Consider the following 72,089-nt stretch of genomic DNA (forward strand, 5'->3'; position numbering starts at 1 on the left):
CAAAAAAGTTAATTTACACTGTTTAATTAATCTGTTTCCAGTGATATTAGATTGATAGAAATTAGAGAATTGTATGTTTGTTTGATAGGAAAGAAGGCTGAAAGAAAATGCAGGGATGCTTAGCGAAAGCACATAGAATTTGTTTGGAGATGGATGCTACCAAGGAGCCGATCTCTTATTTCTAGATTGGTGCTCCTGGTCTGGCTACGAGTAGGAAACAAAAGGTTATCTATGAGACATTGCCTGCATATTGTGGAAAATGCAGAGTTCAGGGTCATAATTCTAAGACATGTCGTGCAGGAAAATCTAAGCATGGGGAGCAAAACTGTGGCTGTAAGAAAGGAGAATCAGAACCTGGTGGAACTAGTTACGGTAATACACAAGGTGGTGAGATGAACAACGTCGTGGTTATTCCTCCTAAGACAGAGACCTACGAACCAGTTGGTGATATTCCGAAACCGGTTGGTGATATTCTAAAACCAACTCCTGACTAGGGGATTATTATGGAGGTCAATGTTCACGATGATGGAGGGGTGCTAGCTCCAAGTGAGGATGCAGGTTCTCTTGTGAACCATAATAGCATTTTTTTTTTTTTTTTAATGTTGAAGAGCCCTCTCCTCCGATCTTGGAGGAATCTGCTAACATTGATCTGGAGGAAAATGAACTTTGTTTAGCAGTTAAGACTCTAAATGAAAATATGGGCAATAATCTTGAAGATATTGCTTCCAAGCCAGATCCTGATATCCCTCCAGAAGTGCTCCCTTAGTTTCAGGATTACCAGTCAGAATCTAAAGGTAAAAAAGTTAAGAAAAAATATCAAAAGAAAAAGTTTGAGAAAGTTAGAAGCTCCATTCGGGTCATTACCCGTCCCTCTGCCTTGTCTTTATGAGTAACTCTATTATTGTTGGAATGCCCGTGGCAACGGTACCTCTCATCGTAGACTGAAGAATTTAGTTTGTAAGTTTAAGCCTAAGATGGTTGCGGTTTTGGAACCATTCCAAAATTTGAACAAAGCTACCCATTTGCAACATTATTTACACTTTGACTCATTTACTTCGAATGTAGCTGATGGTGGTAAAATCTAGATTTTCTGGAATAATACTCTTGATATTCAAGTGGTGTGGACAAATTTACAGTTTGTTTCTCTTCGTGTTAACACGGGGTCCTATCATTTTTTGTGTACTATCATCTATGCTAAGTGCAGTATGTATGAGAGGAAAAGTTTGTGGGAGGATCTTAGTTCCCAAGCTATGGGATCGAAGCCTTGTCTTTTTGCTGGGGATTTTAATATCATTCGGAATAACTCGGAGAGAAGGGGTGGCTCATCTCTATCAAATGCAGCGATGGAGGACTTTAATGACTGAGTCCACCAAGGTGGTTTGGTTGAGATGAAGTCTAAGGGCAGAAATTTTTCTTGGTGTAATGAGCAGTCGGGTCTTGCTCGGTCTTGGGCGAAGTTAGATCAAGTTTTAATGGGTTTCTCTTTGCTCTCTTATTTTTCGAATGCAGTTTTTTCTTATCTGCAGCACACCACGTCCGATCACTCTCCTATGGTTATTGAGTTCAAGATGGATCCTTTCTCTTATGGCCCTTCGCCTTTTCGTTTTCAACAAATGTGGGAGGATCATTCACAATTTTTGTTGTGTGTTCGTCAGGCATGGTCTGCATCTGTTGGTGGTCATGGGCTTACTAAATTGGCTTTTAAATTGAAGAACACTAAGGTCACCTTGCATGAATGGAATAAAAAGATTTTCGGTCATACTAATATGCATATTAATTCTCTTGAGCAGCAAATTGAGGAGCTTGAAAAGAAACTTCAGCAAAATTGGGATGAATCTATAGAGAGGGATCTTATGGCCTCTTATGCGGAATTGGATAATTAGCTCAATCGTGAAGATACTAGATTGGCTCAAATGTCTAAGTTAGAATGACATATGGATGGTGATCGTAACACAAAGTTGATTCATGCCTGCCTTGCTAATAAACAACGTAAAAGAGTGGTGGACATGAGATCATCGAATGGCATGGTGTTCAATTCACCGAAGAGTATTCATCAGGGGGCTGTGGATTTCTTTTCTACTTTATTGCAGGGCACGCCGACCAGATTGTTACTTGATTTATCGACTCTTATCTCACCTATTATTTCTGATTCTGACAACTCGATTTTGTGTGCGGTGCCTTCTATGAATGAAGTGTTCTCTGTTCTGTCTTTTATTCCTTCTAATAGCTCCTCGGACCTGATGGCTTTGATTCTGGTTTTTTCAAAAGTACTTGGGAGATTGTGAAAGAGGATGTCTTGGAAGCCATATCTTATTTTTTTTAATTCTAAACAGCTTCCAAGATTTTTTACTAAATCTTTTCTTGTCTTAATTCTAGAGGTTGATACACCTTCTGGTTTTGATAAGTTTAGGCCTATCAGCCTATGCTCGGTGTTCTATAAAATATGCTCCAAAATCATTGTTAATCGTTTGACAGGTCTCATCTCACGAATAATTTTGTGGGAGCAAGGCGCTTTCATTCCGAGGAGAAGCATCTTTAAAAATATTAGTATTACACAGGAAATGGTCCACTCCATTAATAAGAAGGCCCATGGTGGTAATATCATGATTAAACTGGATATGGCTAAAGCCTATGATCGAGTGGATTGGCTGTTTCTTCTAGAGGTTCTTCACTATTTTGGATTTTCCTCTAATTTTTGTGCTCTTATCAGAACATGCATCTCGACTCCTTGGTATTCTATTATAATGAAAGGCACTATTAAAGGTTTTTTTCAAGGTGGTCGGGGCTTGCGTCAGGGTGATCCCCTTTCTCCCTTTCTCTTTATTATCCTTGAAGAAATTCTCTCTAGATTGATCAAGCAAAGTGTGGAGGCTCGAAAATTTGGTCAATTCTCACAGGCCCAAGGTACGCCCATAATTTTTCATCTTATGTATGCTGATGATGTGGTGCTTTTTTCTAGTAGTAGCTCTCAAGCACTAAAGGAGATTTTATTTGTGCTTCATAAATACAAGAGTTGGTCGGGTCATTGTATCAATCACTCTAAATCTGCCATTTACTACTCTCAAAAAATTTCTTTAGCTCGTAAAAGCTTATTATTACGGAAGACTGGATTTTCAGAAGGATTTTTCCCTTTCAAATATCTTGGAGTGCCTATTATTTAGGGTCGTCTCAAACAGGTGCATCTGGAAGATATGGTGTCTAATATTCAAACAATAAATATCGGGGTGGAAGATGAGATTTCTTTCGGCGGGTAGCCGTCTTATTTTACTTCGTCATGTTCTTTCTAGTATGGCTCTTCATATTTTTGCCGTTCTTCAAGTCCCGCAATCTACTATTAAAACCCTTCATCGTATGATGAGTACTTTCTTCTGGGGGGAGGATAATAACAAAGGTAAGAAAAAATGGATGGCCTGGAATTCTGTCTGTCGTCCCGTGAAGGAAGGTGGCTTGGCTCTTAGGAACCTCGATGATATGCAAAAATCCCTTCATGCTAGATTTGCTTGGAATCTTATTCAAGGTAATTCTTTATGGGCTAACTTTTTTAAGGGTAAGTATGTGGGTTCTAAACCATAGGCCCTGGTTGATCCAACTAAGGGTACAAGGTTCTGGAAAATAATTGCTAAATCCCTTCCTTTGGTCTTGGATAATTCTAAGTGGCTTCTTAAAGAGGGTAAGGTTTTTTTCTGGTATGATAAATGGCAGGACAGAGGCCCTTTAGCTAATGATATGAATATTGTGGGGATTCCTCATCTTCAAGTGAAGGATTGCAAATTAAATAATGATTGCGATGTGGATTTTGTTCTACAGTTAGTGGGACCAGATCACTTTGATGGTATTTTAGAGGATATTTGTAAGGCTAAACCGGGTTTGGATGTTCTGATTTGGACCAATAATGATAATCGTTTGTTTTCCACTAAGTCGGCTTAGGATTGTGTCCGTATTAGGGGTGATACTATTGAGGGGCACTCTTGGATGTGGCATAAGAGTCTTCCTCTTAAAATGTCTACCCATATGCGGAAAGTTTGGTATATGGCCCTTAGTGTCGATCGTCATCTTCGACGTATTGGCATTCCTATTACCTACCTCTCGTTGTGATAGTTGTGCTAACGGTCACTATGAGGACCAAAATCATGTTCTTTTTGCAGGTGATATTGCGAACACTATTTGGCGATATTTTGGGGCTAGCCTTGGGATCTCGTTTGGCCGAAATTGGAAAGACACGGTGAAGATTTTGTTTTGCCGTGCAACTCTATCGTCTCAAGTTGGCATTATTGTGGGAATTCTCCCGGTGATTATCACTTGGAGAATCTAGCAAAGGCACTGTTTGGTGTGTACGGAGGGTCGCTTTGAATCTGCCTCTGACATTATTCACTCTGTTCGTCGGTGGATTAGTCTTATTTGTCGCGATATGCATGCTAGTTCTCACATATCTGGTTTTGATTTGCATGTACTTGAAAGTTTGCATGACCAGTCTGTTCTTACCCCAATCCAGCGTTGTAAAGTTATTGCTTGGCAACGGCCTTCGGCGGGATGGGTTAAGCTTAATACAGATGGCAGTAGTTTGGGTAATCCGGGTGCCTCAAGTATAGGTGGGAATATTAGAAATAATCATGGTAAGCTAATTCATGCTTTTTCTTCGTTCATTGGTACAGGTTCTAACAATCGGGCAAAACTTTTAGCTCTTCTTCATGGGCTCGAGGTTTGTAAATCTTTATCTTTCAATTATGTGGATATTGAACTTGATTCTATGACTATTATTTGCTGGTGGAGGAGCAAAAGATGTGGGGTGGTACCTGGATGATTTCTGGGAGGAAATTATGGACATTATGAACTCCATGACATGCTCGATTCATCATGTTTTTCGTGAGAGAAATAAAGTTGCAGATTGGTTAGCCAAACATGGGGATTCTGGTAGTGATTTAGTTGTCTCTCACTTGACGGAGACTCCCCGAGCGCTGCGTGGTCTTATCCACATGGACTACTTCGGGTTGCCTTCGTTCCATTTTAGTTAGTTTCATGTGTCTTTTTGCTTGTGGTTTTATTTTTTTTCCATGGTTTTTATGTATTCTGGCTTGGTTTTTCTTCTACACGCTGGGTTTTCGTTTTGTATCCCAGATGCTTGATTTGTAACCATGGTTTTCCTCCGCCACAAGTGAGGGTTATTAATAAATTTGGGAATGGGTCACTTTTGGACAGGTGACCCTAACTCTTTCTAAAAAAAAAAAAAAAAGTATTTCATGATTGTATCTTATCTCATATCATTATTACAATTTTTTCAAATTCTACACAAAATATAATAAACAATTCAATTTTTTCAAATCTCAAAATAATAATAATAATAATAAATACAAGAAAGTTCAAAACCAACCAGCCCCATGGCTTACCCAACTACATATTATTACAACCATGCATATCATTTTTACAAACCAAAAGAGTCCAACCTAATACTAGGAATCACTCACTCATAGAGCACCTGGCGGTCAACTTTGAGGAGATCATCGCAGTAGATATAATAATTTCACCTAAAGTCAAACGCATTGGAAATTTGATAATAATAGAAATAATTGACAATATGATCTGAATAATTGCGGTATACGATTCAATGTATTGACAAATACTCCCATATATTTGTCCATTGGGTAGAACGAAGCATCCAAAAGAAAGCCTAGCATTTTTTTGCCATGCATTCACAGCAAACATCGTCCACGTTATAAGAGAACTCACCACAATAAATCACAGCACCACCCACTTCAGAGGCTTGTTATCGTTCGACATAATTTGTGCGACCTCTAATGCAAATGCCAAAACCGCAACAATGCAATCTATACCTTCCATGATCTGGACATTCAATGATAAATTTATTAACTCGTAATTAATATTAATTGAGTAAAGTTATTATTCTGTATCTAATTATTATTCTCCATCGTACTTTCTATTGTGATATATTTTAAGTGATTTCATATATAAACTAATTATATAGGCAACCACTAAAAATGCACCATTAACAGATGTGACAAAATCATAAAGTTTAAGATTAGAACAATATTTTCCTTAACTTTTTTTTTTTATACAAAACCAATCTTACCACAAGGTATATAGACCTCCAACGAGGACTTTGTGGAGGATCTTGCCCAGCCTCTAGATCAACATCTGGATCAACACTTGGGCTCCTACCAACAGAATTCGGAACAATTTGATCATGCAAACTATGATTTGGAGTTTCTGGAAGACCATGGTCAGGTTCTAAATCATTATCTATTGGACTAGTCAAAATCTCATCACTCTTGTCAACCGAGTTTACCAAAATCTCTTTTCTGTCAATAATCTGCAAAAGTTTTAACAAATATATCATGTGATGCTAAGAATACATCTCAGTTGAAGATCGCCAACAAAGAAACAATCAAACTCAATTTTTTATGAAAACCAGTTCAAAAGAGTCTATAATAATATAACAACCCAGACAATACAAGCCATTGAATAGCAAGGACTGTATATATAAGATATATACGAGGAACACTCCTTGCATCCTACAACATAAACTATTTTGCACCAGCAGCTCGAATTAACCAACAAATGAAGAGTCCTCCAAGTTTTTGAAAGAGACCTGACAATTGGTTGAGTTTTCGGCCTCATCAACCTCCTCTGTTTCAATGTCCTGGTTTTGAGAGTACTGGTTTACGCTGTCTCCAGTTTCTTTCATCGCAATATGTTTCTTGACCGGATTTTCAGTTGTTTCCGTTGGAGGCTGAAGTGCCTCCTCATTCTCCATTTCTGAAAAGAGAAAGGGGAAGGGAGAAATTTAAGAGGTATGTATTGATGTACAGAGCGTGTAGAGAAACACAGAGAAAGGAGGTGAAAGACTACTCACACAAGACGAAGAGCAATATAAGAAATTGGGATGAAAACTCTTTTCTTAACGAAATTGTGAGTAGTCATTTCGTTAAGAAAAGAGTTTTCATCCCAATTTCTTATATTGCTCTTCGTCTTGTGTGAGTAGTCTTTCACCTCCTTTCTCTGTGTTTCTCTACACGCTCTGTACATCAATACATACCTCTTAAATTTCTCCCTTCCCCTTTCTCTTTTCAGAAATGGAGAATGAGGAGGCACTTCAGCCTCCAACGGAAACAACTGAAAATCCGGTCAAGAAACATATTGCGATGAAAGAAACTGGAGACAGCGTAAACCAGTACTCTCAAAACCAGGACATTGAAACAGAGGAGGTTGATGAGGCCGAAAACTCAACCAATTGTCAGGTCTCTTTCAAAAACTTGGAGGACTCTTCATTTGTTGGTTAATTCGAGCTGCTGGTGCAAAATAGTTTATGTTGTAGGATGCAAGGAGTGTTCCTCGTATATATCTTATATATACAGTCCTTGCTATTCAATGGCTTGTATTGTCTGGGTTGTTATATTATTATAGACTCTTTTGAACTGGTTTTCATAAAAAATTGAGTTTGATTGTTTCTTTGTTGGCGATCTTCAACTGAGATGTATTCTTAGCATCACATGATATATTTGTTAAAACTTTTGCAGATTATTGACAGAAAAGAGATTTTGGTAAACTCGGTTGACAAGAGTGATGAGATTTTGACTAGTCCAATAGATAATGATTTAGAACCTGACCATGGTCTTCCAGAAACTCCAAATCATAGTTTGCATGATCAAATTGTTCCGAATTCTGTTGGTAGGAGCCCAAGTGTTGATCCAGATGTTGATCTAGAGGCTGGGCAAGATCCTCCACAAAGTCCTCGTTGGAGGTCTATATACCTTGTGGTAAGATTGGTTTTGTATAAAAAAAAAAAGTTAAGGAAAATATTGTTCTAATCTTAAACTTTATGATTTTGTCACATCTGTTAATGGTGCATTTTTAGTGGTTGCCTATATAATTAGTTTATATATGAAATCACTTAAAATATATCACAATAGAAAGTACGATGGAGAATAATAATTAGATACAGAATAATAACTTTACTCAATTAATATTAATTACGAGTTAATAAATTTATCATTGAATGTCCAGATCATGGAAGGTATAGATTGCATTGTTGCGGTTTTGGCATTTGCATTAGAGGTCGCACAAATTATGTCGAACGATAACAAGCCTCTGAAGTGGGTGGTGCTGTGATTTATTGTGGTGAGTTCTCTTATAACGTGGACGATGTTTGCTGTGAATGCATGGCAAAAAAATGCTAGGCTTTCTTTTGGATGCTTCGTTCTACCCAATGGACAAATATATGGGAGTATTTGTCAATACATTGAATCGTATACCGCAATTATTCAGATCATATTGTCAATTATTTCTATTATTATCAAATTTCCAATGCGTTTGACTTTAGGTGAAATTATTATATCTACTGCGATGATCTCCTCAAAGTTGACCGCCAGGTGCTCTATGAGTGAGTGATTCCTAGTATTAGGTTGGACTCTTTTGGTTTGTAAAAATGATATGCATGGTTGTAATAATATGTAGTTGGGTAAGCCATGGGGCTGGTTGGTTTTGAACTTTCTTGTATTTATTATTATTATTATTATTTTGAGATTTGAAAAAATTGAATTGTTTATTATATTTTGTGTAGAATTTGAAAAAATTGTAATAATGATATGAGATAAGATACAATCATGAAATACTTTTTTTTTTTTTTTTAGAAAGAGTTAGGGTCACCTGTCCAAAAGTGACCCATTCCCAAATTTATTAATAACCCTCACTTGTGGCGGAGGAAAACCATGGTTACAAATCAAGCATCTGGGATACAAAACGAAAACCCAGCGTGTAGAAGAAAAACCAAGCCAGAATACATAAAAACCATGGAAAAAAAATAAAACCACAAGCAAAAAGACACATGAAACTAACTAAAATGGAACGAAGGCAACCCGAAGTAGTCCATGTGGATAAGACCACGCAGCGCTCGGGGAGTCTCCGTCAAGTGAGAGACAACTAAATCACTACCAGAATCCCCATGTTTGGCTAACCAATCTGCAACTTTATTTCTCTCACGAAAAACATGATGAATCGAGCATGTCATGGAGTTCATAATGTCCATAATTTCCTCCCAGAAATCATCCAGGTACCACCCCACATCTTTTGCTCCTCCACCAGCAAATAATAGTCATAGAATCAAGTTCAATATCCACATAATTGAAAGATAAAGATTTACAAACCTCGAGCCCATGAAGAAGAGCTAAAAGTTTTGCCCGATTGTTAGAACCTGTACCAATGAACGAAGAAAAAGCATGAATTAGCTTACCATGATTATTTCTAATATTCCCACCTATACTTGAGGCACCCGGATTACCCAAACTACTGCCATCTGTATTAAGCTTAACCCATCCCGCCGAAGGCCGTTGCCAAGCAATAACTTTACAACGCTGGATTGGGGTAAGAACAGACTGGTCATGCAAACTTTCAAGTACATGCAAATCAAAACCAGATATGTGAGAACTAGCATGCATATCGCGACAAATAAGACTAATCCACCGACGAACAGAGTGAATAATGTCAGAGGCAGATTCAAAGCGACCCTCCGTACACACCAAACAGTGCCTTTGCTAGATTCTCCAAGTGATAATCACCGGGAGAATTCCCACAATAATGCCAACTTGAGACGATAGAGTTGCACGGCAAAACAAAATCTTCACCGTGTCTTTCCAATTTCGGCCAAACGAGATCCCAAGGCTAGCCCCAAAATATCGCCAAATAGTGTTCGCAATATCACCTGCAAAAAGAACATGATTTTGGTCCTCATAGTGACCGTTAGCACAACTATCACAACGAGAGGTAGGTAATAGGAATGCCAATACGTCGAAGATGACGATCGACACTAAGGGCCATATACCAAACTTTCCGCATATGGGTAGACATTTTAAGAGGAAGACTCTTATGCCACATCCAAGAGTGCCCCTCAATAGTATCACCCCTAATACGGACACAATCCTAAGCCGACTTAGTGGAAAACAAACGATTATCATTATTGGTCCAAATCAGAACATCCAAACCCGGTTTAGCCTTACAAATATCCTCTAAAATACCATCAAAGTGATCTGGTCCCACTAACTGTAGAACAAAATCCACATCGCAATCATTATTTAATTTGCAATCCTTCACTTGAAGATGAGGAATCCCCACAATATTCATATCATTAGCTAAAGGGCCTCTGTCCTGCCATTTATCATACCAGAAAAAAACCTTACCCTCTTTAAGAAGCCACTTAGAATTATCCAAGACCAAAGGAAGGGATTTAGCAATTATTTTCCAGAACCTTGTACCCTTAGTTGGATCAACCAGGGCCTATGGTTTAGAACCCACATACTTACCCTTAAAAAAGTTAGCCCATAAAGAATTACCTTGAATAAGATTCCAAGCAAATCTAGCATGAAGGGATTTTTGCATATCATCGAGGTTCCTAAGAGCCAAGCCACCTTCCTTCACGGGACGACAGACAGAATTCCAGGCCATCCATTTTTTCTTACCTTTGTTATTATCCTCCCCCCAGAAGAAAGTACTCATCATACGATGAAGGGTTTTAATGTAGATTGCGGGACTTGAAGAACGGCAAAAATATGAAGAGCCATACTAGAAAGAACATGACGAAGTAAAATAAGACGGCTACCCGCCGAAAGAAATCTCATCTTCCACCCCGATATTTATTGTTTGAATATTAGACACCATATCTTCCAGATGCACCTGTTTGAGACGACCCTAAATAATAGGCACTCCAAGATATTTGAAAGGGAAAAATCCTTCTGAAAATCCAGTCTTCCGTAATAATAAGCTTTTACGAGCTAAAGAAATTTTTTGAGAGTAGTAAATGGCAGATTTAGAGTGATTGATACAATGACCCGACCAACTCTTGTATTTATGAAGCACAAATAAAATCTCCTTTAGTGCTTGAGAGCTACTATTAGAAAAAAGCACCACATCATCAGCATACATAAGATGAAAAATTATGGGCGTACCTTGGGCCTGTGAGAATTGACCAAATTTTCGAGCCTCCACACTTTGCTTGATCAATCTAGAGAGAATTTCTTCAAGGATAATAAAGAGAAAGGGAGAAAGGGGATCACCCTGACGCAAGCCCCGACCACCTTGAAAAAAACCTTTAATAGTGCCTTTCATTATAATAGAATACCAAGGAGTCAAGATGCATGTTCTGATAAGAGCACAAAAATTAGAGGAAAATCCAAAATAGTGAAGAACCTCTAGAAGAAACAGCCAATCCACTCGATCATAGGCTTTAGCCATATCCAGTTTAATCATGATATTACCACCATGGGCCTTCTTATTAATGGAGTGGACCATTTCCTGTGTAATACTAATATTTTTAAAGATGCTTCTCCTCGGAATGAAAGCGCCTTGCTCCCACAAAATTATTCGTGAGATGAGACCTGTCAAACGATTAACAATGATTTTGGAGCATATTTTATAGAACACCGAGCATAGGCTGATAGGCCTAAACTTATCAAAACCAGAAGGTGTATCAACCTCTAGAATTAAGACAAGAAAAGATTTAGTAAAAAATCTTGGAAGCTGTTTAGAATTAAAAAAAATAAGATATGGCTTCCAAGACATCCTCTTTCACAATCTCCCAAGTACTTTTGAAAAAACCAGAATCAAAGCCATCAGGTCCGAGGAGCTATTAGAAGGAATAAAAGACAGAACAGAGAACACTTCATTCATAGAAGGCACCGCACACAAAATCGAGTTGTCAGAATCAGAAATAATAGGTGAGATAAGAGTCGATAAATCAAGTAACAATCTGGTCGGCGTGCCCTGCAATAAAGTAGAAAAGAAATCCACAGCCCCCTGATGAATACTCTTCGGTGAATTGAACACCATGCCATTCGATGATCTCATGTCCACCACTCTTTTACGTTGTTTATTAGCAAGGCAGGCATGAATAAACTTTGTGTTACGATCACCATCCATATGTCATTCTAACTTAGACATTTGAGCCAATCTAGTATCTTCACGACTGAGCCAATTATCCAATTCCGCATAAGAGGCCATAAGATCCCTCTCTATAGATTCATCCCAATTTTGCTGAAGTTTCTTTTCAAGCTCCTCAATTTGCTGCTCAAGAGAATTAATATGCATATTAGTATGACCGAAAATCTTTTTATTCCATTCATGCAAGGTGACCTTAGTGTTCTTCAATTTAAAAGCCAATTTAGTAAGCCCATGACCACCAACAGATGCAGACCATGCCTGACGAACACACAACAAAAATTGTGAATGATCCTCCCACATTTGTTGAAAACGAAAAGGCGAAGGGCCATAAGAGAAAGGATCCATCTTGAACTCAATAACCATAGGAGAGTGATCGGACGTGGTGTGCTGCAGATAAGAAAAAACTGCATTCGAAAAATAAGAGAGCAAAGAGAAACCCATTAAAACTTGATCTAACTTCGCCCAAGACCGAGCAAGACCCGACTGCTCATTACACCAAGAAAAATTTCTGCCCTTAGACTTCATCTCAACCAAACCACCTTGGTGGACTCAGTCATTAAAGTCCTCCATCGCTGCATTTGATAGAGATGAGCCACCCCTTCTCTCCGAGTTATTCCGAATGATATTAAAATCCCCAGCAAAAAGACAAGGCTTCGATCCCATAGCTTGGGAACTAAGATCCTCCCACAAACTTTTCCTCTCATACATACTGCACTTAGCATAGATGATAGTACACAAAAAATGATAGGACCCCGTGTTAACACGAAGAGAAACAAACTGTAAATTTGTCCACACCACTTGAATATCAAGAGTATTATTCCAGAAAATCTAGATTTTACCACCATCAGCTACATTCGAAGTAAATGAGTCAAAGTGTAAATAATGTTGCAAATGGGTAGCTTTGTTCAAATTTTGGAATGGTTCCAAAACCGCAACCATCTTAGGCTTAAACTTACAAACTAAATTCTTCAGTCTACGATGAGAGGTACCGTTGCCACGGGCATTCCAACAATAATAGAGTTACTCATAAAGACAAGGCAGAGGGACGGGTAATGACCCGAATGGAGCTTCTAACTTTCTCAAACTTTTTCTTTTGATATTTTTTCTTAACTTTTTTACCTTTAGATTCTGACTGGTAATCCTGAAACTAAGGGAGCACTTCTGGAGGGATATCAGGATCTGGCTTGGAAGCAATATCTTCAAGATTATTGCCCATATTTTCATTTAGAGTCTTAACTGCTAAACAAAGTTCATTTTCCTCCAGATCAATGTTAGCAGATTCCTCCAAGATCGGAGGAGAGGGCTCTTCAACATTAAAAAAAAAAAAAAAATGCTATTATGGTTCACAAGAGTACCTGCATCCTCACTTGGAGCTAGCACCCCTCCATCATCGTGAACATTGACCTCCATAATAATCCCCTAGTCAGGAGTTGGTTTTAGAATATCACCAACCGGTTTCGGAATATCACCAACTGGTTCGTAGGTCTCTGTCTTAGGAGGAATAACCACGACGTTGTTCATCTCACCACCTTGTGTATTACCGTAACTAGTTCCACCAGGTTCTGATTCTCCTTTCTTACAGCCACAGTTTTGCTCCCCATGCTTAGATTTTCCTGCACGACATGTCTTAGAATTATGACCCTGAACTCTGCATTTTCCACAATATGCAGGCAATGTCTCATAGATAACCTTTTGTTTCCTACTCGTAGCCAGACCAGGAGCACCAATCTAGAAATAAGAGATCGGCTCCTTGGTAGCATCCATCTCCAAACAAATTCTATGTGCTTTCGCTAAGCATCCCTGCATTTTCTTTCAGCCTTCTTTCCTATCAAACAAACATACAATTCTCTAATTTCTATCAATCTAATATCACTGGAAACAGATTAATTAAACAGTGTAAATTAACTTTTTTGGTCCATTTTCATGGCTTCCCAACCACAGATTCTTTCAACTTTATTTCTATTTTTTTCTTCAATGGAAAGGTGAAGTTCTGGTTTAAGTTTGAGTCAATCTTGAGAACCCAACAATTACTTCATCAGTTTTTGTAGCCAATATTTTCTCCTTTTCTTTGTTCATCACTTGTTTGTATTTTCAAAAGGCATGCACGTGACTTGCAAGTTACTCTTTCTTAATGTTACTTGGACACCTTAAAATTATATTTAAGATATGAATAATGCTAGATACAGTCTAAGCTATGCAAGCCCCGTAAACACATTTTGAAAAATAGTGGGGTCTGTCATAAAAAAAATTAACTTTTTCATGTAGATCTCATATTTATCTATTTTTTAAAAAAAGAGTATGTAGGACTTACACACCCTAAGGATGCAAATATCATTTCTCTTGACTTATTACTCTTTCCAAAGGAAAATACTAGATTGCCCTTAGGTTTCAATGATAGTACATTTTAATTTTTTTCATTAAAACCTGTTGTGATACCCCATATAATAAGTGATAGTAAATGGTGTATGGAATCCCACATTATTTAAGGAAGGAGAAGTTATTGCTCTTTAGAAGGTTCCAATGGTGCTCCAATTGTATCATTGACTAATGCTTTTGGAGCATAGGCTATGTGGTTTGAGTCTTCCACTGAGGCATTAAAAATGGTAGCAGAGTCTATTTCAACCAGAAATGTGGGACTTGAGCCATGACACCTATGATAGATGGGCCTAATGAGAACTTCAGGAATTTAAGGGGGCGGGTGGGAGATTGTGATACTCCATATGATAGGTGAGGGTAGGTAGTGTATGAAATCACAAATTGCTTGGGAATGAGAGATTCTTGTTCTTTATAAGGTTCTAATGAGGTTTAATTTTCTTTTTAACTAGTCCTTTTGGAGTATAGGCTATGTGATTTGGGCCTTACATTGGGGCATTACAAACACCCTGGTTGCATTGTGTAGATTTTGGTGTTTATGTTCCACAATAGACTTTCGTTGAGGAGTGATGCCTTTAGGGCTAAACAATTATGTCATCCAAAATTTTGTCACTTCTAACACATTGCGGAGAGGTTCCCTAACCCCTCCTCAGATTTATTTAAGCCGTGGATGACCTGATGCCAATGAATCGAGGGTCCTCTATTTTTTCCATGCAATCTGTGCATATACAATTCCCTAAAGCGGCCGCAATGTGTCAAGTTGATCTGTCTTGTCAATTGTACGACGCCCCTTCTTGGTTGACATTTTGTTCCTTGCTTGGATAGGCAACCCTTTGGGCCAGGTTTCTGAGCCGATGCCCGGTGAGCCTATCTTAGGGAGAGAAATCCCCTTACAGTTACCCTGTCAATTCTTCCCAGACAGGTCTAGGAGGAATTCCTTTCATTCCTATTGTTCTTATGCCTTGACAAGTTCCCGGCCCACCTGCCGCACACTAAGTGACCTGTTGTATTTTGCTTACGCGGCAGTACAACGTCAATTACACTTTCGCATTGAATGTGCTCCTTCGATTTCCGTGTCATGGCTCTGTATTTCGCTGTTGTTAATTCCCACGTTGTGCCAGGAGATACGATTTTTGGTAGTTGCGCTAATCGAGAGATCCTGGTACTTAATGGGACACGTGTGTGATATGTGAAATTATGATACCTCGGGAGGATGATCGTCTCCCCCTCCTATATAAAGCCTTTCTCTCGTATTGCATAACCCATCGTATTTATTCCACTTCCATCTTGTCATTCTGCGATTTCTTTCTCTCACTTTTCTTCCAAATTTTTTCTTCAACCTTTCCTACCCTTCATGGCCCTGGAGAGATCTTCGTGTTCTAGAGCCCAGGCGGTGCCATCTGGCGCAGTTCAAGCCGCTGTCATTCATTGCGATTCCTTTTTTCATGGTTGTCGGTGGTTACTTCTGACGAATTGGAAGAGTTGAAAGCAACCTACAGGATCCCCTCGCAGGTGGAGCTTGTAATGCCTTCCCCCATTGGTGGAGCGATGGATGAGGAAGCTACGGAACCCACATTGCAGTGTATCCTACCATGTTCTCTTGTGGCTTGTGGTTGCCATTTTTTCGGCCAGTACACGAAGTTGAGCTTGTTTGTGCTGGTGCCTGCTCAACTCCCTCCTCTTGCATGAAGGATTTTGGTCTCGTGCTGTATTATCTAGCGCCATGCTTTGGAGGGGGCCGGGTCATATTTCCCTGACCTCAGGGCCCGCGAGTTCTTTATCACTCATAATCTAGTATGGAAGGGTCAACGTATCTACAGTTTACAGCCGAGTCAGGAATGGGCTCGGATGGAGGAGAGACATAAGGTGGCAAAGGGGTATACCCACAAGTTTTTCTTCTTGTCGGGTGAGGGGTGCGAGTATCCAGCTTGGCAGATTGTTAAGCGTTCATTTTTTGTTCGTGCCAACTAGGGCACTGTTGATGATACCTCGATCAGTCGCCCCAAACCGAAGCCTCGCGAGTCAGTGAGACTGGGAATTGTTTTTAGTCTGGGTGTCGGTACATCTTAACGAGGTTTATTCGGAGGCTCTATTGTTGATGGATAGCCTAAGTCGGTATTTGGTTGCCCTTGCTAACTTGCACTCTGATACAGGTATTCCCATGAATCCGGTTGTTTCACCTGTTCACAGTTGTTCCCTGAGCCCGCTAGTGGGGGGAAAGGCAAAAAGACTCTGTCCTATCTCTCCCGCTCCTGCTGATTTTGACAACATTCCCATTCCTTCCAGGCGACGTCAGTCCTGATATTTCAAATCCTTATGCCCCCAAAAGTTCCTGATGAGACAATGCCAATTGCCAATCTTCCTCACGTTGTGCCACCAACCCAAAGAGTTGCGGTTGATGGTGCCTCTGCAGCTGAAGCCCATTTACCTGGTAATGCCAAGGAGAAGGAGGTAGACTTTCTAGGTGAGGGGAACATGGTGCCCAGAGTGCTTGGCAAGGGAATGGGCACGAAGGTCGTTGAGGGAGTTCCTGTAGACCTTTATGCGACCATGCTGATCGTCATCACAAGGCAAAGGAAAGAGAATCGAGACCTTCGCTCTCTGGTTTAGATGACTTTAGACCTTGTGGCCTCCGAGTAGAAGCAGAAGGAGGCGGCTAAAAAAGCCTTGGCTGATTTGATCAAATCCCCAGGGGAAGTTGGCCAACTCCGCACTGAAGCCTCCCTTACTTGCGAGGTGAGGGACACGCTACAACACTCCCTTGACCAGTGTGAGTCAGAGCTGGAGTGGCTGCAGGCTGACATCTAGGAACTTCATCGGCAATGGGACACTAATGGTTGCTCGATCAAATGGCTCGAGACCAAGGTTCAAGTTTTTAAAGAGTCAGTGGCGGCGAGGAGGAGAGTTAGTGGAGAAAAGATGCGGAGGCTGCCCTGGAAGTGAATAAGATGGTGTTCGAAGGCCGAAAAGTGCCCCTCTGAAGCTTGCAAGATGAGCTATCTTATGTTCGTGGGGTCCGCGACGATGCGTGGAGATTCGGTTATAATGAAGGCTGGAATGAATGACGACCTACATTCTCCAGAACCCCCAATTCGACCTCCGAGCTATGAGTGTGGGCCACTTTCCTCCGCATGAAGAGTCTCTGTGGCGACATGACATTCTTGGCAAAGGTCTAATTACAAGTGGCCTTGGTGATAGGTCTGCGGGGAGTGATTCCTCTCTATAAGGGCAGATCTCTTTTGCCAGCCTTCTGCTATTGGGGCCTCGGGCCCCTTTGTTCTCATTCTCGTCCTTTTGCTTATTGTGCTTCGACTCCAAAGCCATATTCCACGGCCGACAGGCTATCTCGGGGGCTTGGTGGCCATTCTGCGGGGAATGAACCTTTTTATGAAGGTGAATTTTTCAGGCAGATATCCTTGCCAACCCTCTACTGTTGGGGTCCCAAGCAGCTCGTTCACCATACGACTCAATTAATCACCTCACTACATCCCTATTGATGTATGGAGGGAACCTCTGGCACTATTGACACGTTGTAATGGTGGAGACCTTCACCCTTTATTTCGCATGGAAGAGTGATTCGATCAGGCTTGGTTACTATGGTGAGGTTATGTGGTCATTGTTCATTGTTGGTGAGTTGGACTCTGCAAGGTTTACAATCTAGGATCCCTACAAGGACTTTCTTTGGTACATGCATGCATGGAGTAATCTGATTGTCGGCAATGACCATTATAATATGTTATAATATTATACAAAACCTTGTGCAAAATGTTATAATATGTTATAATATGTTAAAACAGAGATTTTCGCAGATGATGGACGACAATAATAGTTTTTCCTTTTTTCCGCAGTTTTTCGCAGTTTTTCTGTTCCAAGCATTTCACCTCCCTTCTCTCTGTTTTAACGTTAAAAAGTTCCACGTGGAATGCTACAGCGCGGGCTCAATTCCCTCTGTACATCAATACATACCTCTTAAATTAAATAAACTTTTAGAGTCTGATTGGGACCCACCCATATATATTGCTCTTCGTCTTCGTCTTGTGTTAAACACCCATATATATAATGTTATAACCAATATTATAACATTGGTTATAATATTATAACATATTATAATGGTCATTGCCGACAATCAGATTATAAATTAAATAAACTTTTAGAGTCTGATTGGACCCACCCATATACCCTGCATTTCTTTTAGCCCTGTATTTCGTTAAGAAAAGAGCTTTCATCCCAATTTCTTATATTGCTCTTCGTCTTGTGTGAGTAGTCTTTCACCTCCTTTCTCTGTGTTTCTCTACACGCTCTGTACATCAATACATACCTCTTAAATTTCTCCCTTCCCCTTTCTCTTTTCAGAAATGGAGAATGAGGAGGCACTTCAGCCTCCAACGGAAACAACTGAAAATCCGGTCAAGAAACATATTGCGATGAAAGAAACTGGAGACAGCGTAAACCAGTACTCTCAAAACCAGGACATTGAAACAGAGGAGGTTGATGAGGCCGAAAACTCAACCAATTGTCAGGTCTCTTTCAAAAACTTGGAGGACTCTTCATTTGTTGGTTAATTCGAGCTGCTGGTGCAAAATAGTTTATGTTGTAGGATGCAAGGAGTGTTCCTCGTATATATCTTATATATACAGTCCTTGCTATTCAATGGCTTGTATTGTCTGGGTTGTTATATTATTATAGACTCTTTTGAACTGGTTTTCATAAAAAATTGAGTTTGATTGTTTCTTTGTTGGCGATCTTCAACTGAGATGTATTCTTAGCATCACATGATATATTTGTTAAAACTTTTGCAGATTATTGACAGAAAAGAGATTTTGGTAAACTCGGTTGACAAGAGTGATGAGATTTTGACTAGTCCAATAGATAATGATTTAGAACCTGACCATGGTCTTCCAGAAACTCCAAATCATAGTTTGCATGATCAAATTGTTCCGAATTCTGTTGGTAGGAGCCCAAGTGTTGATCCAGATGTTGATCTAGAGGCTGGGCAAGATCCTCCACAAAGTCCTCGTTGGAGGTCTATATACCTTGTGGTAAGATTGGTTTTGTATAAAAAAAAAAAAGTTAAGGAAAATATTGTTCTAATCTTAAACTTTATGATTTTGTCACATCTGTTAAATGGTGCATTTTTAGTGGTTGCCTATATAATTAGTTTATATATGAAATCACTTAAAATATATCACAATAGAAAGTACGATGGAGAATAATAATTAGATACAGAATAATAACTTTACTCAATTAATATTAATTACGAGTTAATAAATTTATCATTGAATGTCTAGATCATGGAAGGTATAGATTGCATTGTTGCGGTTTTGGCATTTGCATTAGAGGTCGCACAAATTATGTCAAACGATAACAAGCCTCTGAAGTGGGTGGTGCTGGGATTTATTGTGGTGAGTTCTCTTATAACGTGGACGATGTTTGCTGTGAATGCATGGCAAAAAAATGCTAGGCTTTCTTTTGGATGCTTCGTTCTACCCAATGGACAAATATATGGGAGTATTTGTCAATACATTGAATCGTATACCGCAATTATTCAGATCATATTGTCAATTATTTCTATTATTATCAAATTTCCAATGCGTTTGACTTTAGGTGAAATTATTATATCTACTGCGATGATCTCCTCAAAGTTGACCGCCAGGTGCTCTATGAGTGAGTGATTCCTAGTATTAGGTCGGACTCTTTTGGTTTGTAAAAACGATATGCATGGTTGTAATAATATGTAGTTGGGTAAGCCATGGGGCTGGTTGGTTTTGAACTTTCTTGTTCCGAATTAGTCTTATCTTGAGTTTTGCTTCAGCTTATCCATCAATGTGGCTGCCATTAGCAAACTCTTTGTAAATTATGTTGCAAGTATTCTCTCTTTATCTAAATACTTTTTGCATATCATTAATCTGACTTTGAATAATTTATAGGTCAATTTGAATATGATTAGTTAATTGAATGAGCATGTTATTATGATTTAAATGCAACCATTTATTTATGGGGAGACTTGATATTGAGAAGTGGTTAGAGAATTTGATTAATAAGATCACATGCAATAAGTTTGCAATTGCCCCTAAATTGTAAAGGAATGTTCGATTGAGACTTTAAAGCTATAACGACCCAGCACAATAATTACATAGATAATTTTATTGGACCTAAATTATAGGTAGATGGACTATATCGGAAAACTCAATTACAATCTATTGGATAATTTTGAATAGACCAAGAGCCCATAAATTAATATGATAAGTTATGGGTTTTTGATTGGGCTTGATAATTACGTTAAAGCCCAATTAGTTATTATGGATAAGCGTGTTCTATTAATTGGTATTGAGCCCAATATATTATTTATAAGCTCAAAAATATTATTTAACAAGTTGGGCTGAATTTTAAACTCGCCCGTCAGGCTTATCAATGACTTACCTAATTGTTTTTTTTATTATTATTATTATTAAGAAAAAACCCAAAACATGAACCCAACACAAAACTCAAAGACCCACGAAACGGCCGAACTCATTTACTCGGCATCCCAAACCCATCTATAAAGCATACACATACAGTGTTCACCATCACTACCTTCATCAGTCGTAGGCCCCGCCGTCAGTTGATTTCTTCGTCTCAAAGAATTCGACAATTTTATAACCGACTTAAGAGTATTATTAGTGGACTTAAAAAAGTTTGACAAATTTGATTAGAAAATTTATTTTTATAAATTTAGCTAGTCATTTTTTAAAAATACTAAATAATAGATTCTCTAAATATATCATTATTCTATTAAAATATTAATTTTAACATTTTTATTTATTTTAATTCTAATTATTTGAATATTTATTTGTTATTTAAAAAGTCCACATTAATTTTCTAACGTTGATATTAGATTTTAAAAGAAAAAATTGGCATCAACGAAAATAATATTGCAGAACTAGAACTTGAAGCACTCCAGCAAGATGATGTCACATCATTGAAATGATGATTCATGGAGACTGGCTGCCTTCTATAGTTGAATTTGAAATTTGGGCACTTCGTGCCTTTGAGACAGAGAGGCATTTTCTGGAGTAAACAGCTTGCGCAAAATGAATAGCATACAAGAGAGAGAATTTTTTGTACCAAAATAATATTTTACCAGCAACTTAGACTCAACAGATTTGATTAGTAAAAATGATCAAAGTTAAAAGTATTGTAGTTTTGTTGAGTCTACTACAGTGAGTTTTTATACAATTTAGTTAAATTTTGGCCAAAATAACTCAATTATTTATATCCTTTCCTTTCCCCCACGACATTCCTTCCTCAATCCTTGGCAAACAAAACAGCAAGCCTCCCACACGTCTCAGCTCTTGCCTTGTCTTAAACCACAGTAAAGCCACCGTTAAACACAAGCAAATAAGCCAAAACCATGGAGACCAGCAGCATATGACGCCCATCACAAACCGCAATAGACCTTTCACCTTTTCTCCACATAGCACATATTCTATGCAAACCGACGTCCAAAACTCCCAAACTACCACAACCAATGGGAAAGAAGCGTTGCAAACGCACGACAGCCCCACATGAAAGCTTTCTTCACCATGAAACCAATGTTAGCCACCCTATCTCCTCTAAGCCCAAAGGGTAACAAAGACCACCAAAAGTGATCTGTCTTATGCACGATATCCCCCATGCCACACTCCCTCTGCCATGGACAATCAAGAGCAAGCCGACGTCGCCTCAGCCACCATCTCCATCATGCCCTGCCTTCTTTCACATGGTGTCCTCTGTGTTTCTTTTGGTAAGCTATGCCGCACAGCCCTCTGTTTCTAGAATAAATATATGCTACTTTAAACTGCTTTTAGGTCCTCAGCTTGTCAAAAGGGTATAAACATATGTTAGTATAATTAGAAAGATTGCCCCAATGTTGTAATTCTTTTCTCTCTGAGATTTCAAGATCGAGCCTTCCCACGTTTTCAGTAGGTGGAGGGGGTTCAGAGCTTAGGTTCCGACCACCTCCTCCCCTAGCCAATCCCAGAGGCTTTTTTATTTTTTATGCTTTTCTGTTTACTTTTTTACCCTAGGTTTTTCCTTTGTTTTCTCTCCTTAGCATCGATCCTAGCCGATCTATTACTTTCCGGCACCCTTCGACCAACACGAGACGCCGGTTCAACCTCTCTGGTTGCCGATCTTTATGTTTGTAGAAGAAAAACGCGCTTCTGCTCAGCGCATTCGATGCACGCGCGGCCCCTGATGTGCGGGTTTTTCCATCACAGTCATGTCCTACAATGGCATTGGCCCACGCGCGGCCCCACCTGCTTTAGAGGCCTCAGGTCATTCAGATCTGCTCGTCTGTACACCTTTTCAGGTAGCGCGTGTCCTGCACGTGCCGCCACCGCCTGTGCTGACCCATCGCCGGCGACTTGGCTTAGATTCTGGCTGCTACCTTATGTTACCGCTTTCCCTAACCAGTAATCTTGTAAGAGGGATCGTGGACCTCTCCAAAAATCATCTCCAGACAATATGTAACAGTTCACCCGCCACCTTCACCACTTCCCGCGAAGGTTCCACCATCTCCAGCGGTGGTTCCATCGTTCACTTTTTTGCGAACATATTTCCGTCTTTCTATAAGACGGCGTCCCTTCATAAGACATGGGTAGGGACCAAGAAATTGGTCCCAAATAAACCCGATCACCACTTTGTACTGTTTTCTATTGTTTTTTTAGGTAATTTTTGGAGAACCACACCCCCTCCTCATGTATCACTTTTTTTAGTTTAATGAAATTAACTTGCTTAAGGAAAAAAATATATATATATAGAAAGATTGCCATCTTGTAAAAGCTTTGAACTCTTTCAAGTGTTATGACAAAAATGACCTTGACCTTTTTAGATGGGGTGAATTCGCCTGGGCTTTTGTTATTGATGGGCTTATTCCAATTTTAACTTGAACTGGGCTTAGATGAATTATTTCAGAAACTTTTTACAGAAACTTTATTTTCTCCTACAAAAATTAACTGAGGATTTAAATTATATTATCTATTATTAAATTTTTACAATTTATATTTTAGTATTAAATAGTAAGTGAAAATTTTATTTCAAACGTTTAAGTATGATTATGTCTATTTTATTAAACAAAATTCTGCTATTTATTTTAACAAATTTTGTTACAATTATGTTACTAAGTTTTGAATTAAAAATAAATAAATGTGTTAAGAATTTAAATGATATTATTATTTATTAGATTTCTTGTAAAAGCGAATAATTATGTTAATGCTAAGAAAAATTTAACTTGTTATGAATTAAGGCTTCCATGACTTTATTTTAACAACTTGTATAAAGCCTAATTATTCTACTAAACTATGATCTAAAGTGAGAATATGTTATTAAAATTTAATTTATTATATGATATTAGTATTTAATGACTTTGTATGAAACATAATATTTATTAAATTATTCTTCTTGATAGGTAATTAATTAAGTAGAATAATACAACAAGTTTGCTAAAAATATTAGTGACGATTTGGAATTTGTATAGGTAACGAGTTATGAAGTGAAATTCAGGAAGCAGAGCAACGATATAAGTAGTTTGATAATAAATTATGATTAACATATGTTAGTTAGTTTAGATAGATTATCATTAAAGTCTATTGTGATACCTCATATAACAAGTGATGGCAAATGTTGTATGGAATCTCATATTACTTAGGAATGAGAAGTCATTGCTCTTTATAAGGTTTTAATAGTGTTCCAATTGTATCAGTAACTAGTCATTTTGGAGTATAGGCTATATGCTTTGAGTCTTCCATTGGGATGTTAAAAATGGTAGCAAAGTCTATCCCAACCAAAAATGTGAGACTTGAGCCATGACACCTACGATGGACGAACCCGACGAGAATGTTGGGAGTTTAAGGGGGGAGATTGTGACACCCTATATGATAAGTGAGGGTAGCTGGTGTATAAAATCCTGCATTACTTGGGAATGAGAAGTTATTGCCCTTTATAACGTTCTAATGAGGCACAATTTTATCATTGACTAGTCCTTTTTGAAGTATAGGTTATGTAATTTGAGCCTTCCATTGGGGCGTTATAAATGCCCTGGTTGAATTAAGCAGATTTTGGTGTTTATGTTCCACAATAGACTTTCGTTGAAGAGTCTCAACACAAGGTTTGATGAATGATGCCTTTAGGGCTAAAAATTTATGCCATCCAAAGTTTTGTCACTTCTAACACAATGAATCTTTTATGAAATTATGTGGCTACCATGTCATAAAAGGAGATAAAAACTGATTTGACATCTAATTTAGATTTTAGAAGATAAACCCAAGTTGATCGAGAATGATCATCTATGAGAATAACTTATGGCCGGTCGGTCTACTATCCTCTAAATAACAGCCCTCCAACTAGTGAGTGCCAAGTAGGCCTTCTATATCAGCTCTCATGTGTCTGCACAGCAGAGGATAAAGAAATAAAAAGGCTTCACCCTCTCCAGTAACCCTTCCCCTCTCCTCCCTCTCCAGAAATCTCGAGAGCCCCCCTCCCCTTACATGGAAACAAAAAACTCCATTTCCAGGACCAGAACCTCGAAGCCCCCCCTCACTCTCTCCTAGGACCATTTGAGACAGGTTCTTTCTCTTTCCCAACCCACAAACACCACGAAAAATAGTGTATAGAGACCGTCATAGTTTAAGTCCAGCAATCGTTAGAAAGTATTTTCTTTTATAAATTAAGGAGCTCTTTGATGACAAAGATTTGCTAAAAAATAAGGAGAAATAACAAACAATTGGGAATAATTAGAAGTGGTGCCTGCATGTTACAATAACCACTCCGTTAGGCAAAGATCAAATTCCTCGGTAGAGAGATAAAACCCATCAATCTCTATTATCAATTTCAAAAAGGCTAAAGCTTCACAAAATCAAAAGCATAATTAAATGGATGCAAAAGTTTCCATCGTTTTGGGCGAGAATACCAACGGGAATGATAGACTTTGCATTAAGCTAAATATTTCCAAAGGCTGAGTCGGACCCAGTTGTTTGATTATGAACATGAACACAAATACCCTTTTTGCAGCTGCAAAATGTTTCCCTAGCATCAAGGCTGACCCTTTTGATCATGAGCGAGTAGAAGAACAAGCTTCTGCACTTGCAAAAGAATCCTCTTGCATCTGCAACATTTGCAATAAGGTCTTTGGTTCTGGTAAAGCCCTCGATTGTCAAATAGCAGAATTGCAAGAGTAAGTCAAAGTAGTGTTGGAAGAAAATAAAGAAGAGACAACATTAGAATAAGATTGAATAAGTTCACTTGAACAATTTTGAATCTGAGATAAGATATTATAAGAAACATTAGCAGCTTGATGAACAGGTTCATTAAAACGAAGGTGGAGATGGAAGTTTTTTTTATTATCTTATTGAGTCATAGATATAGTCAAAGCTAGGGGTGATACCCGCATAGTGCAGGGCGGGGGGTACCCTCCCCCCCACCCCACACTGCACCATGCGGGGGTTGGGGTTTTTCCCCCACCCCCTGCCCCAATGCCGAGGGGCAGGGAAAAAAAACCTCATCTGCCCCGCCCCTCGCCTAGGCCAACACATTGTGTTTAAAAAAAATTGGTTCAAAAATATTTTTTAAGACCCAAATTATAATATAATTTAAATAATAAATTAAAATTTATAAATATAAAAAGAACTTAAATTCATTAGAGTTAGATTTTAAGTCTCACATTGCTTAAGGATGACTATTATATTGCATTAGCCTTCTATATAAAGGTTGGCCTAAGAGACCAAGGCAATCCAATGATTTGAATACAATTTTAAGTCTTTAATAAATTATATATATCTATATACAATATATTTATTTATATATATAAATAAATAAAAATTATATATGTGGAGCGGAGCGAAGAGGGGGGCGGGGCCCTGCTGGGGTCATCCTGCCCCCCGCCCCCACTAGGCCTTATCCATGTGGGGCGGGGCCCCACTGCCCACCCCTAGTTAGAGCCAAATTTGTTGTCTGACCAACTCAAACTCGGCATTAACATTTGCCTCCAACTTATTATATCTCTAACTCCGATATTAATATACATAGGTTATAAAAATTTGTACTATCATGTATATATTGATCATATATACTCATATCAAGAGTCTAGAACTTATGTAATTATATTCAATACTATACTAGTATATGTTAATTATAATAGAATAATATATTTGTACTATAATATAGATAGGCTAATAGTCTAGTATATGTACACATCATAGTATTACTATTATACATAGTTAAGTATAGAAATAATGAGCTTGAGTAGTTAATTAATAGTCTAGTATAATAACATATAAAATTTTTTAATTTTTTTCTTTTAATTATTTTTTAAATATCTTTAAATATTAAAAAATAAAAAAATTATTAATTCACTAATAGTCACTTTCTTAATGACATTAAGTTAAAAAAAATGGTCAGTTTTTTCAATAAGCTTCCTCAGTAAGTAGCATTTTCCGTTTCACTGTTTGCGAAGGAAACTGTCGAGAATATCGAAACATTTTTTTGGCAATAAAATCGAATTGTTTGTCAAGAATCTACGTATTGGAATGAAAGGTTCAAGGAAGCAACGTGCAATATAGAGAATGAACTTTTCGCCTCTCTTGATTTCAGGATTTCTATTTCAGTCGCTTCGTCTGCGCTCCACTACTGGACTGTATGGCTGTGTTTACATGATAAATCCAACTCAATTATCTTAAACTAATTATTAATTTTTTTTATTTCTTATAAAAAAATTAAATTTATCTCAACTTACTTTATACATTTCAACCTATAAAATTAAACTCATCTCAATTTAGAAAAGTATAATTCATTTTAATGGAATTTATAAAATTTTATTATTCACAATTTAATTCAACTCATCTCAATATCCAAACGTAGAGTAAGTAGTTGATAAGAGATGGGGAGTGAGTTTTTTGTACTTGATTAGTTAGATATAAAAAGGAACCTTGGCGCCGAATCGCCACTTGCATTGCATTGCATTGCATGTCTTCTACCTCTGTACTTCGTTAAAGAAACGAGTTTTTTTTTTTGGCCATTTCTTTCATCGGGATTAATATATTATTCTTCGTCTTGTGTGCGTAGTCTTTCCCTTCCATTCTCTCTGTTTCTCAACACACTCTGTACATCAATGCATACCTCTTAAATATCTCACCCATCTTCCTTCCCCTTATTCTTTTCAGAAATGAATGGGGAATGAGCGGACACTTCAGCCCCCAACAGAAACAACGGAAGATCATTTCAGGAACTGGAGACAGCGTAAACCAGTCTCGAAACCAGAAGATTAAAAACAGAGGAGGTTGATCAGGCCGGAAATTTAACCAATTCTCAGGTCTCTTTCAAAAACTTGGAAGATTATACATACTAATCTGGAACCCAAAGTGAAATAAACACCAGAAAAATCATTTAATGTTGACATTTTGTACTAAGAAATAGTTGAAAATTTTTATCCTTTAAATTTCATTAAACAAGAAAAAATTTATTTGAGACCTCAATTGTAATATTATGTACTGAATGTGTTACCAAAATATCCAAATTTTACATGAAACTTGTATAAACTAGCTTAGATATAGAATGAAAGATGAGTTTATGAAAAATCACCTGTTAATTTTTATTGAGAACAAATTTTTTAAAAAATTTCTTTACAAAAACGATAATGGATGAATATTATTTATTGCATGAAAGACGACTATCCTAACAAATCTAAAGGAGAAGTTCGAGCTGCTGGTGCAAAATAGTTGATGTTGTAGGTTTTAAGATGGAGTGTTCATATTTCTAGCTAGCTTACGTCCAAGCTGTTGTACGTAGCTCAGCCGATTTCTATGTATTTATCGTATACAGTCTCTAGCATTTCTATGTTTTGAACTGGTTTTCACATACCTTAATGCTGCTCATGTATTTATCCAAATCATTGTTTGCATGAAATTGTTCCGAATTGATCTGTTGGCAGGAGCCCAAGTATGTATACGGATGTTGATATATATATAGAAGCTTGGCAAGATCCTCCACGAAGTCGTCGTTGGAGGTCTATATGCCCCGTGGGAAAATTGATTTTGTATCAAAAAGTTTGGAGAAATATTGTTATGAAATCACTTAAAATGTGTCACAATAGTAAGTATGATTGAGAATAATAACATTACTCAATTATTAATTGCAAGTTAAAAAGTTTTGGACTTTAATGGAGCCAATCTTTGAGTTTAGCCTCAGCTTGTCCATCAATGTGGCTGCCATTAGCAACTCTTGTAAAATATGTGACAACTATTCTCTCTTGATCTACTACTTTTTACATATCATTCATTTGAATTTGAATATGATAAGTTAATTAAAAAATTATGTTATTGTGATTTAAATACCTTACGTTTATTTGATAGATTGACTTTAGGACTGTTCATTTGGGTTGGAATTTTTTTCAGCCCAGTCTAGAACTCAGAATACTAGATTTCGGGCCGGAACCCGGGTTGCAAAATCCGGGTACACCCAGTCTAGATATCAAATTTACTGTTAGAATCATAATATTGTGACATATGGCCAAAGACTTTTCAAACTGTTGGATTTTTAACGTATTTTTTAGTATTAGGTTTGCCATTTTAGTATCATTGATTGATAAATGGCCAGGAACTCATTGCAGGTAGCAAATATGAGTTTGTTGTTTACTTTTTAATTCCATAGGTCCTTCCCGTTTTCGACATTAGATCCATAGATCAGAATCCAGATGCCCTGAAGTTTTTCGAGAATTTTTCTAAGGGTATTTCTTTCATAATGAAATGCATCCAGTTTACTACAATCATTGCAATGAGTTCCTAGCCATTTATCAGTCAATGACACTAAAATGGCAAAGCTAGTACTGAAAAATACATTAAAAATCCAACATTTGAAAAGTTTTTGGCCATATGTCACAATATTATGATTGTAATGAAACGAGGAAAAAAAAATATGGTTTAACCCGGATCCTGAGTTTAAAATTCGAATTTATCCGAGTTTTAACTAGAGTTTGAAACCCGAGTTTTTATCCGAGTATACCTGAGTTTCCGGGCCGAAACCCGGACGAACAGTCATGATTGACTTGACAAAATCAGTTTGACAACAAAAATGTATACCAAAATAAAATACTGGAATACACATATAATGTGCATAATTAAGTTATTTAAATATTGTCACTTGATGGGAAGTCCCCAAACATTTGAGTTTGCACAATCTTCACCTTTTGTATCAAACATCTTAATGAAAACATATTATACATATATTGACCTATATGATATACTAAATATATATCTAAAATATGAAATAATGTAATCTATAATATATAAATTTGGAGTGTATAGGAACCGATCAAACCGACCACTAGAGTCAGGAGCCGGTGGAGAATCGATCAAACGGCGGCAGAAATTTGGTGAAATTGCGTCGGCTAGTTCGATTCCGATTTGAACCAGGTTCAAACCACCAAACTGGCCGATATAATATATATATATATATTATACATATTTTTTAAGTAAAACGACGCATTTTATATGTACCATTTAAAAAATATATATAATATAAAATCAAACCAAATGGCATTGTTTTGAATTAGGGTTTGAATTCTCCTGGCACCTCCCTCTTCTTCTACTGATCTCATTTCTCTCTTCACTTTATCACTCCTCTCTAACTCTCACTCAGCGGCAAAACATCTCTCTCTCATCGCACCACACGGTTCACATCTCTCTCTCATCACGATGCGGATATGGCTAGGGCTGCAAACAGTCCGGTCTAGTCCGGTTCGGTCTGGTCCAGCGATGGACCGAATTTTCGGTCCATCATTTTTCCGGATCGGACTCGACTGAACACCCAAAGGGATCGGACCGGACCGATAGACCAGTCGGTCCGGCCTTTTTTTATTATTTTTTAAATAATTAATAAAAAATTTATTTAAAATACTAAATTAAATTAAGTGACTTATTAATGTGGATTATGTAACAAACTCAATAAAAAAATATTTTATATAGTCAATGATAATAAATTAGATGAAAATTATATTATTAATTTATATAATTACTATATAATTAACTAATTGATATAATATATTTATTAATTCATAGAATATTAACAAGTGTTAATAGCATATTTAAAATTTTATATTGTTAATAGTAATAGGTTAGATGAAGTTATATATAAAATATTGTTAATTTATAGAATATTAACAAGTATTAATAATATATTTAAAAATTTATATTATTAATTGTACAATTATTATATATAAAATATATATAAAAAAATATTTTTTTTTTAATTTTTCATTTAATCCGGTCCGATCCGAAAAAATCATGGACCGTGGACCAAACCGAATGTTTTCGGTCCTCTAAAATATAGACCAGACCGGTTCGGTCCTCTATGAAACCAAACCGTAGCTGTTGGTTTGCACCCCTAATATAAACCATACTAATGAAACGAGAACTATTATTACCGTCATTTTATTTATTATCTTTAATATAATATTAAATTATTAGAAATTTATTTATAATTTTATATTAAGAAATAATAAAACAATAATATTAAAAAATAATCACACAGTATATGACGTGTCAGAGAATCTGTCCGCCATGTCAGCACGGCAACTAAACGCTCGCGCGTGAATCTCGCTATTGAATTTCTGCCATCGGTAGTCCCCTCCAAAAGCCTTCCATAAGACACACCCTCTCTGTCTCCCTCCCTCTGTCGTTTGTGTATATATAAGCTTATAGTTTAGAGCGAGACTTTGACCTTTGATCCGATTTGCACATTTATCAAATCTAAGATCTCTGGTGCGATTTGTTTTTCTTCCCAGAAAATGCACTGTTAGCAGTTGTATTCCTGTAACTCTCTTTCTCTGAGGTTTGATCTCTTTTAATTTGCATGTCAAATTCTATCTGCTTTCGCTAAGCTTTCCTGCATTTTCATTCGGCTTTCTTTCCCATCATACAAACATACAATTCTCTATCTTCTATCAATCTAATATCACTGGAAACGGATTAAACAGAGTAAATTAACTTTTTTGATCCATTTTCATGGCTTCCCAGCCACAGATTCTATCAACTTTAATTCGATTTTTTTTTTTTTTTCAATTCAAAGGTTAAGTTCTGGGTTTGAGTTCGAATCAATCTTGAGAACCCTACAATTACTTCATCGGTTTTTGTAGCCGAAATGTTTTCTTTTTCTTTGTTCATCAATGGTTTGCTTGTTCTATTTTTAACAATATCGTTTTGAAAACCAGAACAGCGAAATCCGAGTTCCGAAATGGCCGAACAACCGCAAAAACCGGTACTCCAAAAACCGCCAGGATACCGGGACCCGAGTCGCCCGATCCAACCAGGCCCGAGACCGCCGCCCCGCAAACCGGCCTTCCCGCCATCTTTCACACCGAAGAAGAGGCGCAGAAGCTGTTGTCGTGCATGCTGCTGCTTCCTCTTCGTCTTCGTTCTCGTCCTCCTCCTCGTCGTCGCCGTCGCCTTTGGCCTCTTCTACCTCTGGTTTCAACCGAGACTCCCAGTTTTCCACCTGCAGTCTTTCCGGATCCCACGGTTCACCGTCACCACCAAAGCCGACGGCACCTACCTCGACGCGCATACGGTGACGAGGGTCGAGGTGAAGAACCCGAACGGGAAGCTGTCGTTGTTCTACAAGCAGAGTACCGTCGCGGTGACTTTTTCTGCGGGTCACGATGAGGACACGGAGGTGGGGTCGGAAGACGTGCCGGAGTTCACTCAGGGGATGACGAACATAACGAGCATGAAGGTGGAGACAGGGGTGAAGAACCAGCTGGTGGATGATGGAGAGGGAAGGAAGCTCAAGGCTCGGTTCCAGAACAAGGAATTGGTGGTGAACGTGGAGGTTCGGAGTGGGGTGGGATTCTATGTGGATGGGCTTAGGATAGGGCCCTTGGCAGTGAAGGTTTTGTGTGGTGGTGTGAGCTTGAAGGTGCTCGAGACTGGAGACATGCCTAAATGTACCGTCACAATTCTCAAATGGTAAGATTATTTCCAATCATATACACATAAACCCAAAAAATCCTTAGAACCTCGTTCATATCTTATTTATTGTTAGTTTTTCACCCATTATTTAAGTATTTCCGATCATAAACCAATCTTCTGAGGTTAGGAATGTCATGCTTACAATGATGACTCTGAGATTTCGGTTCCAAATTTTCTTTCTCATGCATTGTGCATAAAGATTGGAATGCAAACAAATTTCAAATGCTTTTGGACTTGGGAACGAGGCGGCTGCTGCTCTCTACTATTTAAAATATTTCATCTCATCTCATCTAAATTGTATATCTAAATCCGGCCTCATACTTTATGATAGTGCCCATCAGCTTTTTACATAGCCAATTCCCAGATCAGCTAAAAGCTTTGATCTTGTTAAATGAACTATTTTAATGGCCATTGACTGAAAATATTTGTCCTGTTTCCGTACAGGCTGATTAACTCTTTGCATTGCTTATGATTAATGAAAGTTTCCTCCTCCTGAGAGAAAAAATAAAGCTTTTCAGCCCCATGATTGGGTTTTTCTTTACACTAAAGAGCTTTAATTACAAGTGCCATTAATGTATAGTGAGTTATGCGTTTTCGAAGGTTGACCAATACTCTGATTGAGATTGCTGCTTTGACTGCAGGGTAAACATATCTTGATAAGGTTGTCAGGTTCGAAGATGGCTGCTGGTGGAAGATGTGATATTGCTTATTGTTTAGGCAATTTTCTGCAAACAACATGCACAGGAACGTAACCAGTGTGATCAGTTTTATATTTAAAGTAAACCATGATATACAATATTCTTTACTTGGGAAAGAGAAAAGGGTGATTGGAAGGTATATATACAATAGTACTCTGACTGGTGTCCATCCCTAAGCTTTGGATCCTTCTTATGTATAATGGGAATCACATAATTATATGATATATATATATATATATGGGGTTGAATTTATATAAATATATCATCATGTTCTTCTTTTCCTTCTTGTTTTTATTTTATTAATTAAATCAGATATGGTTGTGGTTGTGCTGTGGGGTAGGGAGGAAGTTGGGGTCTTGGATTCCTGATGGAACTGCCAGGCTGCCATTACTTTGTAAGAAACAAATGCATAAAAAACGTGGAAAGTGAAATAAGGTGTAACATCTTTTATTTGCATTCATCTTGTTTCTTTTTCAGAGAATAAGGTGCAACATATCATTCCTTTTGGTAAGCTAGGTAAAAGCGGATGGAAGACAACTTGCGGTTCACTAAAAGAATGGCTGCCTAGCAAAGAAAGGTTAGCCAGAAAGGGATATGATATCTGCATTAATATTTTGCAGACGCACAAAAATTTTCTTGTGAAAAATATCCTTCTCCAAACAAAAATTCCGAAGAATGAGATGATGATCATGATATGCTTTTACTTCATGCCATTTTTATATATAACGAAAAATATCTATTTATAGGTCTTTTTCTTGGCATATACTCAACACCCTATGCTAGGCTCTGCCCTTCTCATTTGGTGTTTTAACCTCTCGAATGTGGTTGGCACACAACCCATTTTCAGGTTTGAAGACTGGTCCAAGTCTGAAAATGAGAGCTTAAACGTAGCTTTTTGTAGCTGAAACAGATGATTACTAATTTGCACTTTCCTCTTGCAACCAACTAGTGATCATAACTTAATAGGTATTTTGTAGTGATAGAAATAGGAATTTATCTTTGGAGGTTGAATCAAACAATTGGGAATAGAAATTAGGTACTTCCTAACATTTCTATGTTTGGATAGTGAGATGAAATGACATGGTTTTAAATAAAAAATTAAAAATTAAATAAAATATTATTAGAATATTACTTTTTCCATATTATTATTGTTTTGATATTTGAAAATGTTGAATTGTTTATTATATTTTAAGTGAAAATTTAAAAATATTATAATAATGAGATAAGATGAAACTGTTTCGGTAACGAAACAGCTTAAAAAGAAAAACACTACTCTTTATCAAAATGGGATTTTAGGCAGGTAAAAAGCGTCACTCTTCCTAAAATTGGCTGATCATGTACTTGGTGAGATACTCCTTCTAGCTCAATCTAGTTCAAATCATCTCTAATTTTTAAAAGGGATTTATATGCATCAGTCACTATTTACTCTCACACTCTACACCTATAGTTTTTTTATAGGGTGTGAGATATTTTTCATAAGGTATGAAGGTATTTTTTATAAGATGTAGGATATATAAAGTGATAAATAATGACTGATGAGAAGAATTTTTCTTTCTAAAAGCTCTTCTCAAATTTTGCAAGTCACTCATGGATTATTTTAAGACTTTCAAAAGAGTATTGAGTTACATTTTGATAATTGAGTGAGTTGAAAAGTAAAATATATTAAAAAATTATTTTGCGTTGTTTTTGTTTATACTTTATTAATATTAATAGATTAGAGTTTATTTTCAATGTTTAAAAAATTAATATACAGCTTCCTCAAGATATAGGAGTTTGATGAATCTTAGCATTTTGGCAAGCAAAACAAATGCCTAAGCTTTATACACAATAATTTTGGTTAGCTTGATTGATTGACAAGTGACAACTAATATGGGAAAGTTTTCAAGTGATTTGGTTGACTTTCATCCCCTCAACAAAATGAATTGCTACTTATCCTCTTGAAAAATTGACATAGCAACCAGTTTCAACAAAAGGAGAATCTATTGTCGTTAATAGTACTATGGTAGATTCAAAGGTGAGAGTTACGATAACATGTTAATGTAAAAATAATATATTGGTATGTTCTTACCAGAAAACTTATTCTAACTGAGTTGTAAATAAAATATGTTGGGCAGAATCCAAGTTGAATTTAAAACAAAAATTACAAAGACAGTAAGTAGTTTGCTAGATCTTATGGGACCAATTACCAGTGTTGTTAATACCGCACCGTACCATACCGACTGGTACGGCCGGTATTTTCCATACTGGTTACTGGGCTGGTACAGGTACTATATGTATTTCGTACTGGTCGAAATACCGGCCGTACCAGCCTATATTTCGGCCTGTACCGGCTTATATTTTGGCTTCAGTTTTTTTTTTTTCAAACTACAAGTTCATTTTTTGACCCACAATTTAAACTAGACTATTTATAATTTATATATATGTATTTATATATAATTTATTCATATATAGATTATTATTTTGAAATATAATTTATATATATATAATTTATTCATATATTGACTATCCCGAAACGGTACACGAAATGATATCGGTATCGAAATATTTCGTTTCAGTAACTTGATCGGTAAAGCATTCGGTACGGTTTTCAAAACATTGCCAATTACCCAATGAATTTAAAATGGCTATAAATTTTTATTTCAACATTCGAGTAATTAAGGAAAAGTTAGTGGAGATGAAAAGTTAAATCAGAGTTCTAAAACTTCAAGTTTTATCAAAATCTTTAAATTTCAATTTTTGTTATGTCTTAACAATTTGGCAATGAACTTCGCTAGATCCGAGTGAGGCCGGCCTCTTGATTAAATGAATTATGGTAGCCTCGCGTGAGACATCTCAGTCATGCAATCCAAACTATACCTTTGAGTTAACCATACCATTTTATTTATTTATTTTTATGAAATAACCAGACCAATTATTCAAGCCTCATAATGCACGATTTTTGGAGAGGACTTTGGGCGTTATTTTAGAACAAAAATTTGGCTATATATATGTAACACCCCCAAATGGACTCTAGTTGGAGGTGTTATATCTATAGAGGTAAATTCTCTTTAAATGATTTTAATGTGTAATCATGTTTTTTAAAATCTTTTCTTTTCTAAGACAAAACACAACGTAAGTTATCATATTAATATATATTTTGGTTATGAAAAATTCTATACACCATATCACAGTTAAATCACTGTCCAATCAAAAGCCTGTGACTTAGTTGGCATAACCCTGAGCATACGATCGAGCTCAACATTCTAAATCGTTAAAGCATAAATCCAAGCATTAGAACTTATTGACACAATAGCTGAAAAAAAAATGGCTCTCCTCCGAATTTATAGCTTTTCTTTAGGCTATTTCAAGAACAAAATAGAGAAATAATGTTAAATAGTTGATATATTATATATTCAAAATTGGATATTGTTTGGGCTCATTTTAGTTGGGCCGAAATAAACAGTTCGGCCTTTAACAAAAAAGCGGCCCATTTTGCACAAGTTCAGACCTATTGAACCAACCTAACAGATAGATAACTGTTCGGTCTAGAGGTACCCGCCTGTCAGTCAGTCGAAAAAGAACCCTTCAGACCAACAGACTAGTCATTCTTTTATGGCCTTGACGAACGCAAGCCAATTATCTAGATCTCCAAATTTAGTAAATAAGGTACGCTTGGGATCGTCTTGACCTCTAATATTTTATAACAAAAAAAATGTCATAATGGATCGAATATTCACTTATATATTCATATATAGAATGTTTTATTAAAATCCGAGTCCTGTCTTATCAATAATAGATTAAGTGATCAATCGTTGTTTTGAATTGGTTAAACTATTTTAAGTCGAAGGTTTGCCACATTGGATGTCAAAGCTTCATACTTTCTCACGTTGAGTTTGAGGGATAGCTAAGCTTAAATAAAATTTTTTAATTTTTTCATATAATCATTCACTAATCATTATAAAAATAAAACACAAAAAATAATTCAATTTTATCAAATCCCAAAATAAAATTAATATTAAAAAATTATATTCTAACAATATTTTAATTTTATAATATTTTTATTCAAAATTCTCTCTCATTTCCAAAACTACATAAAATATCATAACTAAAATCATTTCACTATTATTTATAAACTATTTCATTATTATTTACAGATTGATCATCTAATGTTAATCCCCAAGCATCCCCTGAGGCCTGATTTGTGAAAACAAACCACCTCATCTCAACAAATATTTTTCAATTTTAAATTTTTAAATTTTTTATCTAATCACTATATAATTATTACAACTTTTTCAAACTTTTAAATAAAACACAAAAAACAATTCAACTATTTTTTTAAATCTCAAAATAAAAATTATATTCTAATAACATTTAAACATTATAATATTTGTATTATACTTTCGTTTCATCTATGTAACCAAACGAGAACTTAAATTTGTGGAGATTTTCGTGATATTGAAAGTCCCGTTTGAATGTTGAGTTAAATTCTTTATGAATAACAGTGAGTTGAGATGGCAGAATGAATTTTGTGGGGCTCACCTAAGAAAGAGGTATTTAGATGTTAAGATGAGTTTCAATGTATTTATAAGATGTTAAAAAAGGTTATGGATCCCATATATAAAGAGATTTTTAGTTGAGTGATGTTTAACGATATAAGAGTTGAGCATTTGAATATTAAATTTAGCTTAAAATTATATTGAACTAAGTTGATCTTAATACATTCCAACATCCAAACGGGCTAAGTTTACCATCGATCATGGGCTGTTTATATATAAGACAATTCACTTCCACTAAGTTAATGGGCTTTTTCAATGATCGCTAGGTCGAATGCCCATGATTGGTCTAGGGAGGATTTTGCAATTTTCTTGTTTTCCACCTAAATCTACTTTCACGGAGTCCCTGCAAAGCACAATAGCCAGGTTTAGCACTTAAAAAAATTAGAGTACCAATCCCTTACTAATTCTATTGTCCTAGTAATATGGTTTTATTAGTGCAACGCCTTAAGGGAAGTTCTAGTTTTATTTGGGCCCATTCGTTAATAAGATTAGCCAATAGTAGACTTGAAACTAAGAAACTCTATTAAAATCATTATAAAGAATTATAATTTCTTATTCTTAAATAATGTGAGATTTTATACACTATTTATATTCAGGAAATACTCTAATCATAAAGTGATTACACAAAAGCAATCCAACAAACTGACATGATTTGACGTGATTCGTCAAATTGTAAAATTACTTTTATTATAAAATAGATCTAACGGATAAAATGAAGCCATATCAGTTTGTATGATTATTTTTGTGTAATTCATTTGTAGATGTAGCAGTCCTCTTTATATTCACCTATCAGTATGAAATATCACAATTAGGACTTTTTATGAGAATTAAGTGCACATTTATAGATCTTTTATAGACAAAAACCTTCTCAAGATAAAGGATAAACTTGATGTTGGAACTATCATGGAGGTTGAAGATAGACTGCATTCTTCTTCTTCTTTTCAAATACTTGTTTTTATATGTAAATATTCGAATTGAAGTACACCATGAAGATTGATAACTCAAGGTTCAGTCTCTTGCTAAAAGAAACATCATTTAGCTTTGCAAACTAGTTGCATTTTTATTCCCAATGAATGAAAATTATCGAAATATATATGTATCTAAAATGAAATATATGGTTATAAAACCCACTTGTTTGAAAGCTCATCTGATGCCCCAAAATTCATGATAAATTGCAAGTATCCAAGTCAGCCTAGTTGTTTGGGAGAGAAATCTCATCTCACCTAATCTCAAATTTTTTCATAATCTTCTCGTCAAATATCACTCAAATAAAAACATGACTTAAATTTGAAATTCTCAGTTTTTTCATCTAAATTTGAAATATTATTTATTATTATTATTATTGTTTTGAGATTTGAAAATTTTAAATTGTTTATTATATTTTATATGAAAATTTGAAAAAGTTGTAGAAATTCTCAATTTTTTCATATAAATTTGAAATATTATTTTTTTAATATATATTATTATTGTTTTGAGGTTTGAAATTTTTGAATTGTTTATTATATTTTGTATGAGAATTTGAAAAAATTATAATGATGAAATGAAATATGACGTATTTTAAATTATTGAATATTTAAAAGGAATATGGCTAGTGATTCTTTAAATATATTCACATAAAAAAATATCTATTTTTTCAAAATATGTCATATAAAATATGTGATTATATGACATATTTTAACTTTAATTTTTTTGAAATAAAATTATTTATCTAAATCTTAATATATTGATATATTTAAAAAAAATTAATTTTCCAGGTGTCAATCTTACAAATTGCCACATGTTTTCCATTAATTTATATGGGCATAAGTACTGAGGGATGGGTCAAATATGAAATTTGGCATAGCATATGAAATCAATTAAATAATTGATTAATATAACTGATTAATTAAATAATTTAATTAATTAGTTAAAAAAAGCACTTCTCTGAAAAGCTCTCTCCCAGAGCTCTATCATCTCTTAAAGATCCTCCCACCTCCGTGCAGAGTGGAGCTTTGGCTCCTAGAATTCTCTGGTCCTTTTCGAAGTTGTTTGGTGGTATTTTTTTTTAAGATTTTTTTTCTTATGTTTCTATTATAGCATGGAAATGGACTAATCTACTACTTTTCAGCAATCTACAACTGTTATGTGCCGTGCCACAAGACTCTTCCGTTGTCGATCTTTCGACTTCTAGAGGAATATCGTCCATATGAGTGACATGTGAGTCTTACGTGCGGCCTAAGCCGTGCGTGAGATCTACGTGCTACTGCACCACAACATGCTTTTTGCCACCATGAGTTGCAATAGTGGGATTGGTGACCTTGTATCTTGTAGATCTGACCAACCTATTCTCCCCATTAGTGGCACGTGATCCCCATGCGCTTTCATAGTCACTGATGGTTGTTTACTGGTGAATCAAACCATCTACTGGTTACTATGTTCCTATGTTTCCGTTCCTCCTAACCAAAGATCACGAGAAAGAGGAAGTGAGAGTTTCCTTCAACCAAATTGGACTAGCAAAGTGCAACAAAAAATAATCTACTACGACTTTTGGTCGCAGTATTGCAATCCAATCTTTAGATTACAAATAAACTGCTTTAGCGGCTTCTCCTTGTGAGAAATGAGTGGGAGCTAAATCATTGGCTCCATATCTCTATTTTTTTTTTATCGTGTTGTATTAGTTGATTTGAGATGATTGTTGGTGCCTCCCACCCAGTGTTTTTAATCTTGAACCGTTCCGGCCGGTACGATCAATATTTGTTGTACCGGTCCAGTTACCGGTCACTGGACTGGTACATGTATCATATATGTTTCATACTGGCTCAAATACCGATCGTACCGGCCTGTATTTCGGCCTGTACAGGCCGAGATTTCGACCTTTATTTATTTATTTTATTTTTTTAAACTACAAGTTTTTTTTTTATCCCCAATTCAGATTAGGCTATTTATAATTTATATATATATTTATATATAATTTATTCATATATAGACTATTATTTTAGAATATAATTTATATATATAATTTATTCATATATCGACTATCCCAAAATGGTACTGGTATCGAAATATTTCATTCTAGTACTTTGACTGATACGGTGTCCGGTACGGTATTCAAAATATTGCTCCCACCCCTTTAACTTTTGTATCTTATAACTGTTTAATATATATAATAGAGATTTGTTATAGACACATAATGATTAAACAAAAATAAATTCACAAACTGACGTGCCTTCAATGAATCCGTCATATCTATTTTATGATAAAAGTAATTTTATACTTTTACATACCATATCAAATCATTTCAATTTGTGAGTTTACTTTTGTTTAATCTACTTTGTAACTAAAGTATTTTCTTATATGATTTTTTGCTTAGAAAAAAAATAATATATCAATACAATTGATTAATATAACTGAAAATAATAAAATTTAAAGCCAAGAATAACGGGCATCAATGGCAAATCGACATGAAAATACTTTAATTATAAAAAAATATATATAAAAATAAATTTATAAATTGATTTAGATTAATATAATACGTAAAATTTATAAAACTACGTTTATTATAAAATAAATCTAACAAATTTAACAAACTTACAACAATTTACAATTTTATTTTATACAATCTTTTTATATCTACCAGAGATGGGGATATAACAGAACATGTAAAAAGTGAAGGGAGAGAAATGGATGGTCGCTGAGTCCGGTTCATAAAATTTTAAAGTGAGTTCGGTTCAGGTTCGACCAGTAATAACCACGCCACGAAAAGTCAAGTGGGCCCGGCGAAATCACCGTCGAGCTTTCTCTCATCAAACAACAGTCGTTCATTTATTGAGAAAACTAGTCGTCCAAACCAACGGTTCAAAATCCATCTCAGCAATCGGGAACCAGATTCTCATGAAAAAGGAAGTGGACTTTGAATCATATCTCTCTCTCTCTAATCATCTTTTATAACATTTAGTATCCTTTTCTCTCTCTAAAACTCTAGCTTTTAGATCGGAGGCGATCTGCGAGCTTCATCCATGGCTTCGAAGCGGATCTTAAAGGAGCTCAAGGACCTCCAGAAAGACCCTCCTACCTCCTGCAGTGCTGGTATCATTTTCGTCAGAAAAATCCATTATTTTTCCTTTGTTTTCTCCGTTTTGTTTACTTTTATGGTTTTGTTTGGTTTTTACGGTCACTAGCTTCTTTCCAGGCTCGATCTGTGATGTTTCTAGTTTTTGAGGATCTGGGCTCTGATTCCTTTAATTAAAACATATATTTTCTTTTCTTTTCTTTTTTATTTGGTGATTACAGGGGGAGTTATTTGTTTTTCTCACTGTTTGCAGTAGATTTATAATTTTTGGAACCGTTTACATTAAATGAAATGGTTTGGGTGATAGTATTGCATGAGCTTCTTTGTAGCATCATCTTGTATTTTGATTTGTTATTTTGAGCTTGGCTATGGATTAAAAGAGTTATTTTTGTGCTGGATCGTGGGAAATTATGTCACGTTTTCCACTTCACCTGAGCTAAGCCTCTGGAGAAGTGCTTTGTTAATAATAATGGATGATTCTTTGTGATTGTTGTACATTCAATTGAAGTTACGAGTTTGTGTTGCAAAAGTGTAGGAAAGATTTAATTTTACAAAAATATAAGATAATACCTTGTTAATAACAGAAGTGGTTCTTTGTTGAGCTTATTGGCAGGCATAACTCACGTATATCAAATACGAGATTGTCTCTTAAGGTGGAAATTACTCAAAAGATAGACCGGCATTTAATCCAATGCCTGTTATTATGGTTTTACGATTTAAAATCATAAGATGATATTTGATCATTGAACTGAAATGCCTTGCCAAAATATTAGTAGACTTTGACATTGTATGTTTTCTATATACAATGAGTACTTGATCTTTGGTTCTTATCCTTATTTAATGAAATGCATGAAGGTTGGCTCTTTCTTTTGCAAACTCTGGACACATTGCTCCCTTGTTCTCATTTATGCCTTTCAAGCCGGAACAATGTGTAATTGAAATGAATATTACAGGACTATCAATAACCTTCTCTTTACCATATGAGATAGTCGTTTAGTAACGTTTGTTACCTTTATCTGCTGTGTTTTAGGCATCCCAATGCTATTGAAGAGCTAAAGATGTCAGGCCCCATTTTTTTCCACTGTTTTTTTTTTGTTTTGAAAAATAATTAAGAATATTGGTTTAATCTATTAATGAGGGCATATATGAGTGAGCTCTTTTTGTTCAGCACAATATCAGTTAGTAATGAAATATTTTGGGATATAAAGCGTTGCCTTCTGTATCTTTTACTTTGACAGGACCTGTAGCTGAGGACATGTTTCATTGGCAAGCAACAATAATGGGTCCCCCAGATAGTCCTTATGCTGGGGGAGTCTTTCTAGTTACTATTCATTTCCCTCCGGACTATCCTTTTAAGCCTCCTAAGGTAGGACTATTCCATCATTTCTAAGCATTTATGTAGAAGTTATTGATGCCGATTCCTACCAGTCCTATTTGTTATATTTTCAATTCATGCATTTTCACCTTTTCTTTTGTGAAAAACTTATCTTAGGTCATAGGGAATCGATATGAACTTTACCTATAAATATCAAGAAAAAGCTTCTGTGATAAACAGGGAAAAATAAATTTTTAGAGCCCTTTAAAGGATTTACGTCGTAAAAAGTAACATATCTTCTAGTTCTGATATATCATTTTTCACTTTAATGATTAGCTTCTCTTACAATGATATGGTTGCTACATATTATTGTCATGATGGTATTTAATTCATTCTTTTAATTTAGGAATAATTGAATTTTCAATTTCCAAGGAAAACCACTCTGATTCCTTTTGAGAAAATTCCCAATTCTTGAATTTTTTATGGTTCTGTCATTTATAAGAAAACCTCTAGTCCTTGGGAATTCTTCGAGAGCCTTTTGAATTTTAATGACTTCTTTTATTTTCCCAATCTAGACTAATGATTACCTCTGAGAACGAGGTATTGAACTCTATTGGCACCAAAAGAAGTAGAAATTGGAGAGGTAAACAAATTTCCGACTAATTAACTAATAAAGTACATTTTTTATCGGAACTAATAAAGTACATTAAAATCAAGAGGAGACATTTTACGATGCATTAGCTCCAACCTATAGGGCACTTCTCCCATAAAACTGAGTACATGATATGGTCATGAATGCAAGACCCACCTGGTGTGCTTAACATACCAGTCTAAAAAGGAAAAAAAATCTATGATTCCCTGGTATTCCAGCTTTCCTTTTTGCTTTTATGATGTTTCTGGGAATTTTTTTATCTTTCGGTTGATTGTCCAAAAGTTGACATGTTCACTGGTCTTATTATGTGTATACATTGTGTCATACTGTGATTACATATGTGTGCGTGTGTGTGTGTGCATCCAACTTTAGCTTTTGGCAGGTGCGAACCCTGGTAGTTTGAAGATGCAAAGTATATTTATTCCTGTGACTTCTTTTCATCCTCTCTTGATCCCTCTTTAACCTGTTGTTTTTATTTATTTTCTTTCTTCTTCACGACCATGATCTTTCATTATCATAGATGTAAATTTATGAATATGTAAATTTTTGGCTTTGCTACACATCATCCTACGCCACACACCACACATGTTTTAGTTTTTTTTTTTTTAAATTTTTATTTGTTTTATTCCTACTAAACTAAATGAGTTCTTCTACTCATCATCCATACACCACACATTTGATAAGGAAAAAAATTAAAAAAATCATGTGTGGTGTGTGTAGAGATGATGAGTAGAATTTTTCTAATTTTTTATTATCTATTTCTGAATGATGGGAGAGATTGGCTCTATGGCCCCTTTTCTAAACTTCAGCCCTTTTCTTTCTAAAATATTTAATGATCATTTTATCAGTCCCCCAACCACCCAAATACAAATTTCTAACTCTGCCACTGGGTCTTTAAGGGCTTGTACCAGTGCTCATAGTGATTTTATAGTAATTCCTCTCAGATTCTAATTCAGATCCAGTTTACACACCAGAGCTTGATGAGGTGGGTTATGTTTCCCTGGGGCCCGAGCCTTTATGAATTTCAATGTTTTGGCATGTAAGGGGAATTAATCTAGTCAAAAGGGCCTTCTACTTGTGACATTTTGATAATGAGTACTGTTATTCTAAGGCCTCTACACCATACACTATCCACATGGCATAATTTGATTTGGAAGATAAATTTTAAAATTTAAATCTTACAATTCAAATCTTGCCATTTAAGTGATGTGGATTATGTACTCTGCATGCCAGCTTGAAAATATAATAACTCTTTGATAATTATATTAATGTTTCTTTCCTTAGATTTGCTTGGCCTGGTCATTTTAGGAATGAAATTTGCAATAGGTTCCTTCTAACCTTCCCCATCGTAACTATTTCTTTTTCACAGGTTGCATTTAGGACCAAGGTTTTTCATCCGAACATAAACAGCAATGGCAGCATATGCCTCGACATTTTAAAAGAACAGTGGAGCCCAGCCCTGACTATATCCAAGGTTCTGATGTCTTAAAAACTTTTGTATTTTTTAACTTGTAGGTTTGAGTTTTTCTTATCCAGAATGCGTTGGCCAAGGAAGAACGAGATTGAAATGTGTTGGCAGTAATCTTTTTATTAGACTGATGATTGAAACTTTGCAGATGGTAAATACATGGTAGGACAACTGTCAGTTGCTCGTGGCCCTGACAACGATAATTCCATAAAAAATCAGGATGATATATTTTCTTAGTATATGCAGAGAACGTACTTTTAGGTGTTTTAGGAAAAAATAAGGTGGGAGGGGGAACCCATTAACAAAAAGTCCGTAGTGTGATATCAGATGGCACAAACATCATTTATTGCCACCTTGTCCTAATGGTTTGGATTTCCATGAGGAAAATATCTATGGGATCAACTAGCTAATGTTTGCTAAATAATATTTTTGAGATTTTGGAGGTTAGGAATGGCTGTCTTGTGTGAACTGCATGGTTGATTTTCACCCTTGTTCACTCTTTCATCATTACTGTTTTTTGAGTTGGTGGGAAGAGTGGTGGCTTTCTTTTTCAGGTACTGCTCTCCATCTGTTCCCTATTGACGGATCCAAATCCAGATGATCCCTTGGTGCCAGAAATTGCTCATATGTACAAGACAGACAGGGCCAAGTACGAGACAACTGCTAGGAGCTGGACTCAGAAGTATGCAATGGGCTAAGGGCTAGGGTGCTTAGTTGCATTTAGGAGGACCTTGTCTGTCCATTCCTTTGATATGTAAAAATTGATGCAAATGACTAATCTTGTATCTTACAGTCTTAAGGCTTGCAAGTGTGCTTTTGCTGTTTTACTACTGCTTTGTTGACAATCTTGTCCTCAATCCGTTTTACTTCGTATTTACATAATTTCCTGCTGGTAATATGCATTGTCATATGTTCTAAGTTTTTTTTTTTTTTTTAACACTTTAATTCGTTGTATCTTATTACATTATAAATTGAGAATTTGAGATGGCTAAGTTTGGATGATTTAATTAAAAAGTAATTCTAACTTTTAAGGGTGAAATGTAAAATTTGTACCTATATTTTTCCGCTTTTACAAATAGGCCAATGTTCAATATTCACAACACTGATACTTGAGAATCAAGATACTTGTCGTCACCGATGATACATGCCATTAGTATGTCACATCAGCAATTAAACTAAGGAAATTAAATGAAAAAAAAAAAAGGACTAATGTCATGTTCGCATAGTATGCCATGCTGTGTTTCCGTGCTCTTGCTGACCACCCTATGGGAATCCCAAATCAAAGCATTAATGGGTGGCTTTCATGAGTCGCTCTATTGCGATATAATCGAGCGGCCACGTGATAACCCTCACAACCACCCTATTACAAGGATAGAGGGTAATCAAAACTCCCCCATGCCCCCGTGAGGACCTTGCCTAATTGAAGGAAGAAACTCTCCGCAAGTGGGTAAACGCAACGGGGAAGAAAACACTTAAGCGAGCAACGGATAACATAGTGCGTGAACTGGAATGCCTACAGAGAAAGTAGCAAGTAGTTGATTATTGATGTACTTCGAAGATGAGACCTCAACATGAGCACGCATGAAAAAAGACGAATATGGATTCGAAGATCGTGCATTTGACCACGCAATGTAGCTTGACACTATGTGCGTGATCTTCATAGCGTGATCTTCATAGGCAAGAAATAGAGCTTATATTTTCAAGGCAAGCTTCAGGGACGTGCAAAACTTGTCCCATTAGTCTACTCGGTTTTGCTGTCCTTCAATCTAGCGTATGTGTGAACAACTAAGATTCATGATTTAATACTCAGCCAACTTGAGATGAGAGCTATTAGACCCATGATGAATAGGACGACACGCATAATAGATATATTATCAATAGTTATTGTCTCACATTCGAGATCTCTGACTACTCCAACACATTCTCTCTCTCTCTCATTCTCATTAATTTTGAGCTTCACAAAGAAGGAAGCTAAGCTCAGAGTCTTCATCGACAAGAAGGCTAACAACTTTAGCATAACACTCAGTGTTAATTCACTACTTAGGTAGGTTCACTCCTATGACGTGGCTAGTAATGTGGGGTAAATGTCTATGGGTGTCTTCAGGGTACTCATCCTCTGCTTCTCATTCTTTTTCTCTCATGAAAGTTCATGCTTTCTTATTACAAATTATTGATTACTTTGATGATGTGCTTTCAAAGTACTTAATGTATTGGCTTCAAGAGGAGTTATGGGTGGGAATGTGTATCATGAGCTTCTCTAGTTATTCAGGAGTGCATAAGAATTGAATAATGTCTCCTAGGTTGTCGCCAAGGTAGAACGGGATCAGGCGAGATGGTAATACTCTCCAGTCAATGATGTTGCTGCTCTGTTGGCAAAGGCTAGAGGATGCATGACCATGAACACACAGGGTGCGAAACTAGGCTTCACTTGTTACGAAGTCATTTGCATGTCGTTACCCATAGTGTGGTGAATGGAGCCAAGGTTTGGGTGCGGCCAGTGAGGGGGAGTTGTAGTGACATGCATTAATAAATAGGTGTGAGTGGTGAAGAGATTTTGCGTGATGATTTGGACATTGGGTCCGGGAAATGATATAATATGTTATGAGATTTGGGCACTAGGTGCTCGGTGATATTTACTATGATGATTTGAGCACTGGGTGCTTAGTAACTTTTACGATGATTTATAAATTATGTTGTTTTGCTAGGAAGTTGATTCTTTGGTATACTTATAATATATGTGATTTCAATTTTATTTACATAAACTTATGCATTTATATTCACCACCATTTTTTTTATGTTAATAGTGTTATATTGGGTTTTAACTTATTGAGGTTTCATTGAAATCTCACTATGGTAGTTCCACTACAGTCTCACCTCTTAAAATTATAGATTTTGATGCAGATGTAGCTCAAGAGGGTTACTTCGAGGAAAATAGACTAGTGCAGCCCAAGGATTAGCATGGGGACCTGTCCGCATTAAGTTTATAATCTGTTGGTGTAGATTTAGTAGGCTAATTGTATCTGGGTGACGATGAATAGATATTGGTCTGTAATTATTTATTTAATGATGTGGTAGTGGCTTATGAATATTTTTATTAATGGAAAAGAAATGAACAAACCTCTGGTACTAATGTAATTAGTTCCAACTAATACCTAAAATTTTCCTTTGTGACTTTTATATACACGAGTGCGTAGTATATGAGTACACAAAGTTCCTACGTTACATTAAGGGATGTAGCCCGCTCGACGTGCATCTCGGACACCGCGATTCCTTGCCAAATCACAACCTATTGTCGGGATGCCAAATCTCCCTCCCCCTTCCTTCAAATGTCATTTTTCTCCCCACCACCATCCCATGCATCCAATTATTCCCATTGAGATTGGCTAGATATATTGTCTTCCACTCAAATAGTTGTCTAAGTCAAATTATTATGAACTCTTTATTTTTCCTTTCTTTAAACACTTTAGACTTCTCCCCCTTCATTCATTCATTCTCTACCATTATTTCTCTCCCTTTCCTTCCTTCAAACCACCTTTTTCTCCTCGCAATCGTTTCATACATCTGATTGTTCCTATTGGATACAAAAAAAAGCTGGGTCAAGCCCATTAGAATTCTATCACCAAGAAGAAATAAATCAAGTTAACTCAGACACGTAAAAGGGAAAAGCAGAATAAGGTAAGTATGACTCAACAAATCCAAAGAATGAAAGAGACTTCTATAAAGGGAAGGAACCTCTTCAGATTGAGGAAAGACTGGACTAGGCACAGAGACCCCTGAGATATTTTCTCTAGAAGAGGATGGCATCTTATTCAATTTCTAGAAACTCTAATTTCCTCTATTGTATTGAGAGATAGGTGAGACTATGAGAGATTGTACAATCATCAAGCTTAGTGGATTTCATCTCAAATGGCCTGTGGACATAGGCTTGTATGCCGAAATGCGTAAATCTCTATCTCTCTCTTTTTATCGTTTATATGCTTTGTTTATTGTTTGCTGTGTGGAGGAGCATCTGAATATCGTATTGATGCCCAAACCACCATCGTGGGCTTTTCGACTATATGGTTGGGCTCCGATCATGCCAGAAAATGCATTAGCAGTTTGACGCATATGTGGAATCAATTTATCACTCTAAGAAAGCAAAAAATAATCATCTAGCTTACAAGATCTCCTCCGAAAAAGCTTATAAGTTTCCCCTTCAAGCTCCTTTGTCTTTCGTCTAGCTTTTGTTCTTATTAGAACTGCTAGTAAACAAACAAACAGATTGAGCTTGCACGGTGCATGCCATGCACTGCAAGCATGAAGGGTGCTTGTCCCCATGCACCTAGGGGCTCACATGGGTGGGCATGCAAGCCTGCCACCTCCCTTGCACGACACCAGTTGGTTCTGTGGCCACACTAAATGGCAAGGTGGGACAGTGTAACACTCCCTTCTTGTAGGCTAGGAATGTCACATGTTTTTCATAAAAATAAACTGACAAGAGATATCATATTTCATAAATGAAATTAGAAATTATTTTGTTGAAAAATGTCTAATAAAAATATTTTTCAAAAACATTAAATGAACAAACTGAATAAAATCTTATGTCATAAAAGCAAATTTTATTCTAGAAAGTCTGAAACTAAATCAACTGCTCCTTCTAATCCTGGTCTGCCTGCTCGTATTTATTATCATCACCTGGGTGGTTAAAAACATGAAAATAACTAAAATGAGTCGAAGTCTCAACAAAAAATCCATCACAACGTAAATATAATAAACATAAGATTTTCATAAAAGTTTTCATGCTGAGAGTTTAAATTCATGACTGTTCATACTGATGCTTATGTTATGCATGACTGATTTATCTGAATTAACTGATTTATCTGACTGATTTATCTGATTTAACTGAATGATCTGACTGGCCAACACACTTAACCCTATGTGCGAGGTTGTACACCAGTCCCACGTCCCATGGCCATGAGGGGAGCCGTTGATAGTATTCTGGCATACTATGGTGACTACACTTGAGCCCGTGGCTTGCATATCTACCTTGAAACTGAACTGCATTGGTACCATGCACCTGAATGACCATCCAATTAACTAATCTTTTCTTATCTTGCACTTAAACTTAAGCTTATGTGTCTTATATACATGAGATGCATGACATATTACATACATAATCATAATTTTTAAATTTGAACATGATGCAGAATGACATAATCGTATGCCATGCTGGATGACATGTTTGTATATGACATGAGTGGTGCATAAATAATGGCTGGTAATGAATTGGCTTGAATAATGCTTATATATAAGCTGAACTGTGATTATCCTAATTTCTGATCAAATTACTTATCTCGCTGTGCTTCTTCTTGAATATCACTTTGTAACTAGACACTGAGAGATGAGGGGCTGCACAGTGTGGTGGTTCCGGCGGCTGGAAGTCAAGGCGGCGTGACTGGGTCTTCTGGCAGAGTGGTACGACACCGAGTGAGGGAGAGAGAGTTTAGAGAGAGAACTGTTAGACCAAAAACAAGAGAGAGAGAATGGCGGACGGAGGGAAAAACTTACCAAGAGAGAGGAGAGATGCGTGGCAGCTTTGGGTGGCTGGAGGTGGGTGGGCGACACAATTGTTTCTCTGGGAAAGGAGGTGCGACGCCAAGAGAGGGAGAGAGAACGGTGGCGACGCGACTGGTTTTCGGGATGGAGTGGGTGTGACGGGTTGGTGGAGGTCGGCGTGTTCTGGGTAGTGGTGGTTGCGGTTTTCTCTGTTTTTCGGTGGCTGCTCAACTGTGGTTGGCAAAGGTTGTGAAATGGGGGAAAGGTTGCAGTGGTTCTGAAGAACAAGGCTTACAGGTTGATTGCTTGCAGGAGATCAATACGAGGGCTTAAAAAGGTTCTGTGTTTATTTTAGAGGCTTCGTCGATTTCTTATAGATGATAAGAAGGATATATGGTAGATTTTCATATATGAGTTTGTCTCCCATTAGGATTTGAATTTACCAAATTAGGGGATAAGGATGAGTATGAGGTTAGGATTATAAAATCTGAGATTTACGGGTGGAGATAGAAAGAAATAAGATTTAAATTCAAACCAAACTCTAGTAAAATTTGATATAATAATAATAATAATAATAATAATAATAATAATAATAATAATAATAATAATAATAGGTATATGAAAAATTCATAAACTTATCTTATATCCTAATCTTAGGATCGGGTTGTTACAGACAGTGGGACATTTCCCTCTATCCCTTACATCCATCTACAGTGCGGGGGGATCTCGCCAAGAAGCACTGACTTGCTGTGAACTTGTGGCGACCTAAAGCAACTGATAGTCTCGAGTCACGTAGAGAGGAACACCAAAAACCACTGACGACAACTTTTGTCACTTGTGGAAGGCCTAAAACTCATTGAAAACTAGCAGGTTGGCAACCCACCAGCCATGCGTGCCCCAGTGATGTTGTAAGGAAGTCGATAAGCATAGCTTTTGGCCTGCCAGACATTTATGCAGCCACCATAAGGTCTTTCCCCCCATTAGGGAGCTCGAAAACCATTGCACCCAACAACTGTGCTTACAAGCGGACGTAGGGCGCTTGCATGTGGCCACCATCTAGCTCAACAGCTTTGTCTGCCAACCCCCAGTGAGCGAGTACAAGCTTTTCCGTCTCGTGATCTTCAGTTGGCAAAACCTCGCCAAGTTATGGCGGTCAACTTCTTGCAAGCCTCACCTTGTGTAGCATCTCTCCACCCTCATGACGGGAAATGTCTTGTCAACCCCACCTCGGGCAACATCTCTGCACCCTTGTGGTGGGTAACGAGCCCGCCAACCACGAGTGCCTCATGATAGAGAGTAGTGATAGTGTCTCCTAGCGGCCAAGCCTGACTATCACAATCGGGCTTAACATCGAGACCAAGGTCATCAATCACCACCATGGGAAAATAGGCCTCAACGCCGGCAAGCTTTCCTTTAGCTCGGTTGTCACCCTATCGGCGAAACTGCATCCTCATCGCCCCAGATCTGTTAGTGACTTTCCTCACCACACCACAATAGCTTGGCATGCTATGATGATCCCGCCAGCTCTTCGTTGAGTTGAGATTTAACTCGTCCAACCAGAAAATGAATTCCCTAGTCAAGTTACTTCTCTGGCGGCTATTGGCCTTATCGATCTCTTTGCACCAACGAGCATGTAACTCACAACACCCTCTCACCTAGCCCACCCATATTCCACCCCTTGCCACAACCCCTCGCCCACACCGAAAAAGCTCAAAGTAACACCTAGAGAGTCATGACTATCAACGCATCTCACCCTCCATACGCACTTCCTTAAGTAATCATGCATCACACATTACATACTTTGGGCCCTCTAGCTTGGCACGTGCATATTCAAGTTAATTTCCTTCTCTAATATTTTCTATAGGAAACTTATAATCAGTTTCTAAGTTTGTTTGGCAAGGAACTAGTAGTTACCTAGAGCCAATGAGTCAACATACCACACAGATGAAAGTATTCTACCCATTACGAGCAATGACAAATCATTGCTTCTCGAAGCCAGACTTTACTATGTAAATTTATATGTGCTAACAAATTTCATTTGCATATTTTATCCCTATAAATTTCCTCAGGAAACACGGATACAGACAAAGAGTAAGCAATGCACTTCACTTGCTAGTCTTAATGAACAAAGCTCAAGTGCTCAGAGATTGACCATGAGTCCCGATATGAACAAGCAAAGCAAAGAGGATATGAAAGCGGGAAAAAATCACAACAAAAAACACTTAGGGGCGAGCTACTTCCACCAGGCAAAAATCAATTAGCAACAAATGATCTCAATCAAGCAAAAATTGAAAACAACAATTAAATGACCCTTGTTTGCCTCCCTCGAACTCACTATTCAAGCTCACCTCCTGCCACAATAGCGTGGTAGAGCCCCGCCTCCTATTTATCTCGGCCGAGTGCTCCCTACTGACACTTGCCCGATGTGGCTTCAGCACCATGGGGCCTAGCGCCAAGCAACAGTCGAGCCCCCTCCTATTGATCCAAATCGAGTGCTCCCCACTAACACTCACCCGATGAGGACTCAGTGCCAAGAAACAATCAAGCTCGCCTCACGTTGATCCTAGCCAAGTGCTGCATGCTGACACTAGCCTAATGCAGTCCAGTGCCAAGCAACGGTCGGGCCTGCCTCATGTTGATCTTGGTCAAGTGCTCCCTACTGACACTTGCTTGATGCGTGTTCAAAGCCAAACAATGGTAAAGCCCGCCTCCCGTTGATCCCAACCATTGCTCAGTGCCAAGCAATGGTTGAGCTTGCCTCTAGTTGATCTCTATCGAGTGCTCCCTGCTGACACTAACCTGATGCGATTTCATCACTATGCAGCCCAACACCAAGCAACGATTGAGCCCAACTCCCATTGATCCCGACCAAGTGCTCTTTGCTGACACTTGCCCAATGCGGCCTAGCGCCAGGCAACAGTCAATCGCTCCTCCTATTGATCCCCCAAGCGCCGAGCAGTAATTTAGTACATCTAATGTTGATCTTCGAGTCTCCTAGCTCCACGACTGCCTCAAACGGGTTACCTTTGGGAACGAGCATCCAAGCTCCATAACCACTGTCAGGGCTTCACTCTAACCAAGCTAGAAGGCACTGATTACCAAACCAAGCTCTTCCTGCTTTGGCAAATGCACAACTATTGAGCTTGCTCCGGCCGCGTGAAGACTGGTTTTTCTCTCCCTCACTGAAATAATGATTCAATTTGCAGATGCACATAGTGCTACCTACATGAGGGGCTCTTTCCCTTAAAATAGAAGCAAAAAAAAAAAAAAAACCCACTAGGGGGTCGATGGGTTCCTTGACCACTTAGTGCAGGTTACAACAAACAAATTCTAACTTTAGTACGTAAATAGAAACATCAACCGGAAATCACGTTAAGAGGCAAAACAAGTCCACTAGTGCCAACGAAAACAAAAAAGATTACTAAATACGGAAATACACGCTCTTGCTAATGATAAACAGTCACAAGAGACATCAGTATGCTCGATTAACAGGTAAACACTTGTGCAAGCAAACTTTTCAGAGGTCCATCCACGAAAGCTGTTACTATGAATTTTGCAAATTTTCCTCGAGCTCCGTCCTCGAAGATCTTCATTGCATTACACAACAATAAAAGTCTATGGAAAAGTTCCAAGAATTTATTTCTCTACAGTTTTTTAGATTAACTCTATAATGGTTGACTTAAAGATTTTCAAGATCTTCTTGTTGCATAATTCAACCTTAAGAATTGCGGACACCTGTTGATATAAAACGAACAGGGTCCAAGCCATTGGAAGTCTATCACCAAGAAGAAATAAGGCAAGTTGAATCAGACATATAGTGGAAAAGTAGCATAAGGGAAGTATGACTCAACAGCTTTAAAGAAGGAAATAGACTTCTATAAAGGGAGGGAACCTCCTCAGATTGGGGAGAGACTAGACTAGGGACACAAACCCTTGAAATATTCTCTCTAGAGGAGGATGGAAACCTACAGAAACTTTAATTTCCTTCATTGTATCGAGAGATGGGTTAGACCATGAGAGATTATACAATTATCAAGTTTAAAGTATTTTGCCTCCAAACGACCCGTGAACATAGGTTTTTATTTCTAACCATGTAAATCTCTATCTCTTTGTCTTTGTCTCTATCTCTGTCTCTCTATCTCTCTCTCTCTTTTAATTTTTTTTAATCTGTTATATGATTTGTTTGTTGTTTGTTTTGTGGATAAGCATCTGAACATCGTATTGATGCCCAAATCGCCATCCTGGACTTTTTGACTGTATTATTGGGCTCTGATTATACCAAAAAATGCATCAACAATTCCCATCAAGAATTTCTAGTTCTATTGTTTTCTGCTCCTCGCGAACTCACATGACCATCGCCATCAAGACAATCCATTTAGTCGATGCATGGGGCACATGTAGGGTTGGGCAAAGATATGAAAACTCGACTCCAAATCTGATTCCGCTTTTATTCCACTTCAACTCCGACAAAATAGAGTCGGATTCTTTTTTTTTTTTTAACTTTTTAGTCAGAGTTGGAGGTGTCGCTAGACCGACTCTGACTCAGATTCCAACTCCGATCTGACTAGACTCCGACTTTATACTCCAACTTCAACTCTGAATTTTCCCTCCGAATCTAACTCCGATATAGTACATATGTTATAAAAATATGTATTACCTATATATTTATCATATATACTAGTATAGTTATATAGTTATATATATATAACTATAACATATATAGTTAAATTCAATAATATACTAGTATGATCTAATTATTATAAAATAATATATTTATACTAGAATATAAATAGACTAATGATACTTTAGTATATGTAAACATCATAGTATTGCTACCATACATAATCTAGTTTAAAAATAAGTTAGACAGTGATATTTAAATAAGTCTAGTATAATAAGTTAATAACGCATATACTAATTTACTAAAGTATAATAACATTTAATACTAATGTATAATAACATATAATTCGACACTATAGTATAAGTCTTATATAGAAATAAATTGAACACTAGTATAGAAATAACTAATAAGTCTAGTATAATAAGTTAATAAGACCTAACACTAATTTACTAAAGTATAAAAACATATATAGATACTAGAAATAAGTTATAAATAAGTTAGAAACTAGTATAATATAGTAACATATAATGTTATAGTATAATAACATGTAATTAGACACTAAAAATAATATGTAATAATATAGTATGATAACATGTAATTAGACACTATAGTATAAGTCTATTATAAAAAAAGTTAGGCATTAGTATAGAAGTAAATTAGAAGTGAATGATTTAGCTTTAGTTTTTAAACTTTTGAAAAATTTGAAATTTGAAAGTTCACAAAAAAGTCTTTTTTAAAATGGGCTAAATATGAAACTAAAAAAAGCCCAAAGCCGAAAGCTCAAATCCAATTCCGCCCCGACAAGTCAAAGTTCAGATTTGAACTCTGATAAAGTCGGAGTTGGAGTTGGATTTAAAATAATCCGACTCCGACTTCGACTCCGACTTCGACTAAGTCGGTGCTCACCTCTAGGCACACGTGCCTACGCAAGGACATCTATGAACCCTACGCACCACTACCGATTGCTGAACTTGAGTCATTTCTACTCAATTTGCATCCCTCCTCACTACCAACAACTCTATTGGACTGGTTTGGATAACAATCATCTCATCTTAATATCCAAACATCACAAATATAAATACTTTTCAATTTCAAATCTTTAACTTTTTTATATAAACATTATCTATTCATTACAACTTTTTCAAACATCTAAACAAAACACACAAATTTTTTTTTCAAATGTCAAAACAAAATTTATATATTTTAACTTTATAATATTATTATTTAACTTTTTCTCTTCTATTTTCAAAAACTCTATAAAATATCTTAACTCAAATTATTTTATATTATTTACATTTCATCTTATCTCCCTCTCCAAACTAACATTCTATTTTTAAGTTTTTCCATTGATTTTTTCAAGGAGTTCGGAACTTAGATATACGCTAGGACACCACCTAATACCACCCATGCCCTCCTCGCATGAAACTACTGCCATCATGGTCCACCACCCATTGTGATAAGAGTCTCATTTTGAATATCACAGGTACTCCTCTCTTCCTAAGGCACCCTGCTTTTTTATGACTATGAGTTAATGTTTTGAATACCGTACCGGATGGCGTACCGATCAAGACACTGGAACGAAATATTTTGGTACCGGTACCGTTTCGTGTACCGTTTCGAGATAGTCGATATATGAATAAATTATATATATAAATATATATAACAATTATATTCTAAAATAATAGTTTATATATGAATAAATTATATATAAATACATACATACATATAAATTATAAATAGTCTAATCTAAATTGGGGGTCAAAAAATAAACTTGTAGTTTGAAAAAATGAAAAAAAAAAAAAAAAAAACACAGGCCGAAATATAGGCCGGTACAGACCGAAATTTAGGCCGAAACGGCCGGTATTTTGGCCGGTACGGTATATATCTAGTACCTGTACCGGCCGGACGGCCGAAACGAAAAATTTCGGCCGTACCGGCCGGTACGGTACGAAATTAAAAACATTGCTATGAGCTTCATACTTCTTTTTTCGAAAAGGGTGCGAGTATGATGTTTTACGGCTATTGCGTCAATTGTGGTCTTTTAAATCTGGACAATGATATGAAATGAAATAAGATAAGATGATTTTATTATTAAAATATGTGAGATGTGCAAGTATGATGATTTTATTATTAAAATATTATTTATTAATATCATTTTTATTTTAATATTTAAAAAAATTAAATTATTTTTATATTTTATTTGGATGTTTGAAAAAATTATAATGATTAGTTAAAAAATTTAAAAACTTAAAATTAAAAAATATATGTATTTATAATATTTAGATAACGAGATGAGATAAGAGGTTATTGCTATCCAAACTAAGCCAATGCAAATTGCAATCATCCGAGTAGCAACACATTTTTTTGACCTCATGCCGAGAAATGGAACCAACTTTCTGTATAGAGGAAGTATCAATAAAGTTCCTTTAAAAAAAAAAAAACACTTATTTTTGGCATTTATAATTATTATCTTGTCCATAAAAGATAAAAAAAAAAAAAAAAAGAGAGGTAATTTTGGCTGTGTATTATGGTTTTAATGCATTTTTCATGATTTTAATCTGTTATACCCTTTAAGGGTAAAGGTCAATTCTCTCAAAACCCTTTCTTAAATAATTTTGGATAAAAAATAAAGTATTTAAAATTAAAAAAAAAAAAAAAAAAAGGAAAGGTAGTCACGTGAAGAGAATGAAAAAACAGTGAAAGAAACAAATGAGTAATCAGAAAGGAATTTTCGTTTCCTACCTACCTACCTATCTACCTCCCAACTTCAACCAATGTCTTGTTTCTCTTTTCCTTCAATCCCAACCCACCGTCTGTATTCTGTACATTTGTAGGTTGCGTTTGTATGTTGAAGTGAGTTGAATTAAGTTGAGTTGAGATAATAAAATATTATTAAAATATTATTTATTATTATTATTATTATTTTAAGATTTGAAAAAGTTAAATTATTTATTATATTTTGTATTGAAATTTGAAAAAGTTGTAATGATGAGTTGAGATGAGTTGAGAGGATTTTTGATTCCAAACGAAGCCAATCTCTTTTCCTTGGATTTCAACTCAGCATCTTTACAATTTTTATTTTTTAGTTTTTTTTTTTCGAAATGAATTAAATTCATTCTTCTAATTTTTCTATAATTAGTAATAATACATAATTATCGTTAATAGCGGGGGTATCTTAATGCAGATTTACCACTGATTGAAAGTTCAGCTTCCCCGCTATTAGTGTTAAGCTTACAAGGCTTTCGACCATACTTTTTTAAGTTAAATATATGTGATTAAGATTGATTTTGTGGAATTTTTGTAATTTAATTTGTTAAAAAATTTTGTGTTATGTTTTTAGTTTTTAGACTTTTTTGAAGATTAAAAATATAAATAATTTTGGTGAAAAAACTTTATTAATAAGTTGAAGCTGGTGTAAAATACACATTGTATATTGTTGATGTGATATAATTTAATTTATAAGAAAAGTTTATAAATTTAAATCTTATAAATCAAATTATGTCACATTAATAATGTAAATGATGTGTTCTCTACACCGACTTATAAATAGAATAATTTATTTTAATAACATGTCAAAGAGAATAACAAAGTTAGAAATTAAAAAAAAAAATCTTATGGTCGAAGTATATGTTGATCAATATTTTAAGCATTCGTCAAACAATTAGGAATATGCAAACAAATCCTTTTAAGAATCTCAAAAGATGTCATACTTCGATAGGAAAGAGGCTGATGCTTGATGGGCAAGCAAATATAAGCGATGACTCTCAATGCTAATAATAACCAAAAATACAATTTTTGTAAATATATATATATATATATATATATATAAAGAAGATATTATTACAATTAATCTTTTAAAATTGAGGAGTGTTATATAAAATGATTATATAAAAATAATCTTATAAATTATTCATATGATCCGTTAAATTTATATTATAATTAAAAATAATTTTATAATTAAATAAATCACATCAAAATATATTACTTATATTATTTTTGAATATGTAGGTAGTCTTTTTTTTTAAAACCAGTCAAAGTCTCACGCTGACAGGCCGGTGACAAAACGATATCACTGTCACCAACATTCGCGATTGAACTGGTCCCCCCGGGCCCTCAGGAGCCACTGGCCAGCCTCGGTCACGTGACTTCTGGCAGAAACGTTGCTCTCACTGGCTGTCAAAAAGATGGACGCTCACTGACGGCAATTACGACGAGGAAAGTGCAACGTCACCGGGTCGAGCGTGTGCCCCACGCAATTAGGTGGACCGTGGAAGTCGTGCCGTTTCCTTGGGAACCAAGGTGGAATCGGAGGACCCCAAAGTATATTTTACCGGGCCAGCTTTGCCACGTGTCGAAATCATAGCGTTTAAGATAGGAGATGCGGCGAGTCGTATGGGATCCCCCATCCGAATCCTGTGGACACCGGAATCTCCGGCTCTGCCAATCGTTAACTTATATACTCAAAGCATTCTCCAAAAATATTCTAAACGCTGTTTAAATAAAAATCAAATCAAATCAAAAAGAGTGATGGGTGTTTCGGATTCTCCTATAAAACGTCGATTTTTGGCATTTTGACCTTCTCGGGAGCTCAAGACTGTCTTCTCTCTGATTGTTTGTGTTCTTCTTTCTTATCAATCTCTTTTATCTCCGTTCTGGTTATCAGTTTCAATCAGTGATCCTTCGTTTATTTTCTGGCGGATTTATCGTCTTTTTTGGGTGCTTTCCATGCAAAAATATATTTAGGCCAATTAATGTTCGTTCTTGTTTGCTGGTCAAGATGAGTAATTTAGTCAAGTACACGGAGCACCGGCATGTCACGACTAAGCTCGTGAAGTCTCTGGCCAGACAGTTTCCGCTGCCCAATGCCGGGAAGCCTAAGATAGTTCGGATCTCTGTCACTGACGGTAATGCTACTGACTCGTCAAGCGGCGAAGAGGACGATGAGAAGCCAGTGTATCAGTACAGAGTGAAGAGACTCGTTAACGAGATCAGAATCGAGGATTTTTCAAACTATGCAGCCCTGAACGCCGAGCCGGAGAATACAAAGCCGAAACCAAGGCCAAAGCATCACAAAGTAGAAAAGAAAACTCCGTTGAAAGCGCAGCAGCAGTGTATTCCAGATATCAAGCGGTACAGAGGTGTTAGACAGCGTCCCTGGGGGAGATGGGCAGCTGAGATCAGAGACCCTCTCCGCCGGACGAGGGTCTGGCTGGGGACATACGACACCGCCGAAGAGGCAGCTATGGTTTACGACAGGGCGGCCATTCGCCTCAGAGGCCCCGACGCTCTCACCAATTTCGTAAAGCCTCCGTTTTCATCACCTCCAACGCCTCATGGCCCACCATCACAACAAAAGGCTGATACTGAGAGTCACTCAGTGAGCAGCACTGCTCCGGTTAGCTCTACTCAACGACAAGAAATCGATGTTGTAGGGGTTTCCGGTTACGATTCTGGGAAAGAATCTCACAGTCCCTATTCTCCAACCTCTGTTCTCAGATTTCAACCCGTTGAACTCGGAACAGAGGCGGAAAGTGACTGGAGACCAACTAAAGATCAAAGCGATGGCGATTATGGGTGGTTGGATCCATTACTATTGAAAGATCATTTTGAGTCCGAAAGTCCTTCGCAGATATTTTTGGACGAGATGATCTTACCCGAAACATGTTTAAGAAAAGATGAATATCTTGGCGATATCTCAGTCGGTTTAGAAGAAGATTTCGGATCTTATAAATGGGATGTGGAGACTTACTTTCAAGATTCTCCGGAATCGTTACACTGAGACTTATATCATCAGTACACATTACATAAATGTTTTTGGGCATTCATTTCTGAATTCTGAATTCTCAATCTTTTTTTACCGGTGCACGCAAGCAAGAGAATGATGCAGAGGATGAGGGTAAATAGCATTGTATTCTGATAGGGGTAAAAAAAATGGAGAAAAACAAGTACATTTGTGGGGTTATTATTATTATCACTAGGGTTAATGTTTCTTTATGTATATGAGTGTTGAATTTGGAGTGGGGTGCTTTGCTTAATGCTTTTGATCAGTTTGTGGTTTGAAGAGCCTTGAGTATTTGTAATATTCACTGTGCAACCAAATTTCTTTTCAAATTTCTTATGAATGCATCGTGATTTGCGGATCTGGGCTTTATCTTTCTTATTTCCAACTCTCTTTAGGTCCCAATAATCTTTTATGGAGTTGTTGGTGAGATATTTATGTTCCCGATCAGTGATGGATGGCAATGGGGCGCGGGGCTCAAAAGGCAACCCACTTGTGTTAAATTTGCATGTTCGACGGCTGAGCATGCTGGGCACTTGAGAGCCATACGCCATTTCCGCGCTTTGTAAGCCATTCTTTTTCACGAGAGGGTGAGTCAGAACGAGGGTCCATGTCCATGTCCATCTATATCTATGTCTCTGTTCAGTACTATGATTTATCCTTTGTGACAGGTAAAGGACAAAGATTTTCTCTGTAGCGACACTCAAACCATTGTCAAAACAATCTTTAATATTATCTTGAAAACGTGACTTGGTAATGTTATCATCACACAGCTTTCTTTAATACACTTGCCCAATGTGGAACATCACTTCCTGGCCACCATTTCATGGGTCAATCAAACCTACATTTCTTTTTTTGAAAAATAAACTATGCTTTCACGTTACGAAGAATAATTATCTGTAACAAACTTTCTGAATAATCAGAGTAAATAAGCAACAGAGACGGGAGATTAATGATGTCCATCGAGCAAAGTGGCTTTCACATTATCCATTAATCGTCAAACAGATCTGAGGTATTTCACTAAAAAAAACATGTTAAACTTCTTAATCCACAGCAGGGATATATTCATATTGCACTTGGAATGAAATATAGGACCCCACAGACATGGAGAGACGGTTTGATGACTCAGAGACGAGGACCGATGAGTGAGAACAGACTGTCCTGGTGAGACTACTCTTTGCTGTGCCCCAGGTTTGCACAAAAAATTCATCTTGGAAAGGGTGATTCAGGGTTTATATATAGACTAGGCCATGCCCTTTTCTAGAAATTCCAAGACAGTATATTCCAGCTTAGCTGTGAAAATCCCGGCCTGCTTCTTTGATTCTCCGGCATACTGTCATCGTTGTCTTGCTTCTCTCTCTCTCTTTTATTTTTTGGGTCTGGTCAAAATTACGCAAAAGCGGGAAGTGGGTAAATTTAGGAATGCGCAGGGCGTGCATTTATTATTGTTGCAGGCATAAAATCTGGAAAGAGTTTTCAAATCAGACACCCACTTGCATGCATCTCTGTCTCAAGCAACATGTTCAAGATCAGATAACAGACCCCACTAGGTATTTTTGTTACTAGATTACCCAAACAACCTCAAGATGTTCAAAATAATGATGGAATAATAATAATAATAATAATCTGTTAATGATATGATAACTTCTGAGAAGAGATGTTTTGCACTGGCCACCTTACTTGTGGTATTCTTATCCATACAGTTATTTACAGACTAATTTCTTTAATAAAACTGAAGTCTTATGCTTGAAATTCTTTTGTATTAAGGAGATGCGATTTAATGGGACTGCTTCCATCTTGAGAGTAGAAGTTGAATCCTCTGGTCAATTCATTTATCAGGGTTATCATTTTCATGAACATTATTTACTGAAAATAAAAGCTTGAATCCTAATATATATGCAATTGTAATGAGCCCATTAACGATCAATTTTTAGCTGTTATTATTTTAAGATTATACTTAGCATTACTTTATTATTTGTTTTCAACTTAAATGAACTACCTAGTTAATTAAGCAAACAATTGTATTAAAACTAAATAACTTTTCAGATTCAATCTTAAAAGAACTAAAAGGAGTAGTGACTCAAACTGTACATGTGCAGGATAAGGATTCCCCTTACCAAATTAACACACTTTAATTGTCTATACTCTAAAGATATCAACATCTTCATTTAAGTCATACTTAAAAGAATCACAAAATTTTAAAAAAAGAAAAAAGGAAAAAAAAAGAAAAGAAAATATTTATTTAAGAATTTTGCTACTCATCATCTCACTCACTGTATATACATTATATATCACACTTATTTTTATTTTTATTATTATTAGTATAGACATGAATCATGATGAGTAGAATTTTTGAATGAGCTGGGTGCGACGTACGTAAAGAGGAAAGAAGGCAAAGCAGCAGCAACATGCCAACAAGTAGGCTGCAGTTTGCTGATTTTATGTCGGGCAGTGAGAGGTCCTACATGAACGTACAGTGTTATCACTTATCAGCATTAGCAAGCAGAACAGAGAAATTGTGAAAAGAGGAGGAGGATCAGTCGAGAAGGAGCCAATATATATATATATATATATATATATATATAATTATATGATCTATCACGAGGAGTTATTTAAAAATAAAGTATTTCTCAAAAGATATTTAGAGATCATACATGCATGCTGCATGGACAGTACAAAACTGAGCTCTGTTTTCTTTTGAACTGCGGGACAGCCCATTGCGGGCTATAGGTTTTGTACGCGTAAGAACGTACGTACGTCCGGTTGATTGGATTGAACGGTCCTAGCTCCCACCGTCGGTAGCCAGCTCTTCCAGCGCATGCAAGTGGGCGTGGTGGTCCCTTATTTTACAGCATCCAGCTAGCTTTGCTGCTTGCATATATATTTTTACTTTATTTGATACTACTCCTCCTAGTTTACATTATTATTTTGAATAACGAAAAATTATTGTGTACAGATCTTTGAGGTATGATTTTCCTTCGAATTTATACATTTGGCTTAGAATAGTCTCTCTTTGGTATGATCAGTAGCATCTCTCTTTGGTTTAAGATGTTTTGAACTTATCCTTGAGGTTTGCTAGTTTATAACTTTATACACCAAAATAGTGATCTCTCCCTCCAAACTCTGTCAAATTAATATATATAATGAAAATACATAATAATATAAAATAAAGTTAAAGAAATAATAGAAAAAACCAAAATTTATATACTAAATATTTAATAAAAAAAATAAAACATTTAAAATAATATAATAAAAATAGATAAAGAAATATATATATATATAAAATGAGTTAAATTAAAAAAATGATCAGAATCATGGCCTTCATATATGGTGTAACATATAATATAATATAATACATAGGAAGGATAATTAATTGATCGAGTCTGGATCGGTTGAATAACTAATGTATATGCAATTGGTGGTTAAGATATATAGCTAGCAATTAGTAATTAAGAAAGAAAAGTTTACTCTTCATGAAAGGAGGGTGCGTGGGACAGAGCTGATATGATGTAAAGAATCCAAAGGTTCGGACATAAAAGACAAGATGCATTCATTATCAGGAAAAAGAAAAAAGAAGAACAAAATCAAAAAGAAAAAGGGAGGAACTATATAGCATTGAACATACTGAAAAGTTGTTTCAAAGTATGAAAACTACCCCACGAACTTGGATGCTTATTGGGGTTGAAGTGATATGTATATACTTTTTCTAGAGAAAGCCGGCCATGTGAATAAGTAAATCTATTTTGGTTATAAAGAGGAACGAGCCCAAGAAAAAGGTATCACTTGTCGGGGGGAATTTATATATGGCTAGCTGATGAAAATGATATATATATATAGTTTATGAAATTATATCCCTTGCCGACGATAGCTAATTCATCATGCATTAATGTGGATTAATCGATCCTTCAGTACCATTAATTCCCACGTCAAAACCCAAGGAATTTCAATGTTTACTTGCTTTTCGTTGAGAAAGATATAAACTTCATGCAGCCGAGTACGTACTAATCAGTCATGTAATTGGCATGCATGTTTCTTAATTGTCCGGCCAGTGATGAGTGAAAAACTCCTTACATAGCTTGGGAAGATAAACGTACACGTCAAAGCAGATTTTATAATATACTAATTAAATATTGTAAGGTATATTTTATCATGTGTCTATATATATATATATATATATATATATATATTTTTTCTGATCTTCTACTTAAATCCCGCAATTTCAAACAACTTGAATTACCTTAATGATCATCTAGTGATCATGATGAGTAGTACTCATGTTGAGACACATGGAATTTAATTCAGTGTTCGCTGTTGAGATCACCACACACTATCAGTTCAAAATTTTAACTGCTAGCTCATCAACAACAACAAAGGAAAAGTGCAACTAAAGTGAATTGGTCATAATTGTTGTGTACTTAGCAAGCAAAACAATCTATAACGTGATAAACATTCTGATTACAATGAGTAAAAAACTCCCATGAACTTTTAAGTTGTTCGCAATTTAATTACTTGGGCATTTGGTCTTTTCCTTATTAAAAAAATAATAATTTGAAGAGTATTTGTATTTTTGAGAAAAAAAAAAAAAAATTACATGATGATTGTGATCTTCCCATATCCATGAGTAGAGATAATGTAGAGGCAGTTGACCTTTTCCATTAAAATACTCATCTGGGCCATGCATGCCTGGCCGGTACATGAATGTGCTGCTGGTCATGTGTGCTAACCACTTTAATTTTGCGAAGCCTAGGGAGAGGGCGAGGGCGCTGGAGCTCAGGTCGGCCACATTAGGTGGTGTTTTGAAATTGTCCAAGTTCTCATGTACGTACTTCCAGCTTGGACCCATTCAATAGGGAGAACACGAGATTAACATCCACGTTTTACATGTATATGTAACGGTAAAGTTTCTAAGTTTTACATCAGATCACGAGAATTTTTTATTTTTTTTTAAATTTTGGCGTATTTAATTATAGTACCGATTGATGATTCATATTTTAAAGAAAAATGCTATTTTCTTAAAGAAGAAATTTCTAACAACTTATTTCTCTACGTGTCAATATGTTGAAAATTATGAACTTTATAATTCAAAATTTGAGTTTAAAAACAAAATTTACAAAATAAATCTTGTAAGTACAAGTGTAAGTAAAATTTGTAATTATATCATTTAATTGGTTAACAATTTATGAATTCATTTGAAACATATCAAAGATAATAAAAATTAAGATGAAAAATAATATTTTTTTAATTATTAGTTTAATATTGGACGTAAATTTGTTGGTTTTTATTTTTAATGACGTGAATGCTCGATCGATCTCTAACACGTTAATTATGATCAGGCTTTACTTGAAGAGGCTTCAAGGTGTTTCACTGCCTAGCTACTGTTCTTAGAAAAAAAATATATATATGTAAACTTGATCAGTACGGAATGATCCTTGCAGACATGCATGTAGGAATTAAAGGATTGTGCATTTCATGATCACAGAGCATGGCCTGATCTTCCACTCGATCGGATATTGGAGCTAATTCATATCTGCATGCGCCTGCATAACAGTTTGGGATCTTTGTGTCATGTGTCTGGACCCTCAACCCATAAACAATAAACATGTTTCCATCGCTACCATGACATACATAATTACGTTGTCTACATGTGATGAATAACCATGAGAGACCGTGGGGCGGGGGGCATCAACAAGCCAAGCCTCTCTCCATTTGCAAACAGAACTACCCAGAAAAAGGAGGGAAGAAAACTAACGTGACTATAATAATAATATATATATATATATATATATATATATATATATATATTTTGCAGATACCAGAGGAAAACCATGAAATCATATATATATATATATATAGGAGACGTTCGTTCCATTCCAAACCAAGCACCAGTACCAGAGAAGAAAAGCTCAGAAAATCTGGAAAGGTGTATCGGTATCATCATGGGTAAAAGAAACATGTTGAGTGTAAAAAGCTGTAATATAAGTACGTAGGGTATTCATTGATGCAGGGTAATGTTTTTCTTTGATGGATTTGAACAAAGACCTGCAAAGTCTTATCGAGACATATATATGTATATATATATATATGCAGCAGAGTCCTTGTATCGATCGTCGGCTCAGTCATGAAATCAAAAGCTGCAATATCAGGTTCTGCAGGTTTAATTTGTTCAGAGAATGGTCGGTTCTGTACTTCTGCAGAAGTCCCATTTGAGGAGAGGGAGAGATCATTGGTTGCCATTGGAGACTTCCTGGTTTGGTTCCGTAGATGATAATTTAAATTCTTATAATCATTACAATAATTTTAAGCTCTCAAATAAAATATAATAAAAATTTTAAAATAAAAATAATATTTTAAAATATTTTATTTAATTTTAAATTTTTATTTCATATCATATCATCTCAACGAGATTATATACTAATTAAAAGGTTTTGCAGTTAATTAAAAGTTGCACCCCCTACATAATTTTCTTGTTGATACATTATTATTTTGTTTTTGTCTTGGACATGCTAGACAATTCCTAGAATAGCTTCTTCATTTCTTTGTACATCTCTAATTTCGTAGTATGTGCTATTAAATCGAAAGGAAGCTAGCTAGCATCATGAAGGTAGTTTGGACAAATGGGGCAATTTCTATATATTTGGCTGCCACTCATATATAGTTTGGAAGTTAAACGTGGGATCGGATCGATGACACATGATGTTTCATGCAACAATATGTTTCCTGGAAATTTCCTATGAAGTACTAGTAGAACAGTAGTACCAATCAAATAAAAATTAAAAATGTTGAACCATTTATAAGATCATTACTCATACACAATAAGTTCACCTTGCGAACTTATTTGTGAAACTCCGATATCATTTGTAACACTCTAATAGAAGGTCCAAACCACATGACTTATATTTCAAAAAGACTAATCAATGATATAATTAAAGTTCTATTAAAATATTATAAAGAGCAAAAATTTTCTCTTATCAAACAATATGGAATCTCATTTACTATTTATTCTTATCGTTATGATATGGAGTATAACATATATACATAGGAAAGAAGGGCATATTTTAGTGTTTCCTTTGAAATATTCCATACAAAATGTCTAAACCATGAAAGATCACTAGGTCCATTGTCCATTAGTTCTATTTTTATCATCCCAAACGATTCTCATTTGTGTTTCTTTTTTCTTTAACTTTTTTTCCTCCTTAGCTCTATAGCATGTGTCATCAAGTTTAGAAAGTGATGCTGCGGAGTGCGAAAGGAACTGCATGTCTAACCCGACCCGATTATCCAATTAAATATTTGGACGAAATTCTGACCCGAATTATGTTTTGTAAAAATCGAGTTTTCCGACCTGAAATTGAATCTATATTTTTCCTTAATTTGGTTTTCTTTCTTTCTTTTTTCTTTTTCAGTTCGAATCAAAATGTTTAAATATTTATTTAGTGTTTTTGTTTCCAATTGCATGTTCTATAATTGTAAATTCAAATAAATAATAGTTTTTTACACTATTAATTAATGTCTACAAAAATAAAAAATAGGAGATTACCCCTTATTTTATAGATAAACCCTCTCACTTGTAGTAGGAGAATTCAAAATCAATGCATTAGAAGTATAAAAACTACAAACAAAATTCAAAATCAACCCTCTCACTTGTAGTAGAAGAATTCAAAATCAATCTATTAGTAGCCATCTCCCCACCAAATTAGTAAGAACTATTCATCCTGCACAAATACAAATACAAACTAACAAAAATAAATTTAAAAGAAAACACACAAAAATAAGGGAACCATTGCTACCAAAAAATCCATAGCATATTAGACTTTCATGAAAACAATGTTTTTGACATAATCCAGTTTGGATATATGATCTTGACATAATCCAATACCCTGCAAGAAAAGATATCAAATGAGATGAGTTTATTGGTTAAATGGATGAGGAATGGAATCATGACATCAAGAATGCCAAACACAAATATGTAGTAAAAGCTCTTAAAATTATATAGGGTTCAAAGGCAACGCAAGCAAAATACACTCGTCATCACTCCACACAATATAATGACAGCAACTCATCCAACTTAAGCCTTCACATTTGGAGCAACATTTATATCCAAGACCCTTCAAAATTATATCTCTACCTTCATGCCTGGACATAACTTCCTTGATTATAAGAAATATATATTGGATAGCAACCCATGCATGCTCTGTTTCTCTCCAAGTCTTCCAAAGCTTTTGTTTGCGTTTGGATAATGATGTATTTTCATGTATTCTAGTGTGAGTAGAAGTGAAAAAGTAATGATAGAATATTGAATAGTAATGAATAATAGTAAAAAATAGGTAAAAAGTAATAATAAAATAATAAATAGTAATAAGATATTCTGAAAATACCTGAAGTATTCTTAATACCCAAACTAGGTAGCCATGACATACATTTGGGTATTTTTTTTCTAAGAAAAAAAAAATTTAATAGAAAAGAATTTTTTCCATCACACTTGTTCAGGTTGTATTAATGAAAAGGAAATAGTACAAAGAAATGGGATGAAACCCCATTCCAACAACAATAGAATATAAACTAATATGCTTTAATTCAAGTATCATGAATAGAAGCAATGAACTCTCAATGAACGGGAATGAAACATGCATGAGGTATGCCTATTGCATGTGAAGCTAACACCAGTGTTATGTAATTTCCAAAGACAACACTTTCAGCCAACTTGAAACTAGAGAAAAAATCACGAGGAACCCTATAAGGGATGCCTTTAGAAGTATGATTATGTCGTTGATATCATCAGTCATTCCAGTGTGAATGCCTTGTCTAGATTTATCTCTATGAATCTCAATCTTAGATGGATTCAATCAGTTGGGATTCGTTATTGAGTATGGTGTTTCTCATGGAATTAATCCATAGCTTCGTATGGTGCATTTGTTTAATTAATTTATTACTCTTTAATCATCCTCAATCTCATGGATCCCTTGTGACTGCACCATTGGTCGCCTGCCATTGTTTCCCCTGCCAATAGTGCAACCAATATTAGCGGTGGTGCTAAAACTACAATCCAATATAATTTTGTATTTTGATAAGATCCACCGACTATCATTTGCGATCATAAAAAAAGTAGGAAATATGTGCGCCCACGCTCCTGACAGGTTGGAGAAAAAAGGTACCCAGAAGTGGAGATGGCGGAGGAGAATCATAATGCATCTCAGTGGTGCGTGAGTGTTGGAATTGGCAGGATGTGTGCATATATGAGACGAACAAAGAAAAAAAACAAAAACAAATCCTATGGTGTAATGCTATATACCACATTCTCATATCACTATGTAAGATGTGACACATTTATCATCATTAGGTGACAGAGAATCATATAATAAAAAAGATCATTCAATAGTGATAAATGTTTCATATCTTACATAGTAGAATGAAAGTGAGATGATAGTATAGTATATAAAATCCTATACTATGTGATACCTAGGGGAGGGTGGAGGCAAAAATGGTAAAATGGTAAAATGGTAAAAGGGATGATGGCTACTCTACTAAGCTCGTGCAAGCTGGAAACTTTGAAGGAGGTGGGATAGTAAGAAAAAAAAGTGTAATGGGGGAGGTGCCACGAAAGAAGAGCCATGAGAGAGATTTAAACCAATAATAAAATGAAAAATACATCAAGGAAACTATTAGGAAGGGAGGAGGAGAGACATCTACCCCTTTCTAGAGTAATCTGAGCTGGTTGGGTGGGGCTTTCAGAGGGTTGCAAAGGAGGAAGAGCGAGAGTTGGACCAATGAATAAAAGAAAGATCATTTTTTTTTTCTCTTAACCATAATTGGTTCAAGCAAGCCACTAAACCTACTTGGGTTACAGCCAAAGTGGTATAAAATATGGTTCAACTAATACCAGACTTTGTATATTCATTATGCATATATAGAAAAACAATTCAACAATTTATTAGGCATATAATGAGGAAGTAGGCGGTGTTGCAAAGTGATTAGATAAAGGAGATGTTAATGTTGGTGCTAGCAAAATAATGGGAGAATAATGGGTTTGAGGGACTAAAGCATCTACCTTATCATAGATTGGGAGGTGCATTCACAAAAATAACATGGTGAGAGATGTACACCCAATTGCTATGCGGATCCACATACTTATAACCCCTACGATTCATATTGTAGCCCAAAAAAAGACATTGCTTACTGCAAACATTGAGTTTCTGAGAATTGGAAGGCTTGGCCACTTGAGTAAGAGGTAACAATAGCAACCAAAGACTTAAAATTTTTTATAGTTTGATGGCTTATGGAAGATGGTGATGTAGGGTGACTCAAGCCTGGGGAGAGGAGAAAGCAATCTATTTATTATCAGGAAGGTAGCTGTCAAGAATGCATCAACCAAATATTTGTGAGAGAGACCTCAATGTGCTAATGGCTAACCCAATTTCTGTGATATGTCTATGTTTCCTCTCAACAACTCCATTTTGTTGGGATGTATGAGGACAAGACATTCGATGAAGAATTCCATATGTATTTAAGAATTGTTTGTACTCATGTGAGGTGAACTTACCACCTACATCAATTTATACACTACAAGAAATAAAGCTATTTTCGGCGGCGGAAATCCCACAAATACCATATATTATTGCCACAAATAAGTAATTTCGGCTAATTATATTTGTCCATACTTCGCCGCTTCTAAAGTGCCAAGTAAGACAATTTGTGTTGACTTTTTAAAACGGACAGAAATACAATACATTTCCGGTGATGTCATAAATGATCGCCAGTAAAAGATTTGCAAATTAGATCTAGTAGTCACTAAAGTCTATTTCCGGTGATTAATAGTCGTTGAAAAATGTAATACTTTTGGCAAATTTAAGTCGCCAGTAAAACTCAATACACATTACTGGCGATAAGAAGTCTATTATTTGCGACGAAAATAACTCGCCGCAAATACCATATATTATCGCCGCAAATAAGTAATTCCAGCTAAATATATTTGTCCACACTTCGCCGCTTCTAAAGAGCCAAGTAAGACATTTTGTGCTGACTTTTGAGAACGGACAGAAATACAATATATTTTCGGCGACTAATAATCGCCGAAAATGTCATAAATGATCACTAGTAAAGGATTTACAAATTAAATCTAGTAGTCATTAAAGTCTATTTCTGGCGATTAA

General features: G+C 36.1%; 3 protein-coding genes across 5 annotated transcripts; all 3 read left to right on the forward strand.

Moving 5' to 3' along the window:
• The first annotated feature begins 31,006 nt into the window (after positions 1-31,006).
• LOC108996429 (NDR1/HIN1-like protein 6) lies at positions 31,007-33,223 on the forward strand. Of its 3 annotated transcripts, none has more exons than XM_018972324.2 (3): positions 31,007-31,155; positions 31,535-32,288; positions 32,933-33,223. In XM_018972324.2, exons 2-3 carry the CDS (start codon positions 31,558-31,560, stop codon positions 32,946-32,948), a joined length of 747 nt encoding a protein of 248 aa, XP_018827869.1. In that variant the 5' UTR covers positions 31,007-31,155; positions 31,535-31,557; the 3' UTR covers positions 32,949-33,223. The 3 variants fall into 3 exon arrangements, with proteins under 3 accessions (XP_018827869.1, XP_035548311.1, XP_018827870.1); XM_035692418.1 differs by having other exon boundaries at positions 31,540-32,288; XM_018972325.2 differs by having other exon boundaries at positions 31,007-31,136.
• Positions 33,224-41,386: 8,163 nt separating this feature from the next.
• Positions 41,387-45,903, forward strand: LOC108996462 (ubiquitin-conjugating enzyme E2-17 kDa-like). Its single transcript, XM_018972380.2, has 4 exons — positions 41,387-41,589; positions 42,811-42,938; positions 44,909-45,013; positions 45,562-45,903. The coding sequence occupies exons 1-4, from the start codon at positions 41,520-41,522 to the stop codon at positions 45,703-45,705; spliced, it is 447 nt and encodes a 148-aa protein (XP_018827925.1). The 5' UTR covers positions 41,387-41,519; the 3' UTR covers positions 45,706-45,903.
• Positions 45,904-59,654: 13,751 nt separating this feature from the next.
• Positions 59,655-61,224, forward strand: LOC108996430 (ethylene-responsive transcription factor CRF5-like). Its single transcript, XM_018972327.2, has one exon. It carries the CDS (start codon positions 59,941-59,943, stop codon positions 60,940-60,942), a length of 1,002 nt encoding a protein of 333 aa, XP_018827872.1. The 5' UTR covers positions 59,655-59,940; the 3' UTR covers positions 60,943-61,224.
• The last annotated feature ends 10,865 nt before the right edge of the window (positions 61,225-72,089 follow it).

The sequence above is a fragment of the Juglans regia genome, chromosome 7 (genome assembly GCF_001411555.2).
Source record: "Juglans regia cultivar Chandler chromosome 7, Walnut 2.0, whole genome shotgun sequence".
Classification (NCBI taxonomy): Eukaryota; Viridiplantae; Streptophyta; class Magnoliopsida; order Fagales; family Juglandaceae; genus Juglans; species Juglans regia.

Excerpts from the sequence above, each read along its gene's own strand:
- LOC108996430 (XM_018972327.2), top strand. The coding sequence starts at position 59,941 with ATGAGTAATTTAGTCAAGTACACGGAGCACCGGCATGTCACGACTAAG.
- LOC108996462 (XM_018972380.2), top strand. The coding sequence starts at position 41,520 with ATGGCTTCGAAGCGGATCTTAAAGGAGCTCAAGGACCTCCAGAAAGAC. Across the intron at positions 41,590-42,810 it reads TCCTACCTCCTGCAGTGCTG|GACCTGTAGCTGAGGACATG; the intron begins GTATCATTTTCG and ends TTACTTTGACAG. Across the intron at positions 45,014-45,561 it reads CAGCCCTGACTATATCCAAG|GTACTGCTCTCCATCTGTTC; the intron begins GTTCTGATGTCT and ends TTTCTTTTTCAG.
- LOC108996429 (XM_018972324.2), top strand. The coding sequence starts at position 31,558 with ATGGCCGAACAACCGCAAAAACCGGTACTCCAAAAACCGCCAGGATAC.